This window comes from Carassius auratus, chromosome 39, assembly GCF_003368295.1.
Source record: "Carassius auratus strain Wakin chromosome 39, ASM336829v1, whole genome shotgun sequence".
Classification (NCBI taxonomy): Eukaryota; Metazoa; Chordata; class Actinopteri; order Cypriniformes; family Cyprinidae; genus Carassius; species Carassius auratus.
Window position 1 is genome coordinate 3,246,455 of NC_039281.1, and position 72,089 is coordinate 3,318,543.

Below are 72,089 nucleotides of genomic sequence, written 5' to 3' on the forward strand. Positions count from 1 at the left end.
GCCATTCATTATTTACTAAGAAAAAAAAAACACTGAATCAGTTTTATAAAGTTACTATTAACATTTACAAGAAAATCAGACAAGCACATAAAATATTTTGTCCTTTTCAGGAATAGGCACATTTATTTTATTTGTCTTCATTGACAAATATAAAAATGTCTAAATATTTATGACTCAAAAATTATTATTTTTTGACCACACAAACCCATTCAGGTAAAAATTGAGGGTATGACGTGAGAGATTTTCTTTTCCCCTTGACGCATTTCAATAGTTGAACTGAACCCTCAGGGGAAGTCGTGCACAAATTCTGAGTATGGGTCACCAGACTTGGCTGAATGTCACGTCACTTCACTTTTTTATCAGCAGTGCAGACTGAGATATGGTTGAGATCTTATCTGAAGCTCTGGAGACACACTTAAGATTAACTACACTCTCTATTCAGTGTTATTGCTGTCTAGGAGAAATGATTCACATTGTTATTTTTCTTTCCTCTGGGGATTTTGGGACAGTTTGGAAGTTGGAATTAAAATATTTTAGAATATTTTTATTATATATATTAGATATTAGATATTTTAGGGTCATTTTTTTTTTAAGAAAAAAATGTTTCAATGTTTCAATTTTAATGTTTTTTGCATATGTTTGAAATGTATCCTGGTGTCTTATGTGCCAAAGACAACAGAGATGCAATAAAGGACTCCACACATCACAAAACCCAATGACTAGTGTCTCTATAGAGCTCGGACTAAATAGATCTGTGAAAGCCACAGGGGTTGAGCTGTGTTTTGGGCAGAACTGAAGTGTAAAGATGTGAATTAAAGGCTATCCAGTTAGTACAGGATAAATTTAGGCCTAGAAAATAATGGTGCTTAATCTGTGGTAACAGGTGATTTTCCCATCAAGCCTTGCAAGTCAAGGTTAATTAAACAAGGAAATGAACCTGTTTTCCTACAAGACTCAGATTAAATTTAAAAGGCCCAGCATTTATTATGTAAACAGTCTCCTCCTTTTCCATAATCACCTGACTTTTGTTTTTAACACAGTCATGACTTAAACATGTTACACACCCACAACGAAGGGAGGCATCTGGTAAAGGGATAGTTCATCCAAAAAAGGAAAATGATCATTTACTCACCCCATGTTGTTCCAAACCGGTATATCTGTCTTCCTTCTGGGGAACACAAAAGATCTCTTGAGAAATGTCTCAAGAGATCTGTTGTTTTTTGTTCATACACTGGAAGTCAATGGGGACAGTTAAGTGTTGTTTATTTCACATTTTCTTTTGAAAAAAGTGAGTAAATGATGACATAATTTTATTTTTGGGTGAACTATGTCTTTAACATAGATAAATATTTGTTAAAAAATAAATAAATAAATAAATAAATAAAAGAAGAACACAATTCATTTTCACATGATGTCACAATGTTTGTTTTCCTTACAAGCATGCTTTATAGATTTCCCTAAGAACTTCCTTTGAAATGACTTCAATCATGAAATGTGGGTGTGTGCCTTCTGAAAAACAGTAAGTGTTTGATTAAGTATCCTGACCTGTTTACTCTTCCCTGACTCATGGACTGTGGTCATGTGACTTTCGCCACTCGTTTTGAAATGGTCCGCGTGGGTTCATGCGAGTACCGTTCATCCACGTGAGTCGCATACACAACAATAGAGTGTAATGCAGGTTAGGGTTCATACGGTATATGTAAACTCACACACACACACAGCGCACACAGCATATGAGACACAGTGACCATCAAAGGTCACTTCCACGGGAAGTCGTGGCCTAATGGTTAGAGCGTCAGACTCCCAATCGAAGGGTTGTGAGTTCTAGTCTCGGGCCGGACGGAATTGTGGGTGGGGGGAGTGCATGTACAGTTCTCTCTCCACCTTCAATACCACGACTTAGGTGCCCTTGAGCAAGGCATCGAACCCCCAACTGCTCCCCGGGCGCCGCAGCATAAATGGCTGCCCACTGCTCCGGGTGTGTGCTCACAGTGTGTGTGTGTGTGTGTGTGTGTTCACTGCTCTGTGTGTGTGCATTTCGGATGGGTTAAATGCAGAGCACAAATTCTGAGTATGGGTCACCATACTTGGCTGAATGTCACTTTCACTTCACTTCACTTCACTTCAAAGCAATCCCACAGACAGATTTCCATAGAGTCAGTTCCTGTTCCAGGGGTTTGGGACTGTGTTTGTGATCAGCTTCAAAAAGACTTGAGGGATCTCAACATCTTTGATCAAGCTCCTTCACCCACACTGGGCTGAACACTGGTGTAGGATTTTCACAGTTCTCAGTCAGAAAGTGTTAGCAACACGTTGACTTTCCTGTACAAAATATTCCAAATATCTTTATTTACAACTCAGAAAAAGCTTTTTTACACTGCAGTAAAACCCTATGAGATCCTACAGCAGTCACAGTAGTGTAAATGTTAAATGTTGTGTCACTTTAGGCACTTTTTGCTGTAAGAGAAAGAGTCCCACAAACCCCCCCCCCACCCCCCAAAATTTTTTTTTCCATTACAATTAAGTATGTCTTTCCTCGAAATGTGTATGCTGTGAAAATAATCCTCTGTAGCTATTGCAATTCTAAAAACAATTAAATATTTTTTATTTATATAAATATTTACACCATGAGTATTTGTTATACTGCCTTATTTATGCTGATGCAGATTAAAAAACATTGAATTGCAGTGTTTTTATTTATTTATAAAAAAAATGTCTTAATAATCAAGCTCCATCTTATCTAAAAGATCTTATTATTCTTTTGCCATTTACCAGTTTTAAGATCCACTGACAAGGCTCTTTTATCTGTCCCTCGATTCTTTTCTGTGCTTCCTTTTTATATATTAATTTTATTTTACATTGTTCAGCACTTTGGATAACTTTGCTATGTTTAAATGTGCTATAACCAAAATTTACTTACTTGCAATTTAAACGTGAACCTAGTGTGTATATATATACTGTATATAAATCCAGATTTGTTGTGTTATTGATAATTTGCATAATTATCATGATAATTTTTTTTTTTTAATCATTCTTTCAAAATATATGTTCTTATTTTTATGTCTGATTGACTTGTTTTTGTGACTTTTACCTTTGCATTAATGAAACAATTGGGGCATAATGACCTGCTGCTGCTTGTTTCATTCAGTAGTGTGCCTGTGTGTTTTCAGGCTCTAGATTCATGTGGAATTACACTGGTGCTGGTTCAGCAATTATAGACTGCATATATTCTGTACAACAGCAGTTCATATGTCCTGATACAAGTGATATTGCTGTGAAACTGCTGCTCAGGGGTCAGAAGAAATGCAGGAATTGTAGACGTTCAGAAAATGTGGTCCGTTTGCCTCATTAAAGTCAACTGTATTTGTTCTCTGAGGCACCCAGACCCAGATCGTTTCAGTTTCATATAGAGGTATTTTGTCTGAGAAATTTCATTTCTTTTCATCTATTCATCTTTCACTCAAATTGAGGACCGGCCTGACCTGAAATGTCAACATAAATGTGAGAATGTGGCATAGGATGGTTTCTGGGTCGGATCCTTATTAGGGTTCATATCAGTGGAAATATATCAGTCTGTCTAAATCCAGATTTAAATGGGTAATCATCTGAGCGGGCAACTAAAACATTTTAGCTTTGAACCCAACAATGGACCTTCACTATTGTCAAAAATGTGAAATGTGAAAGTGTTAGGTTAATTACTAAATAGTAATTCGATTAAAATGCAAATGTGAAATGTAGGGCAATTAATGATTAGTTGCAATATAATGCCTACCCTATCAATAATTCATAATTCAAGCAATTTCCAGTTACACTTTAAATGGTCAAAGTGAAATTCACTATAGAACAACGCCCCCTTGTGGTGCACTAGGTTTTAGTTTGTAAACGTGCAAATTATATTTTTCTTCCTAACTACATTATAAAAGATTGGTAAAAAAAAAGTTACAAGACATTTGCAAATATTAAAGATTAAAGAACTGGCATAGATTGTATGTTTAGATGGTTAGATTCATGTACAATAAAATATTTTGAGCTCTGTGTGTTACACCAAATTCGAGCCATTGTTCTTTAGATGTGAACTAAACACATTTCTCTTATCAGAAATATTGCTCTCTAACTCGAGTGTGAAAAGATGCTTGTTTTTGCACCTGGATGCTCTGTTCTACAAGGATTTATGATGCTAATACAGAAAATCTCTTCTCACTTCTTCTGCATTGATCTTCTTAAGAGACTGGACAGAGTTTGATTATGAATAAAATTAATGAGACTGTCCATTGCCGAACAATGCAGGACCTTCAAGCTTCACCGTCAACCCTTTGTGCCTCATGTTGGTGGGTAGAACATCAAATTATTCTTTCAAATGATCTTTTCAATATCTAACAAAGATACTAAAGTCTCTAATGTGTTGTTACAGTGGTGTTCACTTTCTGTCAAAAAATAAAATAAAATAAATAACAGGACTGCTAAATATATTTACAAGTTCAGCATTTTATCAGTTCATGCATTCACCTGGGAATCAAATTCATAACCTTAAAAATCCAAAAATTAAAATATATAAAAAGAAAATGTAAATATATTTTTTTAAATAGTTAAAATATTTCCATTTTTAATAAATCATATATTTTAAATAATTAAATATTTAATAAAATATTTTTTAACAATAAACAATTAAAAGTTTTAAGTAAAATCAAAGTGATGTCAAAGTTACTTGACTACTTAAGCTTATTGCAGTTTATCTGGCCACTTTAAAAATAATAATAATAAAAAAATCAAGTTAAAACTCTAAGCCCTCATTGAATACAAATGAATTATTTTAACAAATGAAATAGATAAAACAAATTTTGTTGTTGTAATGATGAAAACATGTTTTTAGAGTGTGTATCATGGCTGTCTGGATGAAGACCAAGCAAATGTTTGAAGCAGATTTGTTGATGGAGTGTGAGATCTGCTGCTAAGGCTGGACTGACCATATGGACGTCAGAGATCAGATGTGATTTAGGCCTGTGATGGCCCATGCCAGGCCAGTTGTGAACGGAGATACACCCAGCCTATGGGATTTTGGGTAAGCACGTGGAGTGTTTGTGTAGGAGAGGATGTTTAGGGATTGGTATAAACTCACACCCTATATGCCCCCTCCTCCACTGCATCATAGTGCCAACCTGACAGCTCGTGCACTCAGCTATATCCATGTGTGTGTGTGTGAGAGTAGCGCCTTCAACCACCAGCTGGCAAGGTCAACATTCACCAGTTAATCTCTCTCTCTGTCTTTCTTTCTGTTTGCTCTCCCTCCCTCTGTTTCTTTCTGTGTATGTTTGTATTACTCTGCAGTTTCACTAGAACAAGAGTTTATGTCTCCTGTGTTCCAGTCTGGGTCCTCTGTTCTTTCTCTGAGTGACAGGCAGGAACAAAATGAATCTGAATCTTTTTCATATGTTTGCACTGATTTTAGGGGACCTGAATTCTGCAGACTCATTGGTTGCTGCTTTATCAGTAATTAAAAATATTTATGTATGAATGTGATAGCAGAGCTTAATTTTCAGCGTCTTCATTGTCACATCTTTCAGAAATCATTCTAATATGCTGATTTGCAGCTCAGTAAATATTTTTTATTATAATCAATGAAGAAAATGCTCAAAGTTGTTGTGCAAACTGTAATGCATTAATTTAAAAAGAACCGCATTTATTTGAATTCAAATATAAAGCTTAACTGTCACCTTTGATCAGTTTAATGTGTCTTTGCAGCATAAAATTATTCATTTCTTTTGAATGGTATATAAACTAACTTCATTTTTTGAAGAGAATGTGACTGGTGATTACCTGTGCAAAAGTTGCTGCCACATTGCTAAGGCCTTGCCAGGTTCCTGTTATGTGGTTTCTGGATGTACGGGGCAGTTGCTTATGTTGCAAATTAAAGGTTTAGAATTTCAAAAAGGTATGAATGTTAGTTAGATATCTAGATTAATAAGTAGGTGGACAGATGGATAGATAGATGCTTTCTAATAGACTGCCACTTATAGAAATTTTGCGTTTATTATAATTAATATATTAACTTAACGTATTAGCATTTGTGGTAAAAGAACACTTCATTTACGAGAAAGTGATGTCCGCATTGAATTTCTTTGCATTCATGTTTAGTAAATTCCTCTTCCTGTCATTCCAGTTCAAATTCCTGTGGGGTGTGGCCAACTGAAATCAAATTCAAGCCCAACTCATGAATTAAATTTGAGCCAATTCTTCAGTTCTGAACCTTGCACAACCCTGTTACTGGCTCATATCAGAATAATCCACATGCAGTTCTAGATATGACCCGGGTGATAGTGATGCTTGCCTTTGCAAGAGCTGCTAATTGCCTTATTTCATAACCTGGACCAAGCATTGCAATATCAATTCAGCTCAGCCAGTAATAAGTGTTTGTATTTGTGTGTGAGTGATAATGGATGTGTTAATGACCAAATAAACCTTCAACCATCATTCTCTCTCATACACATCAGGAGTGTGTGGTAATTAAATAGATAAGTCTGCATGTCAGATTTGCTTCTTGTCCCTCTTGATGCTAACCCGTGCTGACTAGCTCATTATTGGACAGCCATAATCGTGTCCCGCCGTCTGGTCAGCACTGGGAGTCACATGAACATTATTTTTATTTCTGGTTCCCATTGGATTTTCTGTTGTTTTTGTCAGTTTTCCGCACGAAAGGTGGAATCTGACATCTTTATGCGCTCTGTGTTTTGTGACATGATGTCACCATGTCGCAATACTGTGTAAATGTCACATTGTGCAAACCAACATGCTTTTGTTTCCCCTCTAACATGCACACATGGGCATCGCTTATGTAAGAATGTCTGTGGCAGCGATTGGTTGTGCTTTCAAATTTCATTTATTAATTTGTTAATTAATATTATTCTTCAAAATATATTGTGAAATATTATTATAATTTAAAACTAGATAAAGTACTCAATCAAACCTTGAAGCTGGCTTGAAGAAGCCTTGACTGAAAGTTTGAAGCATTTGTAAAATCTTTAAGTTTACAAGTTTAGATCAGATAGATGTTTCTAGTTTGTTAAGACAGCATGTTTCAAAAATGATCAGCATGTTGCTATCATGCCTTAGCATGTTTCTAGCTTGTTTTGTTTAACATGATTAGCATGTGATGTTGTTAACATGTTGTTGGCATGTTTTTAGAATATTAGCAGACAGCATGTGCAAATAAAGGGTGGCAACCGTGGGCTCAATGAAAGATGGTAGCAGACATCCACACAGACTATGCCATGGCTGCACAGTAATTTAATCCACATTTTTGCAGTATCTTTTTGTTTCAGCATAGTCAGCAGTCATGGTGATGCACACAAGTGCACAGAGGCATTTGTGCCATCTCAAACGTTCTTACACAGAAGGAAATCACACGGAACAAAGCAGAACAGTGAGTGATCAGATGGTATTGTATTTGCCTAATGAAAGTGTAGAGATTGCAGCAGTGGTGGCGAGATAAATGCTCAGGTCCTTTGTTTGGTCGCTTCGCTCTATTATGGCTAAACACTCTGACATTTAAGTATGACATTTCTGTCATTAGACGTCCTGGCAGTAATTTGCAGCAGATCAAGGAGGTGTTTAAAGCCATCAAATGCTACATTTCTCATCCAAAACTCGTTAAAAGTGTTTAATGAAATAAACGGCCTCAAACACCTCTAAGATTATAGGAGACATGAGCAGATTTGTCATACTTAATGGTGCTTGCTATGACAGTATTAACTATTGTTTATACTTTAAGGGTTAGAGTCTTTTCAGATAAATGATACATCAAATCATGTGGATTGTTCTGTGTGCTGTTATTTTAAACCATGGTGGCAGTGAGTTTTGCACCGGTAAGCACAACTTCTGTTTTCTTCAGATAATGTAAACATCTAGTCTTTAATAGATTGTGTAGTTAGAGATCTTACATGCGACTATAAAGCACACACACACTTCTTGGCAGAACTGCAGATATTATGGTCTTGTCAGGCTTTTCAGATATCAATGGATGACTGGTTCCTGTTCACTGGACGGACACTGTACAGCTGAACCAAAAGCGTCCCTCCATGAACCAACCTAAATGTCAGCGCAGCACCAGCAACCGTTCACCTTCAGCATCTCAACATCTCCCATATTCTCCTCTCCCTTAAAGGTATACGCCACCCCAAAATGAACATTTTGTCATTAATCACTTACCCCCATGTCGTTCCGAACCCCTAGGCTTTGTTCATCTTTGGAACACAATTTAAGATATTTTTTTACGATTATTAACTTGGCAGTCTATGGGACAGTCATAAGCCTTACAAAATATGTTAAATTGCGTTCCGAAGACGAACAAAGCTTTTACAAGTTCTAATGCCGTAATGCCATCGCATTGTAACTACATTTATCATTTTATCCATTTTGTACCCCCTCATTAACCTCTCTCCCGCTAACTCAGCTTCTTTTAACTGCCTCCCTCACCTGGCTGTCCCCATGGAGTTTACCCACAATGCTTTGTGCCTACACTGCAGTTCTCTGAATGCCGCCAGACATCTTTATATTCACCCTCTATCTTGCAGGCTCCTTCTGCCCATGTGTGCTTCTGTTTGGACAGTCCTGCTGGCCTCCAGCCAGTGTGTATAGTATGGTGAGAAAACAGCCCACTGGGAGCAGTGGACCAGGGTTCAGGAGAGGCCTCTGGGAAACTGGCCACGTCTCTTTCACTCTCATCCCTGGACCTGAAGACCTACAACTGACCAATCAGATGCAGTCTATGCTGTCCCCTGGCTCTTACTGTCTCCGCTTGCTAAGTATCCCTGAAGCTAGTCTCTCTCTCCTCTTCCCACGTCTCCCGTCTCAGTCACACTCTATTTTCTCCCTCCCTCTGTCCATCCATCATTCATTTCTTTCCATCACACCCTCTATCCATCATACATCTATCACTGAATCGGTCTACCCAAGCATTCCTCCCAGCCACCATTACATATCTTAATTATCTTTAAAGGAATAGCTTATATAAAAATATATTATTTAAATATGTATTTTGGTATTACTTTACAGTAAGATTTCATTTGATAACACTGGTTAAATATGTTAGTTAATCTGAATTAACAATGAACAGTACTTTTTTTTTAAGTGTAACTTTGAACCACATACTTTTTTTTTTCTTTTTTTTTTTTACGGAATAAACAGAATGGGAATAACTGCATTTTGATAGCATATTTAAACTGGTGTGAAAATGTTTCTCAAACAACAACAAATGCCATTTTATTGAAAATGATGTGTAATCATTTTCATAATCTGAACACAAACGTGAAATATATTTCAGCCCTTTGGATGAACAGAATTAGTCAATAACAATTACAAATTTCTGTTCATGCTGTACGCAAAGATATTTTATACAGTTGTATAAACTGTATTTCAAAATCACTTTTGTGTTACACTGAAATAATAATAATAAAAATAAAGGACACAAGGGTGAGTAAACAACAGAACATATATATATTTTTTAACATGCCTGCCTTATTATTTACAGATTCATTTCTAACTGCTCATTTCACACCTATCTTCCAATATGTCTATCCATCCACCCACCCATCCATCCATGGTGCAATAATTTCCATCTGTTTAAGCTCTATGACACCTTTCTTCCATTCTCACCCTTCCCCCCCCAAAAAAACACCTCTGTTTTGTCTCCTATCATCCCTCATTTCTGTATAGGACACTCACCTTCCTGTGACATTCCTAACACGGACACTCCTTCAGGATTCCTCCTGCAGTCGAACCGGGATGTCCCACCCACCCCCAGCCTGCCTCCACTGGACCCCATGGGATGAAAGGATGACCGAGGAAGAGGGTGGAAGTCTAATGAATAAGTGATTAAGATCGACAGTGTCTGGGGGTCTGCTGTTGTACTCATCCTGATCCCACAATATTAATTTCATCTCACTCAACTACACAAGCAGACCCCATAAACCCACCGTCAGGTCCCTGAAGTACCATTAGCACAGGTTGGTTTTTATTTTTTTCCTCTCTCTTTAATACTGGTTTCTTTTCCTGTTTCTCCTTGACTGAACATCAGGATGACAATGTGGGTATTTACTGGCTCATTTTTATGTTCTGGCGTAAAATGCAAATTACACACAAACAGGAGAAACAAGCCCATTAAAACCTAATATATGAGTTTATCAAAAACTGACAGCTCCAAGTGATCCGTTTTTATTGAGGTAGTGACGTTTCAACACCATTGCTCTTCCTCTGACTTAAACATGCACAGAGCTACACGATCATGCTTAATGTATTTTCAGGCTAGTTAGTGTAAGACTATAAGAGCGCCTTTAGCTGGGACTTTTTCACAGTATAGCATGGTCTCTCATACCTTATTGCTTAAGGCTGTCAGATGATTTAATTTATAGATCCATTAATACTTTATTTTGAAGTGCAGACGATCACTCTTAGTCACAGATAGAATATCAGATGTTTTCTATCTATCTATCACAAAAGGTTTTTTTTAAACAACATTGTATGCAAATGCCTCTTTTTGTAGAAAGAGAACGTGAGAACAGGGCTAGTTGTCACACTATATATATTTTTGGCCATCTTGGTAACTGTAAGTAAACCTTTAAATAATTCAATTAGATGCATTATTCAAAACTTTTTAAATTATGCAAATTTTTATGAATATTCCAATATCATCATATATTTGTGAAAGAAGTTTGGTACACAATAGAATAAAAGGGTAACATCACAGGATAGTAACAATCTTACTTTTAATGGCCATGTTAAAACTCAAACTCCATGAGTCCGTAAAAGTCCATAAAAATAATGTATGGTGTAGGAATTGTCTGTACTGATTTTTCACAGATTTCTCCATGTTTTGAATTGCAATTTAGCAGAGCTGTTTTTCACAAAGTATTGTGTTGTGTTTTAGAGTAAAATAATAAAAAGAATAAACTTACCAGTAGCTGTTTAGTTTTTCTTCCTTTTACAGTGTAATTCTTTTCAATATTGTACTGGACTTCTTGGGTTAGATCCCAGTTCAAATTCGGCAGGTATACCTACACCTGTCTAAAAATCAAGACATTTTATTTGAGGAAACATTCAAGATTTTTTATTAACTATCAAAGAGTTCATTACTATTATTGTTGTTGTTGTTGCAGATCACCTGTTCACATTCCAGTGCCCTAAATTTAGTTGAAATGAAAGCAAGCATTGTTTTAAAATGCCTTTTTTTACTGTGTCATATTGATTTTGAATTGTCATGATGGCTTATACAAGACCAATGAGTCTGAACATTCTCTTAGAACCCCCCAGTGCGCGTTAGTTGTGCTTTATAATGTATTATTGATGTGGAAAGACTGTGAGAAACATAAACAGTCTGAACTGCTGGTCGTCCAGCGCGTCGCGGGGGCACGAGACTGCCGCCGCAGCTCGTGCGCTCACTCACACACACAACCGAGCTCTTGCGCGCAGCCGGTCGGTCTGTCGGTCGCTGTGCGCTGTCCACGCGGTGGCGAGAAGAAACGGCAGGTGTCAGACTCGGTTCTGTTAATGCCTTTTACACAGCTTCTACCTTAAGACCAGCAAATCGATCCGCTTGGATGATATAGGGAGACAAGTGGCGCGCGCTGCCACAATCGCTTCATTTGCCAGAGGGATTTGTATTGCCATTTTATAATTTTTTTAGTGGTGAGTATCTTATATAATTTATATTCATCTGGGACGTTTATAATTGGGTTAACGCATGCTATGCATCGCAAACGGATGGTATGCCCACGTCGATGCTTTTGCTCTTTGATGAACATTTAAAGCTTCCACTTTAAGTTGCATGTGTTTGCAATGCCGGCAGTTATTTTCTCTGTAGTATGCATTAAAATGCAACGTGTTCTTAGGTTAAATATATGGCCTGGGTGGTTTTAAATGCTAGAGAGAGAGAGAGAGACCCCTTCTTTTTTATATGGAGGACGAGTTGCTCTTGAAAAGCTTCTGGGGTCTATTTTGGAAGGAAGAAAGCACCAGCCGAAGCCTTTTGAGAGAGCGCAGTGTCTCCCAGCCATCCTGTTGTCATGGTTACTGCACTTGGAGACTGGGGATAACATGGCTGCGATTCAGGCTCTCTCTCTCTCTCTCTCTCTCTCTCTCTCTGTGTGTGTGTGTGTGTGTTTTACTCCACGGTGCCTTAAACACAAGGAACCACTGTATGTGTTAGACACAGGCTGTATTTAAGGCAAAACCTGAGCTGATGCTTCAAACAGATGCAGAGTATCTTACATTAATACCAGCCTTATGCATAGTCTATGGTTGCAAATGATGATGCATCTTAAATGCAAGCAGTTTTATGTCTGACGATGCAATGCAATGCAGTGCAATAGCATTGCACACTGATCTACTGTTAGCCCAACTATCATGATGAAACAGTGGGAATACAGGCGTTAGACAACCAGACATCCCAGTGCCAGACGAGAAACAAGATGCCCTATATGATTACTTGTCCTTTTCTCTACCTGTTAAAAAGGTGTGTGCGTGTAAGCCTGAAACTGGATGCCTTTATTGAGATTCATATCCCTCGGATGATTTAAGTGTAGACGTAATTGATACGGTGACGTGATACAATAGGACGTCTGACCTTGACAGCAGTGGAGGTGACAGAACGAGGTGATTTAAATCACATTTACACACGGCTCAGTTGTTCACACTCGTTAACTCGGTGGTGGTCTCCTTCACAGTACCCCTGACATGTCAGGAAATAAACCCAGTCTACACTTACAAAGTCATCTTGAAGCTTCTATCTTGATGTCCCGTAACCCGTTATGCACGAAAGGCAGCATTACGCAGCCGACTATATGTTGGTAAGGTAGACAGCATCGATATATTTAGCACACTGCAGCTCCGGAGAGAGTTAAATTTGTGCTGATCGTTTGTAATGGTCAGTCTTTGTGTGTGTGCGCCTGTTTGTCTGTGTGCGCATGATTGCGTGTGTGGCGGTGTCATGTCACGTCTAAAGAGGGTTAGTGGGTCACGTCCGGTATCCAAACTGCATAGAAATGGAGAAGTGGTTGAAGTGTTTGTTTGTGATATAATGGCTAACTTTTGTGTTCACAGCCCCAGACAGATAGATTGGCTAAAAACACTGAACAAAATTGTAAATGCAACACTTTTGTTTTTGCCCCCATTTTTCATGAGCGGAACTCAAGGATATAAGACTTTTTCTATGTACACAAAAGGACTATTTCTCTCAAATATTGTTCACAAATCTGTCTAAATCTGTGTTGGTGAGCACTTCTCCTTTACCGAGATAATCCATCCACCTCACAGGTGTGGCATATCAAGATGCTGATTAGACAGCATAATAATTGCACAGGTGTGCCTTAGGCTGGCCACAATAAAAGGCCACTCGAAAATGTGCAGTTTTATCACACAACACAATGCCACAGATTTTGCAAGTTTTGAGTGAGCGTGCAATTGACATGCTGACTGCAGGAATGTCCACCAGAGCTGTTGCCTGTGAATTGAATGTTCATTTCTCTACCACAGGGCTGCCCAACCCTGCTCCTGGCGATCGACTGTCCTGCAAAGTTTGGCTCCAACCCTAATCAAACACACCTGCCTTTAATTTTTAAGTGAGCCTCAATAACTTAATTAGTTGCTTCAGGTGTGTTTGATTAGGATTGGAGATAAACTTTGCAGGACAGTGGATCGCCAGGAGCAGGGTTGGGCAGCCCTGCTCTACCATAACCCATCTCCAAAGGCGTTTCAGAGAATTTGGCAGTACATCAAACCGGCCTCACAACCACAGACCGTGTATAACTACACTAGCCCAGGACCTCCACATCCAGCATCTTCACCTCCAAGATCATCTGAGACAAGCCTCCCGGACAGCTGCTGTAATAATCGGTTTGCATAACCAAAGAATTACTCCAAAAACATGTATGTATGACGTTGTGTGGGTGAGTGGTTTGCTGATGTCAACATTGTGGATCGAGGTTATGCTAGGGCTGCTCGATTATGGCAAAAATCATAATCACAGTTGGCATTGTAATCACGATTATTTAACACGATTATGAGGGGGCCATATGACCAAAACTTCAGACCCCCCAATACAGTAAAACTGCACATTTTCGAGTGGCCTTTTACTGTGGCCAGCCTAAGGTACACCTATGAAATAATCATGCTGTCTAATGAGAATCTTGATATGCCACACCTGTGAGATGGATGAATTATCTCGTCAAAGAGATCTTGACCACGAGATCTTGTCACACCCCATTTTATATATATATATATATATATATATATGTATATATATATATATATTTATATATTAATTAATTAATTGAGAACTGGTTGCAGGACCTAAGATAAAGGTCTTATCTTTTCATTGTATTTATGAATATATGTGTTTCACATTTAAGACAAAAACTGCTAATTATGCAGGAGATTTTGTGAAAGGCTGCGAGTTTGTGATGCTTTTTATTGCATTCCTCCCAAATGTTTCTCATATGGTAAAGTAAATTTCACCATTGGCAGTCATTTTTAAAGGTCTGAACAGGTAGAAAGAGCTGTCTATGGCAATAACTGCATATTTATTTATTTATTTATTTTTTTGTGATTGCAGCACTCTGTTCTCCTCTCTGCCTCTTTGCACATTTTGTCAGGCCCCTGCTGTGGCCAACCCATGATCCCTGAGGAAATACTGCTTTAAAGTAATCCAATCAATAAAGATGTGAGATTAAGCAGAAGCTGTTGGAAGATACTTGCAGAAAAACCAACACATAAAAATGAGCAAATTTCCCCTCAAAATATCACAGGGCAGAAAAAAGGTGGAGGCAGATCTCTCTGAAAGCATGTTGAAGGGATTTTGTAGGTGGCAGTGATTGAGTAGAGGATTGATGATTTGAAGATAAGGCATTTCTTTGAGTTTATCAGTGACTGTGTGTGTGTTTGTTAAGAGGCCAGTAGCCATATGAGTGCCAGTGTGTGTGTGTTAAGAGTGAAGGTGACGGACAAGTCCAGGGAAAGTAATTAAACAGAATCGATCGCCCTGAAGACCCTACTGTTCTGCTGACAATACTGGAAGTCTCTCAGTCAATCAGTCAAGTGAACACACACAAACACATCTAAATGAGACACGGTATCTGGCAGTTACAGAACGCAGAGGCTCTGAGGAATAGCCAACATGACAACAGGCATCACTGCTTCACAGCAGCTGGACCTGATCATGTGTTTGTGTGTGAGGGAATCATGCATGTGAGTCTTGATGTGCTTTCCATGTGAAAAGATCATCTGCAGCTGGGATGGACCTTGGGTACTGAGCACCCATGCAGAATGTCAAACATTAACCACGTGTGTTTGAATGAGGAGCTGAGGTCAAAGGTAACTTTCTGAGAGTGTCTTTTGCTAAATGTCACATCGAAATGGTCTGTGTGGTGCGAGACGGTGTGTTTTTAAAATTCCCATGTCGCAAGTGCCGAGGTAAAGGTTACGATAATGTAGGAAACTGCACACAATTCACTCACTGTTGACCTGATTCAATCAAAATTATGTGTAACTGGTACGATTAAGATGAAGTGGTGTCTATTCTGTCAAACAGCACTGAATATAGACATGACGAGATTTGATTTGTTGCCTAATGTAATGGCAGTTTGGGCCATCGAGCTTTAATGTAATGGAAACTTGTGTTTGACTGCGGTTTGATTTAATCAAATGTCCGGCATTAGAAAGCTTAAAACAGCACCGTCTGAGTCAGAGCTGCGTAAGAAAGTGGTTGAGCTTCACATTTAACTCAGAGGATGCTGGACTGTTTCTCTGCCAAAGAAAGGGATTTTCTGTATATGTACGTATGCTGTTTATATTCTAGCCTGTGTTTGTGTGTCTGTCCATTTGGTTTTATCTGGTAAACATGTCATGATGTACCAAGTAGCATCTGTCCTGTTCACTGGGTTTATTGAAGAGCCCAAGAGAAAACACACTGAATATGATTTTAAAAGACACACTTCAATGTACTTCTCAGTTAATATGCAGCGACAACTGTACTCTATATATCATTCAAAAGATCGAACTTGACATTAAAAATGTTTATAAAATTATAAAAGACTTTAAATAAATGTTGTTCTTCTAAACTTTCTATTCATCAGAGAATCCTGAAAAAGATTTATCTCGGTTTCCACAAAAAAATAATCAGCACAGCTGTTCTCATGTTAATAAGAATCATAAGACACTGAAGACTGGAGTAATGATGCTGGAAATCCAGCTTTGTCATCACAGAAATAAATTACTTTTAAAATACATTTACATTTATTCATTTATTATTAATTTAATAATAATATTTCACAATATTGCAGTTTTTACTGTATTTTTTAAATAAATGTAGCCTTGCTCAGCATAAGAGACGTGGTTTAAAAGTTTTGGGCGGGGCTATTTGTTGGATCGACCAATCCAGAACACTCTAGTGGAGGTAGTATTCTGGAAAGCTGTGTGAATTGTTTTGTCATTATTTTGCTTTTTTTTCCGGTGATGCTAGTAGCAGATTTCAGCTTCAAAGTCAATGTGAAAATGAAATAGACTAGTTTTTTTTTCTAACAACACATTCCTGATCTTATTATGCCAGATGTCTTAAGGCACATTATTCTAAATGAAGAATGTCCACAAAATGTCCATTTATTTGTAATCTTTCATCAAAATGTAATAACTTTCTCCACTTCGCTCATGAACTTTTCATTTTTGCATCTGTCACGTGACAAATGAGTGAAAGATTTGGATCAGAAAACGCAGCAGGGGTTTCATCATAATTAGTCTTTGGATGCATTACAGTGATACTATTAAAATATAATATTTAAATTTAACTCAGCTCAAATGAATAAAATGACTTGAGGAAAGACTAGTCTATTTTGTTGAATGAGATTCTAAGATCCAAGCGATTAAAAGGATCCAGTCTTTCCATCGCTAAGCGGTCTATTGATTAATGTTCGGCAGATGCTATTCTGCCCACTTTTCACAATGCAGTTAACATCTAATGGATAAAGTGAAGTCTTGTCCATTTGTATTGACTGAATATCCTGTTGCACTTGGAAATATGTGACAATACAGAAGTAAAATGGGTTGGTGAATACTGCTTTAATGTGCCACTGAACATCTGTCCTGTCCAGTGATGCTGTCTGAGTTTAGGAAAGATTAACCAGAGCAGCTGTTAGAAATCAGAGCAGCATTTAAAATTAGACTCAGACTGACCCTTAAATTCACCCTCAGCGGATGGTTCTGGTCTGTGTGTTGTATTGCCTCTAGCTTGTAAAACATCAGTGGTGCATCAGGTTTGCTGAGTCAAAGATAATGCATTCTATCCGGCCTGTACTTCTGCAGGGCTGATAAAACACAAAGATGACGGCAGATAATGGAGTCTGAATTGCTGTTTAAACTTTAAGATCCTGCCACCTGACTACTTCAGTCTTCGGAATGCTGAACATCATCTATAATGTGCAGCGAGCTGTGGTCTTATATGCAGGCCTGACACATTTGCTCCTCTTGTCTGATTCGATGGACTGCAGTATTCAGCAAATGGGAAAGTAACATCCCAAATGAAATCTCTAGATGGTTTCTGTTGTTTCTCTTAGACAGTAATGAGATTAAATGAAGAGCAAAAGTGAAAGAAGTCTCTTGCAAATCAAATGCGTCTCCTGAGCTAAAGACCCCTGTAATCACACACGAGTCTATTCTACACTCTTAAAAATAAAGTTTATTTATTGGGAACTATGTTTCTATGAAGAACCTTTATAATCCATGGAACCTTTTCATTCCACAAAACCCCAAATTGATTCTTCCTTGGAATCACTGCAAAAGCCCCCTTTTCGAACCTTTGTTTTTAAGAGCGTGTCAAAAGAAATATCTATCTCTAAGATTTCAGATTACTAAATCAAATGTCAGTCAAAAGCTGCATCTCATTTCAGAGTCAGCATCCTGTTGATGTCACATTTGTAGGCTGCATGAGTTATCAATAATGTATTATTTAAGGAAAGTATACTGTAATTAACTGTAAGTAACTCTTCATAGTAAGGTTTAAAATATAGTAATTACACTTACATTGAAATCTAACAGTTATTTTGTGTCCACCTCGATGCTGCATGTGGTCGATATATGTGACCTCCTGAGGATACTGCTAGACTTATTTTGCATCAAATTCATCAAAGAAAAAAAACATTTGTATCCACTTTCATTTTTTTTCCAACCAGTAGTGATGCAACAAATTGACAACCAGTCTGTCTGTCCATAACCTTAGATACTTGGTTGACAAAAGATCTTTGATGCTTAATGTACAGGGGTGGGATTTTGAACCGATGAGATTTCACAGTGGGTGTGGCTATCATGAGTCACACTTTGTTTAATTTGTTCATTTGTTTTATATATATATAAGTTATATATAAGTTGATACGTTGATAATTGTGTAAAACATACCTGAAAACTCCCGTAACTGAGCTATGAACTTTTTTAGGATTTTTTTTTCCTGGAAACAAATGGGCTTTTCATGCATTCTTGTTATTTACATATTAATGAGAATAGATTATGAAAAGACAGTTTTCTTCTCATTAGGTCACTGTCCTTTATTATTCAGGGCTCACCTTTATCCAAAATCTCATTGCTGTGTCTCACATTCTTTCTTAATAGGTGTGAACTCTACCCCCCTCCCTTGTTCCTGACCCTGACCTTGTGACCCCGGGCTGCCAGGACACCGTGACTGAGGAGGCCACCATGAGTCAGGAGGGGCAGCATGACCCCCTCCACCCAGACACATCACCTCCAGATACACCCCCAGCACCTGGAGAGGAGGAGGCCGACGGATCTATGGCGAGAGAGCTGGAGCCCTGCAATGGGACAAAGACAGAGGAGGAGCAGCAAGGTGAAGCAGAAGATGGAGATACAGAGAGTAACAGAAACACACAGTCCAGTGCAGAGGAGAAGGTGACATTAGAAGAGGAAGGTAGAAACCGTGAGATTGAGAGCAGCTGCTTAGATCCTGTAACAGAAAATGGTAATAGGGACATCAGTGAAGGTGAAGACACACAGCTGCTGCCTCAAAGCCCAGAAAACGACTCAACCAAGTCCCTGTGTGCTCTAAGGTTAGTAAAATAAGATATACATTTACATTTTAAAAGTTTTGAGCAAGACACTTAACCCCTAGTTGCTCCAGCGGCGTGCGACCTCTGACATATATAGCAATTGTAAGTTGCTTTGGATAAAAGCGTCAGCTAAATGAATAAATGTAAATGTAAATGTAATTCGCATCAGCCTCTGAATCAGCATTTATAGTCAAAAATAAATTGTGTGCTCTTCAGAATGGAATTGGAATCCTGAACTTAAACTGAATTTAAATTGAGGAAGCAAACAGGAAGCAGAATTGCAGTTTGAATGTAAGAAAGTGAAATTAAAACGTATTTAAAATCAAAGAAATGTACATTAATCTAGCATTTAAATATTTATTTTTATTTCTATTAATTCAACTCTAATTTACTGTTTGACTTCTTTGCCCAATTGGATTCAAAATCCGACCCTTGAAAGAAAGCCAGTTGTGAATTTTTCACTGGTCAAAAGCGCATAACAAATAAAATTGACTTCCAAAACACACATCCTAATGATCTTGCAACTTGAACAGACCCAAAAAGGTCAATAACCCCCCTTGAAAGATAAGGCTTTCAGCTTTTCACAGTGAAATGAATTTCACAATTCCTTGCTTGTCATGTCTTACAAAATATTTTGAATACGAAACACGTGTATTACAGATTTTAACTGTGCAATTTTAAGTGTCAGGCTTCACAATAGTGTGGCAGCATGTTACAATGAGGGTGGGGAGATATTTTGGGCACCATACATGGCAGGGGAGCTGTTCTGAATGATGCTTCTCTCTGCTGGGACTCCTCCGCTGCGGTAGCGATGACAGCAGCCCAAATAAAGATAGGAACACATGCATTGCATGCCAGCCAGGCTAAGAGTCTTTGTGTGTAGTCATAAGCAAGACCTATTCAGCCAGGTGTTTCTGTGTGATGTAACTTTTACCAGACCGGAATACATTACCTGGCATCTTTGTTACCGCAGGTTTGAGAACGGGACCGTAGATGACAGCGAAGGGCAGGAGGATGAGGAGGGGGTCCTGGAGGAGCCTTCAGCACAGGGGAACCTAGACGCCTTCAGCTCCACGTTTGAGCTCTCTGTAGAAGATGCAGATGCTGAGATAGAGAACGAGGACGGCGGAGAGGAAAGGCAGACCCGAAATCAGGACAGTTTCAGCTCTACATTTGAGAGCATTGTGGAGCAGGTCGCCAAGACAATGGCTGTGGAGGAGGAAGAGGACGACGGTGAGGAAGAGTACGACAGGACGAAAGAGACCCAGGATGGCTTCAGCTCCACGTTTGAACGCATCGTCGAGTCAGAGCTTCTAAGAGGCGGGACTTGCTACAGCAGTCTGGATTCACTAGACGTGTTATCGCTCACTGATGAGACGGACAGCTGCGTCAGCTTTGAGGCACCCCTCACCCCTCTCATCCAGCAGAGGGCCCTAGTAGGCCCTGAACCTCCAGAACTGGAGCTGGAGACCGTGCAGGAAGGGGCTGAGAGTGAGGCTGAGCTAGGGACGGAGATGGCAAGGGATGAAGCCAGCTCTGCAAGTCCACTACGGACCACTATTCCAGGAAGCAGGTCGGAAAATATCTTGAGCCAGCCGGCACAATGGAGCATCCATAATGGATTCCACATTGAGCTGCCAGGGAATGGAGAGAATGGAGGAACAATGCCAAACTCTATCAGGTAAGGGTGCAACTAAATCTCGTTTTCGATCTGCCCAGTAGATGGCATGCAGCACTAGTTAATAACATGGTCTTTAACTAGTGAGCAGCAAGTCTCATGCTTCATGATTTCATCCCAGCATAGACAATGGTTCCTCTGGATTGGAGTCAAGATTCAATCCGCAGTCAATGACTGTTTGCTAATTGTTACTCTGAACAGAAATGTATAGAAATGATCAACCTAGGCTCAATTCAAAAACATTATTACAAAAATGTACCAACACACACAATTCCAAATGAAATAGTGATATGAAACAATAGTAGCAGTAAAATAACATCAACTTGCATTCCTTTTTGCACAATTCATGATTACTGGCCAGATAATTGATAAACAAAGAGGTTTTTCTTTGTTTTTTTATGCAGTTTCTTGCACAATACTACAGTGTTTGTAATGATCACAAAACACTTTTACCATTGTGCATGATTTGTAAATGAATACATTATGACATTTGCATCACGTAACTATCTCTAAATGTATGGCTTTTTGGATGTAGTGAACTTGCTTGGTAGCGCACCTGGTACAGCGCTGCACTTGTGATGCAGAGCACCCAGGCACAAGTCCCGTGAAACACAAGTCACTTGTAGAAGTAAGCAGATGTGTTTTATCTTGCATTTGCTTTTACATTTTAGAGCCACTCACCGGGAATTTAAGTTACGAATTTCCATGATACATTCAACAGCAAACATTGTCAGAATTCATCTGTTCTGGATAAAACTGCAAGTGCTTTTAGTGCAACTCACTGGACATTTCCCTTTGAAAGTGTCGCAAAACGTGCAAGGAGCATCGTAAGATTAGTATTTTTGCAGAAATGTTTCCACAGGCACATTTTCCAGTGAGCCTGGGTTGCAAATGAGACCATTTAGGAGGGTAGCCTATCGTGTCCATTTTAAAGAGAGTATTACACTGTGATCTAGCCAACTGGAAACTTCTTTATATTGCACAGATCTCTGCCAGGATCTAAGATTAAAGATTTCCACCTCTGGGAGCCAATGAAGGATAGGTCTAATATTGCTGCCGTCTCTCTCGCCCTCTCTCTCTACGTGCAACTGGACTGCATGCAGCAAGCAGATGTTGTCGTTTTTTTCTCTCCAGTTTTAAATGACTAGCAGCTTCCTGTCCCCCAGTCTGCCTGAATGAGGCATTGTTTTTAGGGAGTGACATCATTGCCTTTGGCTTCCCTCTTTCACGACAGAGCCTTGCTCTAGTTTTCAAGCACACTGTGCTTTATCCAACTACCACTTGTCTATACGTCCATTAGTGTCCTTCTGTATCTATGCAGTTAGTTTTCATTCACTGACAGTCAATGCTACATTTTGTTGCGTCCAGTTGATGTCCATATTGCACACTATTCATTAAAACTCCTCTCTTTCAGCAGTAGTGGCTAACTTTATTAGCCTGTGGTCTACTAGAGGCTGGTAATGCTACACTAGCCACATGTGTTCTTCATTTGTAGTTCTTTAGAGTTGCATGGTGGTTGAATATGGTTGATAAAATCATCACAGCGAATAGAACAAGTGCTGCACTGTGTCTACAGTTGCCAACAGAAGGAAAAGAGCATATGCTGGTAATTAGCAAATCCAGTCTCACAAGCATCATGATTGCAAAGGGAGTTAATTAAAACATAGTCTGTTTGCATGAGTTTTGTGCTAGACAAAAAATCCTACCCTAATCTATTTCATCATATTTTATACATTATCATTTGTGGACCAGATGCGTAATTTTTTTCAAACAGGAAGGTGTTGTGGGAAATATAGAAAGCGTCTTTATTTAAATAACCAACAGCCTTTAGCTTACGTTGCAGCTATGCACCTTGATTTGCTACTTGCAATTTCTAATCTCTAGGGGTGGTGTTAGCGCAGTGGATAAGACAAACGTCTGTGGTGTGGGAGACCCGGGTTCGAATCCGCTGTGAGGCACCAATGTGTCCCTGAGCAAGACACTCAACCCCTAGTTGCTCCAGAGGCGTGCGACCTCTGACATATATAGAAATTGTAAGTCGCTTCAGCTAAACGAATAAATTAAATTAGTCAAAGGGAGATGATGTTTGCATTCAGGAGGGTGTTTATGTGAAAAAAAATTATCAATATCTCTTATGCATTTTTAAGTGAATGCTAGCTCGAGGCCTCACTTACAGGACCAAAACCACCGTCAACATTGAAGGGCACATGTCACTTCAATATTCACATTTTCAGTCAACTGATATGAGTTTTCATTTCTTGAATTAATATATTTTTAATTAATCCTAATCCCGAATATGCACTTTAGTTACACTGATGATTACAGACCATCGTTGACTATTAGATTAGTGTTTAATGGAAATCCCTGTTTACCTAAAACTTGGATATAGCTGTGCATTGGAGAGGAATTGCAAGCGAGTCCCAAACCATTCATCAACAAATCCCTCAGTTGTTCAAAGCATTATTTGTTGAGCATGAGTGAGAGTGCAAGTCAATGCATGCTTTTATGTACAATAGCAATGATTTTCTATTAGGAATTCACACAGCTGAAACTTATAACACTCTCTCCTGCCATCTTAAGAGCAATCTATTCATTTTCAGAAGGCCCATGTTTCATTATCTCTCCACTGAGACTGAACTGAGTTTAGACTTGATTAGGTGATTGATCTGTCAGCTCTGACTGCCTTAGAAAAGGTCAATATGTGACATGAAATCTGATGCATTTTTATTAATTGTACCACATGCAGTCACTACACACACATAGACACACACGCGCGCGCAAACTTCCTGCCTGGTTCCGCTCCATCCTGGTTGTGTGTGTAAGATCAGCGGATGAGTGCTGTCTAGCTGATGATTATCCCTACAGGATGCAGGAGAGCTATACACACATACAGACAGTCTCTCTCTTTCTGACACATACATACTGGCTGAAATAAACATTGCACACAAACACATGCATACTTTCGTACAACAAAGAGAAAGGATTACTGTAAAAAAAAAAAAACTTGGCCTTTTCTTTTTTTCAAAGGCATTTTGCTTGTGTGAAATCAATACTATTTACTCAATTACTCTTGGAGGTATTGACGTTCACATCCCTTGAAATGAAATATAGATCCTCTAGTTGTGGAAAATCAAACCAAGTTGTACTGCAAATACACTGCAAAAAAAAAAAAAAAGATAAACACATTTTCTTAATCACCATCTTTATCTTGTGCTCCAGTAATATATCTATACCTCTTTTAAATAAGAAAACATTTGAAGTGAAAGGGCATATACGTGCATATTTATCAATTTATTTTTAATGAATTTCATTATTTCCATATGTATCTTTTGATATATATATCTCAAATAATTGCATTTTGATAGTGTATTTTCAAAAATGTTTTCATAACATTTAAACACTCAAAATGCAAAAATGCAATTGATCCTCCTTTGGAAGGTGTTGAGGTTTCATGTTGACCTAAAGCATCCTCATAAAATGTATTATTACATATTTAATTTTTTTGCTGTATAGGTAACAATCTTTTCATAAATCAGAGACCATTTAGGTGTTTAGCAGAATATATTACTTTTTAAAATGCATTACTTCAGGAGCATAAGACATTAAACAAAAGATAAGAAGAGAGAGAAATGTTATTAATAAGTGTGTGTGTATGTGTCAGAATACATCATGATGGGTCTTCACCATTCGCACTGTGCCGTGCTGTTAAATCCTCGCAAGACTGTATCACAGAGAAGTCTTTCTTTACTGGGTTTAAACCCAGTCTATAATTAGCTCCATCCTATCTCTGACTCTTCAGTACTGCTGTCAGTTGCTCAGCAGCTTAAAGTGACTGCAAGAATGGAGAAGAAATGTTTAAAGAAATTGTTCAACCAAATACAAACATTTGTCATCATTTACTCACCCTCATGTCTTTCCATATGTCTAGTGTAGATAACTTACATTCTTCTGTGCAACGCAAAAGGTGTTTTTTGAAGAATATCCTGACTTCTATTCATTATAACGAAAGTAAATGTGGACTGGAGCTGTCAAGCTTCAAAAAAAGCACCATAAAGATAAATGTACTGAAGTCCAGAATGACTTTTATTGTGCATTTCTGTAATTTAATAGCTTTTAGCTTTTAAGTCCTGGGAAAAAAAATGCTAAAATGAAATCTCAGGTCAAGGGTATTCCAGTGAAGTTTCAAGAGCTGTGGAAAAGCCATGCGCATGTCATCCAGCCAGAATATTTTGTGACAGAAATAAATAACAAATTCTATATAATCTAAACAGTCTCCAAACAGTGTTTTTATTGTTAACTAAAGCTTAAACTATTCAAAGTTGTTTTCAGTAATTGAAATAATACTAAAAGAAAAGAAAATATAAAAGTTAGATTAAGAAAACGTTTGAAAATGAATGAAACATTGATGAAATTTTGCCTTGGCAAGAAACTGAAGTCATTTTAAAGTGTACTAAGTAAATCTGTGCTCTCAGTTCAGTTTCTCAAGTTTCTCAATGGTTAAGTACAGAGAGAGACAGTAGGATGATGATTACTTTCTATGGTGGGGCGGCGTCAGCTGCGATGATCATTGTAACCAATTATGATGGTCATTCAGCTGAATGATCTGATGTTTGTTGATGAGAAGACAAACATGTTGTGGCTGCAGGTTACTGAAGCATGCATATACCACAGATAACAGACTACACTCACACACATTAACAAGGCACTTTATTGTATCATACATCATAGCAGCTTGGCCCCACATCCTGATCTTGAAGAGATAACTGTAAATGTTAAATATACAGCGTTACAGCTGGATGAATTCAGAAGGATAGAGCATTTTGTCATGAATTCATGGTCTGTGTGTGAGTGTGTTGGACGTTATCTGTATCCATTCTGCCTTTATGGAGGTGAGTCACATGGAAATGTTATTGCGCTGCATCACATGTTCCAGTTTGTTGTGAGCTCAAATATTTTAGACTTGAAATAATCCATATAACATCATATATTAGTATTTATTTTAGTGTTATTGGTAACAAATTGCAAATTTTGAAATTTGACTTCTAGTCTCTTGCGATTCTCAAGTATAGGTTATTTGTACTGTTATTTGACTAGTATTTGTTGTTAGTAACAGTTTTAAACTTCAAGTTTCAGTCAAGCATAGCATTTTATTCTACCATGATAAACCACTAATAAAAGTAGAAGTAGGCCCAATATTGTTCCTTGTGGTAATGAAATGGCTATTAACTTTACCTCTAAGGCTACTATCTACATAATAGTTACCAATAAATTAAAATGCAAACTAGTAGATTGGATTGGAATAGTTGAGATTCAATAGACAGTAAAATTAAATTGATTTCTATCATAACAATATTTATACATGAATACACTCATTCATTAATTTTCCTCAGAATATAAGCGTATTGAATAGTGTCATATTTTTATGCAGTATTATAAAGGTCTCTTGGGTAACACTTTAGAATAAGGTTCCATTAGTTAATGTTAGTTAACTACTTTCGTTAACATGAACTAAGCAAGAACAATCCTTCTACAGCATTTATAAGTCTTAGTTCATATTAATTTCAACATTTACTAATGCATTATTTAAATCAAAAGTTGTGCTTGTTAACATTAGTTAATGCACTGTGAATTACCATGAACTAACAATGAATAACTGTATTTTCATTAACTAACATTAACGAAGGTGAATAAATACAGTAATAAATGTATTATTCATTGTTTGTTCATGTTAATTAATACATTAACTAACATTAACTAATGGAACCTTATTCTAAAGTGTTACCGTCTCTTGTTTGATTCCAACATCTCTGACTCCCATTTATGATCGAGTTTAAATTAGATATTTTTGTATTATTTATATATATAATATATTTATAATAAAGTAATAGTATTAGTTATTACTTGCTGATATACCAGTCCATGACGGTAAAATAACTGTTTTTATTCGTCTTTGTTTCTGTTAGTTATGCTTATGATTAAATGTAATCGAGTTTGACATCGATGAGCGTAAGTGATGAAGAGAGGCACAACTCTGATAGTAATCACGGCGGCGCGAGACAGTCCAGACTACGGCCTGGCGCTCCCGGGCTCCGGTCCAGATCGCCACTTCATCATTGGAAATATGGAAATGTGGCCCCAGCAGGACTCAATTTGAGTAATCCAATACATCCAGAGCGCCTCTCTCCGCCCCCTTCCCTTGTGTCTGACTTTGAGGAACTTCACGTTGGGAAGCCGTTTGCGCCAACGAGCCGGAGCTACACGCGCGCGCGGTTTCTCTTTGAGTTTGTCGCGTCAAAACATTTATTTGTCGAAGACCGTAAACGGGATGCGGTGACACATAGCGGCAGAACGCCCATTTTAGTCGCAAAAGCGTCGAAAACTTGTTCCATTTGGGGGAAAACCTGATTATTCATTGCGTAAAGCGCCTGAAGGCGAATGGAGCTGAAGGGATTTTTCTCGCTCCGCGCGGGACTGATGTCTGATCTCCAGTGAAAGATGTGGAAAGATGAATATGAAGTGCATTTCGACCTTCTTCTGGGACTTCTGTAAGTTTTGTTGTCTCTAGCTTTTGTTTCTTCTACACAGTGTATATCGCTTTAAAAGACCTTCAACTGACGCAAATAGACTTAAAAAAAATAGAAATTGAGTTTGAATTTGTGTCATTAAGTGTTGACCTAAGTTTTTTTCTTGTGCTATGTGAAATTTATTACGGGACGTTACTGAAGCTAAAAGTATTGGGTTTTCTTTTTTTCTGGGGGACATCTCGCCCCTTTGGTCTTCTCTGAACACATCTGTTGGCTGTTTATCCCGTCTATGGGACACTCTTTGAATATTTTAGTGGTGACCGGGAATAGTTTCACGGTTTTACTCCAATTTGTTAGCGTATATTTATTTTTGAAACAATATTATTATTATTTATTTTATTATTATTATTATTATTATTATTATTATTATTATTAAGTCCTTGAAGTCTTAAAATAAGCTCTTGAACAGTTCCACCAGTATCTATCAGGAAAAAAAGATACAGTTCATTTAAGACAGTGACCTTTTGTGACAACATGCCCCACTTGGGGGACCAGCTGTTAGCCAATCAGAGGCATTTCAAGTACAATCGTAAAACAGTAACAAAACAGGAAAAAATTTGAAAGGATACAACCCAACAAATACATAAACTATATAAAACTAGTGTTTTTCCAGCAAATATTATAATTGATTATTTGCATAAAATCACAACCTGTAAAGACATGTGACAACTTGTTGGAATAAAAATGCTACAGTCTGCCCTTACCTGACATGTGTGATGGGGGGGGGGGTGTCTGAATTGATGCCAGTGTGGTTTTATTGTATTCAATTGTTACTCAAAGTTTGTACAAAAGTAGCCAAATGAATTCTTGTCCTATGGACTTCCATAGTATTGACAAAAAATACTATGGATGTCAATGGGACCCAAAATTATCTGTTTACCAACACTCTTCAAAATAGCTCATTTTGGGTTCCACAGAAGAAAGAAATGCAAACAGGTTTGGAATGATGTGAGGGTGAGTAAATGATGACAGAATTAGAATTTTTGGGTGAACTATACCTTTTAATCTCTTCCCTCATCAAATGGGTTTGGATAAAATACATAGCCTAAAGGTCTATTTAGTGTGAGCTTGTGTTTGGTTGGATAAATTCCCATCTTAACCAGAATGTTTTCATTGCACGTTCTGATGCATAATGCATTTCTGTCTGACCCTGCTGGTTTGATGTATTTCAGTAAGACAATACACACACACACACTCACAAAGTGGGATTTTTGATTTGGCTAATTGACAAGATGCAGGAACTCATTCACACCTCGCTCTGTTCACCCAACACACCCTCTTCAGTGGCATCAGAGCTGGCAGGGAGAGATGTTGGCATGTGAGTCACAGACAAGCAGTCTCATGTTTAATCTCCTGCCTTGCTCAGCAGCAGCGCAGGTCTACACAGAGACACGGCTGTTGGCTTCTTTGTAGGAATACTGTATATCAGTGCTGGCACATTAAGTCCTGTCATAGTCACTTATAATGTTTATCTACCCTCTAGAGCTGCTGTTAGCAGGACGTCCGGCTGTGATTTATTTTTAACTAATGAAATCACTTATGTGGAAGGTCTTTGTTGTTTAGGAATTAAACACCATTACAAAGAATACTTTGGTGGTCCCATGGTACAGTAATGGTATCATATGGTAATATTGTGGTACTTTTGACAGTGATATTAAATTATTATTATATTCATATAACATAATATGTCCAAAAATGTTTTAAATATGAAATAAAAACTATAATAAACACAAACAGTCAGTAAATAAATTTAATTATATTTATAAAAAAATAAAAAATAAATATATATATATATATATATATATATATATATATAGAGAGAGAGAGAGAGAGAGAGAGAGAGAGAGAGAGAGAGAGAGAGAGAGAGAGAGAGAGAGAGATTAACAAATAAAAAATACAATTGTATATGACAGATTGCATGTATATCATTCTAAATCAGTTTAGCCTAAATTGAAGTTTAATGGCTAGTTTTGGACCTGTTGGTTTACAATTATTAATACTTAAACTACTGTTCAAAATTTGGCGTTGATAAGACATTTTAATATTTTTGAAAAAGGTCTTTAATGTTCACCAAGGATGCATTTATTGCAGTAAATGCAGTAATATTGTGAAATATTATTAATATTTTAATATATTTTTAAAAATGTAATTTATTCATGTGATGGCAAATCGGTGTTGAACACAGATGTGCTGCCTAATATTGTTGTGGAAAATGATAACCCCCCCCCCCCAGGATTCTTTAATGAATAGAAAGTTCAATAGAGCAGCATTTATTTGAAACAGAAATATTTTGTAACATTATAATTAGCTTTACTGTAATTTTATGCAATTTAATGCACTTTTGCTAAAAAGTACTAATTTTTTTTTAATCTTAATCCGCCATATGTTTGAATAGAAGTGCATTTTGCCCACAAATAATACAGTGTGTGTGTGTTTTCTGTGGTAGATCTTAATAAAAAAAAATTGTATACAAAATTAAATGATTATTTACTTTAATCTCATACAATCAATTATTTTCTATGATAGCTGTGATAGCTCAGTGGCTCCTGTAATCTTATACATCCTTGGCAATGTCCTACTTAGGTTCTTTTAGAAATCAATAATATTATTACTGTGCAATCTATTATTATTATCGATCACTGCAGTCCGGTGGCAGATGGAGATGTGTTGCTTTCCGATCAGGTTTTTTCAGTCATTATGTATACAGGACTAACATACAAAAGGCCAGCTGTTTTGACCCCTGACCACTGAAAGAGTATGTCCATGGCACTGAGAGTCTGGCGATCTAATACACACCTATCTCAGTGCAGATACGTGCTCACATACTGTAGGTGTGAGTCATACTTGTGATGATTCAGTGAGTGTTTTGATTCACAGGAAGGGGAAGGAGACGATTGTAAAATCTAAACTCAGAAGACATTTCCTCGTAGCTTTATGTTATGTCTTCATATATTACTGAAAGATAAGTTTAATAACACAGATCAATATGTGATCAATAAATAATCAGATATCATACCATATGTACTGTATATGCCAAATCTATTCTTATTCTCCAGAATTGTTAATCCACATCATTAAAATGTATTCTTTATAATTGTTCAATATTAACTGAATCTCAGTATCAAGCAACAGATGCGTCTACAAAAGTTTTTCAAACAAAAATCCGTACGGATCAGATATTTGCTTTTGATTAGTATCTATTTCAGATGTGACCATCCTAGATGCAGATGAGTTTGTTTCTTCATCGGAACAGATTTGGAAAAATTGAGCATTAGACCACTTGATCATCAATGGATCCTCTGCAGTGAATGGGTGCCGTCAGAATGATAGACAAACATCTGATAAAAACATCACAGTAAATCACAAGTAATCCACACGACTCCAGCCCATCAGTTAAAGTCTTATGAAGAGATATCGATGATAGCAGTTGTCTCTGTCGATATTCAAAATGATATTAGGCTCATTCTCCTATTAATGTATTAAATTATAATAATTATTATTATTTTTTTATTTGGCAGTCTATTATAATTCAGCTATCAAACTGCCCAGCTATTACACTTCAGCACCGCATTTCTCACACACGCACACACACGCACACACACACACACACACACACACACGTACACCGCGTACACGCAAATGAGGATTAGAGCCTGTAGTCGGTGAAGGAGTCTCCATGCACAGACAGATGTAGGCCTACATCGTCTGCAGATATAAGGTATTTCTTGCACTTTAACAAGTAATCTAAATGGCCAATATATGAGCGATACTTTAAACGAACCCTCACTAACTGAGTTTAATGCCACAGTTATGTGAGAATGCATCTCATTCTTGTTTCTGCGGCGGATCGTCGGTCTCATCATGAGGAGCGCTGTATGACTGATGCATCGGTTCAATTCAACTTTACTCCAAATACTGTATGTGAACTTACCTGTTTTGAATATTTTATATTTAACGTGTTCGTTTATGTCCAATATTAGTGTTTAACCATTGGACATTAAATGAAAGCTAGTATCAATTTTCACCATTGACTGATTTTGCAGAACATTTAGACTGATAACTTCCGTGCGCAGATGCGGCAAATTTGTCACAGGACGCGCGATAAGACAGTTGCGCCCGACAATATATGAACTAGCTGTTTAAAATACAGTATTTTTATATTTAACGTTAGTTTATCAGTATGTTTGAAAGTATATTTTTTCGAATTTTGGGGATTCCATAGGCTCTCTCTCGCGCACATGCATGGTTTAGAAACACCAAATAGTTCTGCTATGACAAAGAACTATGCTCCACCCAGGCACGATAATATCGTGTATCGTCGATCTCACGGGCTGACGATATGACGATTTGAAAAATGACCATGTCACCCAACACTTTGAAGAAGCAAACTCATCTACATCTTGGATGGCCCGAGGGTGGGTGCATTATCAGCAAATTCTGAAATAATTTTGTGATCTCCTGATGAAATCGGGAATCATTCATCACCTCGATCTACTGCCCATCACACACTGCTCCTGTTACTTTGTTCTTCACTGTGCAATACTGCCTGCTTGACTGCTCACTTTGTGCCATGTGGGATTTGTCAGGGCTTTTCTAGGGCATTGTGGGTAATGCTGATGAAGGGGCCATCTGCTTGGGAGGGACACAAATTACACCCTCTTTCTCTTTCCCGGAACACCAGGTTCTACTGGCGCCATGGCAACCAACACATTACCGTTCCTTATTGAGTTTGGAGCTAATGCAGTTGTGCTAATCAAATTATGCAAAACAAATTTGAATGGACTCATCCACAATGAAAATGACAGCCATAATTTATTCAGAAGGCTGCGGACACGCATCAAGACTAAACTGTTGACCTGTAAACTGTTGCCATCTGTATTTGCAGTGTGTTTCTCTTCATGTCTGCTTACAGAGTGATGACAGCATTGTTTTAATTTGTCCTCTGCAATTCATTTGGCCAAGGTTGCATTTATTTGTAATATTGTGAAATATTATAACATTTTAAACGAATTATTTTGATGTTATTATATTTTAAAAATATAAATTATTATTCCCGTTATGCAAAGCTGAATTTTCAGCATCATTCCTTCAGTCTTCTGTGTCACATAATCCTTCGGAAATCATTATGAAATGCTGGTTTGCTAAAACTTACACATCTTATATAAATATCCCATAAGAAAAGTACCCAAAAGCCTAAATTATATTAGATATTCAGGCAACCCAATGAAAATATGTAGTTTTGAACATTCCTAAAATATTTATAATTACAATAAAACAACCCAAGGCACATTCATTTATGCACAGTTTTACCATAACCAGACAGAAGATCATAAATAAATCATATGAAAAGCTTTGGAGTCTCTCACTTCAGTAATGGCCTGCTTGAGTCACGCCGGTTCTGTCCTCTCTGGAGCTCAGCAGCCGAAACGAAAACTCCTCATCCCAAATTACAGCATCATTTAAAGAACATCCTAATGAGCCCCTTGCCTCCATCGCAGTAATTGTACACATCGAGATTTTAATTAGTTGAATTAGATGTGCCGTTTCTTGGCGGGAAAAAAAGATTGTGTTTCTCTCAAGATGCTCTTTGCCACCCATGAGCTAAATGCTAATTCAGTGGCATGAATTGCAGGAGCATTTTAATGGACTTAGATTGGATGCTTTTATCAATAGCCTAAATTTGAACATAAGTGTAAACATGTATGATAGTTTTTTAGGATTAGCTAATATCATAAAACTAGTGTAACATATGGAATGTTGGAAAAAGCAGATCCAACCTGATTGAGTTGAGTTGGTTCGCCATTGGTTTACCATCTCTAGACAGTTAAACCAAGATGGTCTGGCATGTTGACCTTGGTTTCAACAGCTAGTATTTAAATCATCTATAATGACCATAAACAGCTAGATATAAACCATCTAAAACAGTGTTTCTCATCTAGGGGGCTCAGCAAGGAGGGCTTTTGTTTTAATTAAATATATATTTTAGGATTATTGTTGTTGTTGTAAATAAAACAATCTAATTTAAGATGCTAAAAAAAACATATAATCAAGCTTCAAACCTATTTTTCCCCCGTTAATAACTATAAGTTTTATCTAAGGAAATACAGTTCTTGAAATGTCTGGAATCAAAAAAAAAAAAAGAACTGTGGTTAATTAATTTACATTTATCAACCCTTCCAGTTTCTGTTATTAAAATATTATACTTAATACATATGTTATAATTATAGTTCTAATAATATTATATAGTAGGAGTGGGAGAAAACTATTGATTCTCTGATACATCATGATTCTGAATATATTTTGAAAACTTCAGGATCTTTAAATGCTTTTATGATGTGAAATGAATGTAAATGCAGTCAGTTATGAATTAAGGACCGGACAAAATATCTGATGTTAAAATAGATTTGTTCATTAGTGCAAATGTACTGTCTATTAATAATAATCAAACAGCACCCTTCTGAGAAAAATCTTTCACTGTCCTCATCTGTAAAACTTTGAGAAACTTTGAAAATCTCCTTTTGTTTATTGCTTGTGATGTGTTTCTTTTGTTTTAATGTGTTGCTTTTATTACTTTATATTTGCTTATAATTTTAAAGCCATATTTAGTTGGATTTGAAATCCCAGAAATCAGAAATTGGATTCCCACCGCCTTTTTTTAGTTGGCCTCGAATATTATGTTGGACAGTGGGGGTCTTTGAGTCAAAAAAAGTTGAGAAACACTGATCCAAAACCATCTTTCATCTACCATCTTGGTTCTGGCTATATTTTCCATCTGGACATTGATGTTTTTTTGTTTCTGCAGTGATGCCAGCCTCACAGATGTGCTGTGTGACTCGGATTCTGAGTTGGGCAGCGTGGACACGCTGGAGAGAGGAAGCACGGATACTCTCGCCAACGGCTGCCGCGTCGACGCAGATGCTGCCAAACGATTGGCTAAGCGACTCTTTTATCTGGAGGGCTTCAAGCGCTGTGACGTGGCACGACACCTGGGCAAGAAGTGAGCGTTTGTGTGTGAATGAGCGTATTACATGGGAAAGGAAGTGGAATAAAACTCTTTTCATTTATGCCCACAATCCCTCTCTTCCTTGTCTCTTTCTCCTGCAGTAATGAATTCAGCCAGTTGGTGGCATCGGAGTACCTGAGCTTCTTTGATTTCACGGGGTTGTCATTAGACAGAGCGCTGAGGTGAGAACAGTTCAACCATAAAATAAAACCAAGATTGTTAGTGACTTGAACAGTGCAAAAACTGATCCCAACTGAAAGCAAAATAGCAAATGTACCAACAAAATCACAGCCAGACTGAACATATTCGATGTGTAATATACAGCTACGTTGATCAGGAATTTGGTCTAATAAGATTTCAGTATGGACGGGTCAAAAATTTAATAAAAAACATTATTTTTTCATGCTGAGCTTGATTAGGACAGTTTCACAATTCCAAGTGTTGTTGAACAGAAAGGTTTTACAAGCACTTGCAATATGTAGCAGCTTCATTGTTTCTTTGTATTATTTCTGTGGTTTAGCTGCAACAAGAGGAAGAAGCTTATTTTAGATTAAATACTCATGTATGTCACATATTTATGTCTCAGTTCCACAAATACCCCTGAAACTGGAAGAAGTTAAGCATGCCATTACTGAAATACCTGCATTGCAAGAAGAGGAGGAACTAAGCGCAGTTGCACAATGTGGTTAAAAATATTTCAGTCCTGGACTAACAGTAGTTCTCTGGATAGAACGATAATTATCCCAGACAGTGAGTGGAAGCTCTGATTCAGTCTAGACTCAACTTACTGGCACGAAACACACTCTGTGCGAGTACATAGACATGCATTTGGGAACGTAACATGCCCCAACCATTTTCCTTAACTTGTTGTCAACAAAAGAGAAGCTTTAAGGGCTCTCTGCTGTTTTCCACCAAAAAATGCATTAATAATGATTATTGTTATTAATGTTATAGTTTTATTGTCAAATTGATATATTATTGTGCAGTCCTACACACAATCACAGAAAAACCTTGAGCTTTAAAACCAATTGAATTTTAGATTAGTCACAATTTATATCAGAAAAATACCAATTCGATTTTTTTCCCCTTAATACTGTCCTAAAATGAGCTTAAATTGAGCTATGCAAGCTCAAATTCATCTATTGTTGCTTTCTTGAAAGAGAAAATCACCATGATTGTCTTCATGTTCTCTGCTTGCAGGAACTTCCTGAAGGCGTTTCCTCTGATGGGAGAGACACAGGAGAGAGAACGTGTGCTGGTGCACTTCTCCAAACGCTTCTGCCACTGTAACCCAGAAGCCCTCACCTCAGAGGGCAAGTGCATTTCTCTAGATTTAGCTTCTGCTATGTAGTTCAAATTTTATGATGGCAGCTCATGATGTATTTCAATGAACATTTAAGTTATTTTTTTCTACTTTAACACTAGTAAGCTGTCTACTGCATGCATAGACATCTGAATTGTAAGACTGCATCTTCACTGAAATGGAACCTCAAAAATGACTTATTTAGAACATTTGTTTAATGTTAGCATGTTGCTAGGCTAGCAAATGGTGCTAATGGTGCTTTAAATATCCTGTGGTGTGTAGCTACTATGCAGCTCGTTTGGTTTCGAAACAGTGTTTTAGTTAAATATATGTTCTATAGAATATATGATTTCTTATTAACTCTTTTTTCCTAACTCTTTTTTTTTTTAATAGATGGTGCTCACACACTTACCTGCGCACTAATGCTTCTTAACACAGACCTGCATGGACACGTATGTATTTGGCTCTTCTCTATGTTGTTGAATCCAAACATGTCTGACACTAACAAGTTTAGTTACTGCAGTAACTGGATCTACTAGCAATTACTCTTCAATCTAATTGCAGAAACAAATATTAGAGTGATCTGGAAACAAACCACCTTCAGTCCTGTCTTATATTTCTAGATTCTGTATTCACACCAAAAAGGTGATCAGGACCATGATGTTATGTATTGATTTTTTTTCAGTAATATATGGCTGGCTGGACACTATGTAACATATTAAATGTCTAGTGGTCATTATACAGAAATATTTGACTGAAGAAGGCCATGATTGCCCATTTATAAACACATTTTCAAGAAAGTATTGTAAGAAGAGTTATATATTTTTTAAAGTGCATTTAATATAAAATACAGTATATATATTTGAAGATGATGTTAATAAACAGTTATCAGCAACTAAACTGAAAAGCTCTTTTGCTCCCCATATGCACTAAATAATAATATCATTTTCCTTAACAAACCTCTTGTTTTTGTGTTTTTCTAAGTAATATTACAGTTCTCTGTGACTTTGACCTAAACATGCCTCTCTCTCTCTCCATTTCCACTTACTCATTTTGCGGCAGGTGGTAAGTGCTTCGTTCTCCTCCTCTCTTCTTCGTGTTTTTCTTCTCTTTTAATGTGTTTTCAGCATGTTGTCATCGATCATTTGTGGAATATTACTCATCTAAAGTGTCTCTGTGGTAGGAGGATTCAAACAGACTGAGATATTGATGTGTATTGGAATGTTTGTAGGGCACAAAGGTCTGGTTTGATACTGCCATCTGCTGACAGCTTTGTCAACTGCATAGAGTTAAGAAATAACTGTTGTGGTTCTGAATATAGCTTGTTTTTTATTTCTTTTATTTGATATCTGTATTGTTGCATTTGCTTTTGTTTTGTAATTCAATATGGTGATGTATATTTACAAAAGATTGCCATGATGTGACCATATATTCGGCCAAAATACTATACTTAAATACTAAACTAAAGTTTTTGTTATTGCTGTAAACTATAATAAATTGTCCTTTCATAAGTCAAGGATCATTATTAATATCGCTCATGGATGTGAAAAGCATGATTTGTGCTACAGACATGAGTGATGGCTCAAATAGTTGAGGAAATGTTTCTTATTACTTTTCGAAGTAATCAGACTTTTTTTTCTGGCAAATGATAAAAGGGATGAAAAATTTGCATAGACTTTCACTGAAATAGGTCACAAGTCATATTAAGAAACTAGCATAGAGTACATTAATACTCAGTTTATTTAGCAGCTTTGGTTCTGGAAGTATTTATTTAGATTTTTATTTTCTAATAGGGATCCACACAGACACACACACACACACACACACACACACACACACACACACACACTCAGTGCATACCAACATCCTGGCAAGTACATTCAACCATTTATTATTGCGGTGGTGACTTGCATGTCAAAGCATGACATAGATTGAAAATATAATTTATTTATTTATTTTTTCTTCACTAAGTGCCAAACATTTCTGACAAATCTTATTTTGGCAATTGTTATTGTCTGGCATTTTTCAGACATGCTTTTGCTCTTTTCTAATGTAGGTAAATGCAAGGATCTGTGTGTTTGGAGTGTGTTTTTTAACTTTAATTGTTCTAAATATGGTAAAACGATGTTGTCAGGGCAATGATAATAGAGACACACAGGAAACAAATATGATATATAAGCAGCATTTTTTTCAGTTTTTCCCAATCTTTAAATAAATGTTGAGAAGTGGATTCTGTGGATCAAACAGCCCTCAAGCCTTTTCCTCAATTTTGATTCACAGTCACAGTTTTTAATCATGTCACTGAATATATTAACAATTATAAAGAAAAATGCCTCAATGCATTCCTTCCTGTTAAAAGACTAATATTCAATAAATTTGCACATTTTTTCTTAGATGGCAACATTTTCAAGGATAGCTTAGTAAAGCTTTTGAGAATAGAGAATTGTTTCTGCCAATAATATTATGATAGTAATTGGCATATATGTCATTATTATTGTTTATTGCAGAATATTGGGAAGAAGATGTCTTGCCAGCAGTTCATTAGCAATCTGGATGGCCTCAACGACGGCAAAGATTTTCCCAAAGAATCTCTCAAGGTAATTATTTGGAAACATTTTTTCCATATTATATTATTATTATTATAACCAGTAGTATGAACAAGAAGCATTCCTTCAGAAAAACACATGCATGTCTACTGATGTCCAAATCTGACTGAATTTATGAAAACATACCCTAAACACAGTAACCGCATAATCCTCATGTTGTAATTTAATTTATGAATGCATTCGTGTTTAAATTAGATTCAAAAGCATATCGTTTCATGTGCTTGCTCCCATATTGGTGTGGTTGTGGTGTTTCAGACATACAGTATTAACAGTGTCATATGTCTCTGTCCTGGTTTAGGTGCTCTATAACTCAATAAAGAATGAGAAGCTGGAGTGGGCGATGTGAGTATCCAATATTATCCCCAGGAGTCAACTGTGCTTGCATTATTATGACTTCTGGGCTAATCTGCGTATAACGTGCACAATACCTGTACACATGCATTAATGCTGGTTAATCCGCTCTGTTTCTGCAGCGAGGAAGATGAGTTGAGGAAGAGTCTGTCGGAGCTGGTGGACGAGCAGTGTGAGGCGGGAGGGAAGAGGGTTGTCAGGGTAACGGACAGCAGTAACCCTTTCATCGCCATTCCACTTTTGCTTAATGCCGTGACGTACAAACACGGCGTTCTGACACGCAAAAGCCACGCAGACATGGACGGCAAACGCAGTACGTGTGTCATTTGTTTGTTCTGCAAAGTTATACTTCTGGTATGAATTTCTCAGTGCTGTTTCCTTTAGTTTCCACATCATTTCCTGTCCATTCTCTTTTGTCCCAGTCAAAATATAACAGACAAATAAATAAATAAACACAAAGGTAAATCATGTTTCTGTTCCAACTTACAATACCTAATGTGCTGCCCATTAAAAGTTACAGTGTAAGCTATATATATATGCGTTGAAACGTTGTGTGCTCCGGTTCTGTTTCCTTGTTCCGAGCTAGACCTTGGTTTTATATATATATATATATATATATATATATATATATTATTTATTATATATATATATATATATATATATATATATATATATATATATATATATATATATATATATATATATATATATATATATACACACACACACACACATACAATTGTTATATTTTTATTCTAATTATTTTTTGCAAATGTATTTTTACATGTTGTCTTTTTTTATATTTTATTAGTATTTTACATTATATTTAAGGATTTTATATTATGAGTGCTGTGTATATTTTTTTGCTGATAAGTATCACACCAATATCGGCATGATAATGTTAAAATGTATTACAAACAATTCAGATCTCCTATGCAGAGCATTGTTTGTGTTGTGTGGCTGCACTTCTGATATAGAATGCTCCAAATATGTCACTTACAAGGCTCCATGATTGTTAGCATGTTGTCTTTCAAGGTAGCTGCCTCCATAGGCAGCAAACAGCAAAGCAGCTTTGGAGTTGAAGTGAAGGAATGCAATAAATCAGCATTATTTAGAACCCGCCAAGATTTCTTCTGTTTAATAATTCAGCTGCTTTAATTAAAACAATTAGGTTGTATCTTCCAGTCTGGTGGAGTTCATTTGCGGCCAGTGAAGTTGGTTCTAGAGATTTTCTTTCCTCGACTTGGGCTGCAGCAAACAACAGCTGAGCTCATTAGTGAAGTGTGCCTCTATTTTGTCTCTCTTACACACTTTTTCTCTTTTATTCTGTCTCTCTGCAGCCCCGAGAGGACGCAGAGGCTGGAAGAAGTTTTATGCCGTGCTGAAGGGGATGATTCTTTACCTGCAGAAAGTAATTTAAATCCACTTCCCACACACACACACACCACACACAGTCATGCTATGTTTTGCGGTTTGTGTACTATAATATGTGCAAGGAATAGTCAGACCACCAACTACATTTGCCAGAATGCCCAACAAGATCCGACTACACTGACTGTTGTTTTTCACCATGCAGTGCACATGATTTTTACAGTTTTCTTATACAGTTTTCAACTTTATAATAACTTTTTAGACTCATTATTTAATAACGTTAAGAATTTTTTTACGCAGAATTGTTTTAAAAATACCAAATAATAGATACATTTCCAAGATAATAACTGGACGCCACTCACTGAATTAAAGTCATGGTTAAAATACATAAGGCAATATACATTATGGCATACAATATGTCTACTCTAGTACCCAAGAACATACAGTAGTCATTGACTCTTTTCCAAAGCATAAGCTGAATTGCTAACCGCTATCTTCATAGGCAGCTTTCTTCTAAAGTGACATGCTAATTGTTGAGTTACTTTAGTACAATTTATATACTGATTACTAGTTTTTACTAGTATGCTACTATGCTAGTTTTTCTGCCACACACCACACATTCTCACGCAGTGAAATATACATAGCAGAGCAAAGAGGACACTGACAATGACATCAGACAAGACAGAGCCGGTTACTTTTGGTATGATACAAAGTCTCTGCTTTCTTTCTCTTTTTTAAGAAATTCCAACAATAAATGTGTTTTGTGGCTCTTTAATGTGTTGTGTGACTGATCGAAATTGCGCCTCATTTCAAGCAGCACGTGAACATCCTCTTTAATAGTTATAGCACAAAATAAATATGAATGAACATCAGAAGGTATCTTTTTTTCCACCACAGAAATGTTAATACACACCATTTTTCAAGTTCCAACTCAGTCAATCTTAATCTATTAAACGCTCCTGTTTGGTTTGTTTGTCAGACAAAATGGCAGATTTGGCATTATGATTGGTCAGATGGCCTGTCAGTCAAACTCCAGGCGAAGGGTCTATTGATTTTAAAGGAGTTTGATATCTGCATGCTGCCAAGTTAACACTGTGATACTCTAATAAGCATGCACAATAGACAGCACACACAAATAATGGGTAAACAAGCTTGTTTTACTACTGCTTTTCAATACTGAATGAAATAAATGTATATTATTAATTGTGTGATATATACACTTTCTGTACTGTTTAACAATTTGGTCAAACACAGATTTCTTGTAAGACAGCATAATTATCTAATCAAGTTATTCTGGTTACTTTGGGAACTGCATTTGTGATGCCTTAAAATGCCACCTACTTTGGCAGCTCAGTAGGGTTTTGGAACGCAGCCATTGTCTCTCTATCATTTATTTTCATTGTTGCTTTGACTCATTCTTCTCTCTGTCTCCATCGTATGGTCAGGATGAGTACAAGCCTGATAAAGATCTGTCAGAGGTGGACCTGAAGAATGCAGTACGGGTTCACCACGCTCTTGCTACTAGAGCCTGTGACTACAGCAAAAGACAGAACGTCCTCAAACTCAAGACCTCGGACTGGAGAGTGTTCCTCCTGCAGGCCCCGTAAGCATCATCCCTCTTAAACTGATCTGAGAATCTTCTTTTTTTGTTGATTTTACTAAAGTTGGTTAGTTAACAGTCCAGTATGTCACAGAGTACTAAGGGTCAGATTGCATTCATTCTTTGCTTTACTTGTAGTTTGACTTTCCCTTTAAATGTGTGCGTGTAGGAGTGAAGAGGAGATGATGTCATGGATTTTCAGGATTAATCTGGTCGCTGCTCTTTTCTCGGCTCCTGCTTTTCCCGCTGCCATCGGCTCCATGAAGAAATTCTGCCGACCGCTACTGCCTTCATCCACCACTAGACTCAACCAGGTGCACAAATACAGCTGTAAACTGACTACAGACTAATGAACTTCATCACGAAGTGGAAGAATTTAGAAAATTGATGATGATATTGAACTAATGATGAGCCAAACTATTTATTGAACAGTGCTGTTAAAATATTGCACCACACTCTACAGGAATACTGTATCCCATGATGCAGTGGGATTCCTTTTCCAGTTTGGCAAATGTACTGTACACTGCTATATATGTGTATATATATATATATATATATATATATATATATATATATATATATATATATATATATATATATATATATATATATATATATATATATATATACATATATACAGTATTGTTCAAAATAATAGCAGTACAATGTGACTAACCAGAATAATCAAGGTTTTTCGTATATTTTTTTATTGCTACGTGGCAAACAAGTTACCAGTAGGTTCAGTAGATTCTCAGAAAACAAATGAGACCCAGCATTCATGATATGCACGCTCTTAAGGCTGTGCAATTGGGCAATTAGTTGAATTAGTTGAAAGGGGTGTGTTCAAAAAAATAGCAGTGTGGCATTCAATCACTGAGGTCATCAATTTTGTGAAGAAACAGGTGTGAATCAGGTGGCCCCTATTTAAGGATGAAGCCAACACTTGTTGAACATGCATTTGAAAGCTGAGGAAAATGGGTTGTTCAAGACATTGTTCAGAAGAACAGCGTACTTTGATTAAAAAGTTGATTAGAGAGGGGAAAACCTATAAAGAGGTGCAAAAAATGATAGGCTGTTCAGCTAAAATGATCTCCAATGCCTTAAAATGGAGAGCAAAACCAGAGAGACGTGGAAGAAAACGGAAGACAACCATCAAAATGGATAGAAGAATAACCAGAATGGCAAAGGCTCAGCCAATGATCACCTCCAGGATGATCAAAGACAGTCTGGAGTTACCTGTAAGTACTGTGACAGTTAGAAGACGTCTGTGTGAAGCTAATCTATTTTCAAGAATCCCCCGCAAAGTCCCTCTGTTAAAAAAAAGGCATGTGCAGAAGAGGTTACAATTTGCCAAAGAACACATCAACTGGCCTAAAGAGAAATGGAGGAACATTTTGTGGACTGATGAGAGTAAAATTGTTCTTTTTGGGTCCAAGGGCCACAGGCAGTTTGTGAGACGACCCCCAAACTCTGAATTCAAGCCACAGTACACAGTGAAGACAGTGAAGCATGGAGGTGCAAGCATCATGATATGGGCATGTTTCTCCTACTATGGTGTTGGGCCTATTTATCGCATACCAGGGATCATGGATCAGTTTGCATATGTTAAAATACTTGAAGAGGTCATGTTGCCCTATGCTGAAGAGGACATGCCCTTGAAATGGTTGTTTCAACAAGACAATGACCCAAAACACACTAGTAAACGGGCAAAGTCTTGGTTCCAAACCAACAAAATTAATGTTAAGGAGTGGCCAGCCCAATCTCCAGACCTTAATCCAATTGAGAACTTGTGGGGTGATATCAAAAATGCTGTTTCTGAAGCAAAACCAAGAAATGTGAATGAATTGTGGAATGTTGTTAAAGAATCATGGAGTGGAATAACAGCTGAGAGGTGCCACAAGTTGGTTGACTCCATGCCACACAGATGTCAAGCAGTTTTAAAAAACTGTGGTCATACAACTAAATATTAGTTTAGTGATTCACAGGATTGCTAAATCCCAGAAAAAAAAAATGTTTGTACAAAATAGTTTTGAGTTTGTACAGTCAAAGGTAGACACTGCTATTTTTTTGAACACACCCCTTTCAACTAATTGCCCAATTGCACAGCCTTAAGAGCGTGCATATCATGAATGCTGGGTCTTGTTTGTTTTCTGACAATCTACTGAACCTACTGGTAACTTGTTTGCCACGTAGCAATAAAAAATATACTAAAAACCTTGATTATTCTGGTTAGTCACATTGTACTGCTATTATTTTGAACAATACTGTACATACATACATATAAAAAAATTCTGCTATGTGTATATATATATATATATATATATATATATATATATATATATATATATAGGTGTAACGTACCGGACCGTTTCGGTACAGTTTAATGTTTGCATTTCTTTCCCTTACTGTACCGAAAACGAACCGAACTGTAACTTTAAAACCGAGGTACGTACCGAACCGTAATTTTTGCGTACCGTTACACCCCTAATAAATATATATATATAAATATATATATTTATTTATTTATAAGTGGTCGACAGATATATCGCCATATATATTTTGGGGTGATGATTCATCCTCTTGTTATTAAAAACCTCTATTTTATAAATAGTAAAAAATAATAGTAGACAATGTACAGTATATACATTATGATAGTTCTAATTTATACAGGAAGAGCAACTGAAGTCCCATGAGAACAAACTGAAGCAGATTTCTCTGGAGTTGGAGGAACACAAGAGGAGCCCGCCAGACCTGACCCCCAAGAGCAAAGAATCAGAAGAGTATCGAATCAAAGAGCACTATTTAACCTATGAGGTCAGACCAATATAAAGTCATCTGTCTCAGAGCTCATCTGAAAGCTTTTGTTTGTCCTTTTAGATGTTACAGTAATGCTTTAGCTGTTGTACAGGCCTAAAGGAGAAGAACATATAGGTTTCAGTCGAACTTGTTCGAAAATACACTTTTATACCTTTGTTTTAGTTATCAAATGATGGCTTTAACTGATTAAATACACATTGGTCACAAAATAGCATCTGTTAAAAAATCTATATCAGTGGTTCCCAATTGGTGGGTCTTGACCAGAAATGAGGTCACAAGTCTTGGTCAACAGGGAAAATAATGCAAATTACAAACTGTAAAATGTAGCTAAGCATATAATCTTGCATGATTACAATAGCAAATAAATAAGCTACAAACTCTTAGAAAGGAGGACTTTTCATGTGTATTTTCTTATTGTCAAGGTTTATATTACCCATACTACAATAAACAAGTTAAAATGAGGATATTCTGTACTGTATGTTTTATGCATGAATTATCGGAATTTAGAAAATTAACAAACAGATTAAATAATACTAATAATTTTTATTAATAAATCTATGAATATTACATTGTTTGATTTCAATGACATTTTTGTTTATTTTTGCAACAATAAAAAAAATATTGGGTCTGAAAGACCCCTAATCTGGGTCCTGAAACAAAATAATTTGAGAACCACTGATTTAAAGCACATATACAGTATCTAACATTTTTGTCTACAACAGGGAACTACTCTGTGTATGTAATATTTTGCTAACCAACACCATTACATTTAAAGTCATTTTAATCGTAATTTATTTCTACATCTGCAGAAATGTCGCTATGAGACATACATCAGTCTCCTGCAGGCCAAGGTTCGTACAGGAAGTGATGACTTGGATAAGATTGAAGCCAGCCTGTTCAGTGGGGAGGGGAAAGAAGGTTACCTGCGCAAAACTCAGTCCAGCCCATCAATCAGCCAAGGTCAGGGGGTCAACGGACGGGCCGGTCATAAACACACCCCAGATCACAATAGCTGAAGAGCCTTCTTCGACCTCTGAACTCATGTGACACACTCACTTTTGAGCCTGATTGCAGTGGGTTTGAATATGTGAGACAGTGTCGAGAGAAATACAAACCGTAGCATTATAATGTCCTTATTATTTCAAAGTACAGTAAATTTATTATGACCATAATGTATATTATTAGTATTATTACTACAACAAAAAACATAGTTAATTGTGCTATAAACATTATTATGTGCCAAAAATGAAAAAATGAGGAGACCAAGACTGTATAAGTGGGAAGAAATGACAACACTGCATATAAAGTTAAGAGAAGGTGAACTGTGGCATTACAAATGCATTGTGGAAGATGCACTGTGACATGCAGCCATGTTGTGATGTCATTTAGTATTTTAAGCCTGGCTCACACTACAGGAGTTTTAAAATCATAACTGATTTTGAAATTTGGTTGCAGCACACACATAAGGAGAATCTTTGCAGATGATCTTCCCTCAAATATTAAACATGCACACACTACAAGATTTGAACATCGTGGCACATCACACACTGCAAGATATCATTAAGATCATGCTAGAGGGAGCACTTCACGTGATCTCACGCAGCAGATCGTCACAGAATATATATTTTTTGTTTTGTTTTAGCATGCTAGCTTTCTCCACTCACCTGGTTTTCACTCATTTCACTCCAGCACCTCAATTTCTCCTTACAGTTGTGATGTGTTTTCGACACATTACAGACAGTTGTGTTCATCAAGTAAAAGTCTTCTATCTCCACTATCCAACGAAGCCCTACATCAGCTGTTTTGCAGTTTTGCGCATTGGCTGTGAAAGTACTGACATAATCATATAGCCATCATCATTCCAAATAAATCCTAAATATCAAACATGTTTGATAATAATCGGGGCTGCCGATAATAATCGGTAAACGCACTGATCTGATAAAAAAATATTACCAGATAATCCGCGCCAAACATTGGGACAGATCGAGGTGCTCGACAAGATGTTCGCTCTGATTCTCGGGAGGGGGAAATCGGGGCTAAATCAGGCAAAAAATCCTGCAGTGTGAGCCAGGCTTTACTGTGACACACAAAGAGATTCATTTAGGTTCCATTAAAGGGACAAAATCTGACCCTCATATCATTCCAAATCTGTACGATTTTCTTTGGAGGAACATAGAAGATATTTTAAAGAATGTTGGGGCCTAAACAACATCATTCCCCATTTTCTTTCATTGTATGAAAAAAAAAGAAAACTGCACAGACATTTTTCTAAACATAATCTTTTGTGTAATGCAAAAGATGGAAAGTCATACAGGTTTTGGGTGACTTGAAGACAGAATTTGTCAGTGTTAAAGTCCGTTTATATGTGGAGATGACAATGAGTATTGGTCAATAGATCGACCAATAAAGCGCTGCAGTGATAGTATTTTTGTAGGCCAACCTGAAAGTTTGCACAACCTTGCTTCCCTCAACAACAACTTTATTGCAGAAAAGAAGCTCCGTGTCCGATAAAAGTTTATTATTCTTACATACTTTATTCAACATAATAATCTTCAGAAATGGACAAAATTGTATGACTTTTGACACCTAAAGCCTGGACACACCGAGCCAACAGCGAGCGACCGTCGGGATAGTTTATTTGCTGTGTCGGCTCTAATTGGATGTTCAGTTTAGCAAACAAATCAGTGCCCGAGAATTAAATTGAAAGTGATGAAAACAATCATGTGAATGAAGGTGGTACAGACAAAAGGCTGTTTAAATATTACATGATATTTATAGGTGAATGTTTTCAACATGAGCCGCTTAAAAAGATTAAAGTTACTGATATTCAAAATGGTAAGCAAGCGCTGCTTTGTTTACCTTTCGTATATCTGCGTTTATCTCGTATATCTTTATTTCAGTTTCTCCTTTTGAATGACGAATATAAATACTATTATTAGTTGCTGATATGAACAGCTCGTTCCTCTCAGGCATGCGCAGAATGACCGTGTTAGTTTGCCATCGGCTTTAGTCTGTGCGGTATGTTACAGCGCAGCTTTTTGGTCCAATGCTTTCGTTGCCGCTAGTTCTTTGAAGTTGGCTTGTATGTCCGGGCCTTAAATATAATCAACAAAAGTAAAACGCTAAACATAGGCTATGAGTGAATTACACCATGGCCACATGACTTCAACTTCTCCGCTATTTACCTTCAAACAACTCTTTCAATCAATGTTTTTTTGTATCCCTAAAATGCAATTTTTTTCAGGTTTTGGCCTTTAAAAACATGTCATCTCTGCAGCACTCTATAGCATGCAGTTAAGGTGGGACTGTCGGTTTGACTGACCAATGGCAGACAGGGAGAGTTCTGAAAATCTGTTTGAAAAGTCTAAACTGCAATTCCGCACAGAAGTGACACATTTCACCTTTAAATAAATCATGACATCACTTTGCAGTGTTTGACATTCTTTATGACATCACAACGTGTGTGTATCCCAAGGCTGTGTGTAGTAATGGCTTCCTGATTGACAGGTCTGCTTTAGATGTAGGATTTGATGTACTTGTGAGATGCTCACAGTATCGGTCTCATGAAGTGGCCAGTTTAAGGGCTTTGCTACACGTTGGGGTGCATGTAAAGATTCATGTGGGCTGTTTATAGTGTTATATAACTACCCCCTTGTAATTATTTATTATGTTATATTTATTAATTGTAAATTTATATTCTCCTTTTGGAGAAAATATAGCGGGAAGTCGCTTGTAAAGATGACTACATTTGACTCTTGATTAGTTTTACCTGCACCCTTGTTGTTTTTTGTTTGTTGTTTTAACTCTCTTAACTAAGGAGCTGACGGTTGATTAATGGATCCAGGGATATATCCGATGTTGGAAAATACAGTGTCTTAACACGGACAGGGTATGGGACATTGTATGCACACAAGCGAGGAAGGAAGACTGCAAGTTGAGTCTGAATATGCAAAACAGTGACGAAGAGGAAAAAAAATTGGGACTGAAAGCGACGCCCTCATTTTCTCTATTCAGTGGACCACAAAGCCTCTATGTGTTTCTATGTGCCTGCAGAAAATTCAACCTGGACTGAATATTGAGCAGCAGGACTGCAAACAACACACCATGAACCTCCCTGCTTCTTCATCTGAATCGCTGTAGCGTATCGAAATGTCTCAATCCTGGAAACGTGTCACTTTTGAAGAAGATAATTGTTCTTGAGCCACCAAATAGGACTCTGAAACTTAATGGTACAAACTTTGAGCAAGTGCAAGTAGATTTTTATAGTCCTGTCGTAAAGCATGAGGACGTGAGAGATTGAGCTTTTGGCTCTTTTATGCTTTATGGATGTGGAATGACATTAGAGCTGCAATTTTATACATTCTTAGTAATGGCTTTCTTAAAAGGGACCTCTATAGCCTTCTTTTCGCTTTGGCTGTTGTGCTAACATGATTTTCCCATTTAGGGTAGAACTCCGATGCTGTTGTAATAAAAGATTGTGATTATTTCACCATCTCAACCTGCGTGGAAGGAGTCTGTGTTTCATCTCATTTAAAGTTAGTAGGCACTCATTTGCAAAGTGTTGCATTAATAATTTCTTGCAGAACATCACTGATACATCTTTCTTCTCATATTTAATGTTTTTATTTTAATGCAAACTAATAGGTTTTCTTGGGGGATTCTATTATACACCTTATTATCAAGCAGGTATTACCAATTAACATATCTAAGGCATCAAATCTTCAAGTCAACATGAAAGGGCAACCCATTTCACTTCCGTTTGGTTACATTGGTTGAAAACAAAGTCACTTTAGAGGAAGCAGGTCTTTTTTGAAATCACATGCACTGAATAATCATCCATGATAAGACAAGGAATACGTGTTGTGTTCTCAAACCGTGTTTAAAATGTCAATGAGTCCTATAACCTATAAACAATTCTGTATTTTTGCACCTTTATTTTTTGAATGAGTTTGTGGTCCATAAACAACGCCTTCTCCAGACAAAGAAGGGAACTGCTCCATCTTTCAAGAACAATCTTTTTGCGAATCTGACATTAAACTGATTGAGATTGAGGAAGCTGTCCTCAGCAAAACGTGATGCACATAGTTTTACACGTGGATTATAATTTTTGGGAACCGAGTTAAACATAAATTGTAAACATTGATCTCCAAGTACAGCGTCCCTGGGAAGGCCAAACAAAGGTGATTGGACTCCAAGATGAAAATAACAGCGTTTCGACGACATGGCAAACACAACACAACTCTACCTCTTCTCCGTCTGAGTGCAACAAGACCACACCCCCTTTTTGTGTATTCATGTGGGCGGAGGTTAGTCAAAAAACTGTTTAAGTGACGTCATTACTGCAGGAACTAGAGGGATGTAGTCCAAAAGGGTCATTCAATGTAGGCAAATTCTGTTAAATAAAATATCTCGCTTGGCATTGAACTTTGAGCTTTAGAATTTTACAGATATTATTTATACTCTAACAACAACATTACACACTAACTAAAGTTTAAAACATGGGATCACGAAGAACGGAATTGTAAATTTTGGGTCAACTATTTCTTTAAAATGCCACTGGAACTGAGCTGATAATTAAACGCCACAAAAAACAATCATTGCCAGGGAGGAATGGATGATTTATTGCAATTAGTCATTTTCAGACACAAAGGCTTTCCAACTCAAGAACAACATACGTACCTGTACAAAAATACACTTGTTACCAAGAAACGTAAATCTGAATAAAGTTGTGAAAACACGCAAAACAGCCAAGGGAACAAACAAGATGAGGAGGAACTTTGTGGCAATGAAGAAAAGTGGAACACGATGGCATTTCTAAGCAATTTAAGCACCATATTCATGTTATAGGAAAGGCTGAACAGAATACCTTCGAATGTATGACTTAGGTTTAACATGGGTACACACATGAGAATAATCACAGTATTTTTTCATTAGACATTTTTAACCAACTAAAGAAAATAACAGTTGGTGCACTACTTAGTCATCATGCAATTTACTTTAGTAAACCTTCTGTAACACAGACAAAATAGACTTCAATATGTAGAAGAACTTCATATATTTCTGCCAAACAGCAATTGTCACAAAGCCTGGAAAGTAATTATAGAATCTTTGAACGTGAGGTCAACTATCAAAAATAATATGCTGATTTTTTTTTTATTTCTTTATATATTTAAAGTGCAAGGATTTTATCCATTTGATTCAATGCTTTCTGTAAGTATAAAATACAAAGGAAAAAAAAAAAACAGCAATATGCTTTTTTCCTATATATACTTTCCCCATGAATATAGGAACATATATTTAGGAATCATTTACATATTTATATATTTTTTTATATATATATATATATATGCTATCTTTTATCTTTAATAAAGAGGAGCATCATATGTAACATACCATATATACACACACATCACAGGTCATATATATATATTTTTAAGTACAACACATTTGATAGGGAATAAAAAGGAAATGGTTGGTGGGATATGTGAATACCCTCCTTGTGCATTGACCCTCGTTGCAGGACCCCTCCCAGACAGTCTGCTTAATACACAAAACGCTCACAGTTACATGCTAAGCAGGTCAAAGCCTTGAGCTTGTGAGACCGAAGGAACGTGAAGTATGAGAACTAATCCAAGTTGGTGACTGGCCGTGGTTTAATAGGGAAGGGGACATATAATGGCACACACACACTTCATAAGATTCACACATAGATCAAGTTAAAAGGTTGCGCTTCGCTCTTCGTATTGGAAATCGCAGATACGTGAGGGCTTTAAGGTGTCTGTGCAGCTCCATTAATTCTGTTCTGCTCATTAAGGACAGGTGATGCTTCGAATCAGCACCTGGAATTGGAGAAAAGCCTGAAATTGCTATTCCAGTCCAGCATGGAGTACCATCTAATTTTTTGTCCCCACAGCCTGTTGTGCATCAAACCAATACTGGTCTTTGCTGGTGGAGAGCTCGAACACTATTAAATGAGAAAAGTCTTAGCTGAACGATGCCACCCGGACAGGATTGAGCCATTTAGCACCTTCACGAAGTTCACGATTGACTTAAAACGCGTATATTCGATCGACGGTGTTTTTGCATCACTAGAAAACACCCTTAAATGTTACTTCCAGTTTAGATTTCGCACAGTGGCACACATCAAACAGTTTTTTTGTAATTGGATCTGGGCAGTGATAGGAAAAAGATTTGCTTACCGGTCTCAAGAGGAAAAGAAATATAACCCGTCTACAAACAGAGCTAAAATAGTCCCTACAAGAGAAGCATGCCGTTTTAGATTCAGTCTTAAGAGATGTGAGGGCAAATCGAGACAAAGTGCGTATGTATGCTTTAATATTGTGCAGTGGTAAACAAGAGACCAAACGCTCTGCAGGAATAAAGTCAGCCTTGATCCCCAATAGATTTTCCTCATGTGCTTAGCACGAAACAGGCCCTTTAGCACAAAACAGGCCTTTAGCATGGAGGTCTGTGGCTAGAAACCTCCAAACTGTCTGTAGGCTGGTGGCTTCAGTAGATATGAAGGTCTCGTTTTTACAAAACCCCACATCTCTTAGTATTTGTGATGTTTGGGTCTGAGAGCTAACAGGCTTTTACCTGCAATACTAGTGAGCTGGCTTATGTCGAGAAACGGATTGAGGAAAAACTTTTTTTTTTTTTTCCCCTAACAACATTCACAAGATATTTTATCAAATAAATAGTTATGGATATCTCTCACTGAAGCATTGTGCATTTAACATTGCCTAAAAAAACAACAACAGCAAAAACATATATATTAGCAACAGAGTATCAAACCACCGAGAAGCTTTTGAAGTGACTACATCACTATATTTTTAGGTCACACAGGATTGTTTTGGATTGGCGGAGATCAGATTTGCTACCGTATACATGCAGGTGTTTTCAGGCGGCCCCTGTTTGTGGTGACTGGCTATGTTACTAGAATAAACCCTTAACTTTGACTTGGGCAGTCAAAAGGTTAGTTTAATATGAAGAAAAATGTTTCAATTACAGCGAGCCTCATGCGTACATTTTTGTTGTTGCAGGGGACAAGTATCCACACACATTTAGAATGCAGATGTCGCGCAACATTCAATCATCCCGCAGAATCTGATCCCCCTCGAACCCCAAGAGGTAGCTATCTGTAATGCCTGTTCAAAAACATTGCATTATTGTTTTCTACATACTCAATGTAGTATTTCTGGTAATGCTTGTGTCGTGTTGAAGTTGAGTTCTAATCAGATGGATTATACAACTGAATTAACAAAAAAAAGAAATGACAAATGTTTAATTTGTTCATTTGTATCTTCAGTTACATGTGTGAAACTTTAAAAGATAGTGTCATATTTTCATAGTTATTGCAACATCATTCAGGGATTTTGTAGGATTTCCAATCAGATACTGAATAAGACATGTGCTGGTATTCGGTAATGCGATATATCGCGGTAATGAATACGCATGATATTGTTATGGTGGGCCCTTCTAAACACGTGCGAGATGCGCTGAATGAAAGCACATCCACTCTATGACAGCAGATGGCGATAAACTGCAGAAAATGCAGCCTGGAAACCCCATAAAGCAGCTGCGCTACTTTCTAAAACATATTTAAATAGCCATTCAGATTTGTGGATTTGCTATGGTGTTCATCACAGTGCCAAATACTTAAGTATTTAGACTTAGTAGGCTATTTATTTTCAAACTTGTTTTACATTTTAATCTGGACTACAACATGCCCTAGATATTTTTTTTAAGTGATTTGGTTATTTGTTAATTCACACTTTACATTAGGGGTTCATTATTTAACATTAGTTAATTCATTAATTAAACTGCCAAGTAAAAATTCTTCTGAACATTCATTAATCTTAGTTATTCTGACATTTAATAACATGTTGTTAACATCTAAAGTTAACAACTGTATTATTTAACGACCTAACATGAACTTGTATTTTTTAACAAAGATTAATTCCTTCTCTAGAAAATGTAGCTATTGATCATTGTGAATGTTGATGGTTAACTAATGAGGTATTATTGTAAAGTGATACCTATTGGTCTTTATAGTTCTTTTGCATTTTAATCTGTGTAAAACTTTTAACTTTATATATTTTTCTGCATTGATTCATTGTATTTAATCTTCAGTTATTTTTTTTATAAGAATAATGTTATTAAACGGGTTATACTGTATTATGACAACTTTTTTTTAAATAAATTTTCAATACCGTGATAATACCGTATACTGTGACAAAAGCATTAGCAATTAATCGCAACAGGAAAATTTGATACCAGCATATCCCTACATTGAATACAGTACCAGTTAAAAGCTCTCTCAGGAAATAGTTTTGATTGGGGGTCCAAAGGGGGACATGAAACTGCAGCAGGGCTGAATTTGGGGCAATGCAGCCTATTGCACAAGATACTGAAATGATAGCATTGTAACTTTAGCGAGAAAAGTAAAATCTCAAGGTGCAATGTGACGAGGTTGACAAACAAATTCAGCAACTGATAAGACCGGCAGAAAAAAAAATCCCACGAACGGGGATATTAGCACCATACAAAAAAATCATACAGGCTACTGCCTCGGCCGTAAGTCTACTAATATAGGCCTACATTAACATAACGCTGGGCTGTAGCGAGAAACATACATACAAACTTATCACGCTGTTTTTATTTATTAATTAGTTTTTATAATTTTTTTGTACACGCAGCTTTTTCTTTTTTTAAACTTGTTACTTTTTATATATTTTTACAAGAAGCACAAGGAGCAGACCTCCACCGTCTTTAGGTGACTACTGCTGTGTTCACGTTACGCCAGAACTACAGAAGTTTTTGACAAGCAAAAAAACAAAAAAACATCTATGTCTATCATAACTGTAAAAATTTCACGAAAGCTGGCATCAATGACAAAAGCCCAAATCGATTTTGCCTTTGAGCACCCCTATGGAGAACCAAAGTAATTCTGATAAGACGTGAACGCAGCACATCCATGTTTACGTCAGCGCTGTTTGATTATGACATCATTGTTCTTTTCACAGCAACGCCTCTTTCTTTGATTGGCTTGTCGAAGAAGTCATTGAAGAAGCTCCACGAGCGGTACAGCGACTACGCTGTTGTGACCCCAAACGACAAAGAAAGACAAACAGCGATCGGAAAGAAAATGATCGAAACACGTAAAGCATGTAAACGTGTGGAGAATATAAGGCACCAAAGTTGTTTTTTTGACGTTGTAGAGGATGCTCCGCGCAGGTATTAACACAACTCGCACTAGTGGACAGCTCCTTTTTGAGTAACCACCACCCTCCCACCCTGCCCCCCCCCCCCACCCTCCCAGAAATGAAGAATTCCCACAGAAAACGTGGGCAATTTCATAAGGATCTAAGTACATCTGATTCACAAAATCATAGTTTGTATATCTAAGTTAGCACTTCAATGAACGTCTGCCCAAATGTCAGTGGGCAATGGTGCAACAGGGTTCGTATTTAACAGGAACAAATGTCAACCGGTTGTTTTAGCAATGCCTTCGCTGTTGCATGAGGCGTGCAAACAAACAATCTCATTTGCTTGGTCTATAGAATTTAAAAGGCAAATGAGTAAACAACATATCTAGATCTCCTCATATGCATTTCAAGGTGCACTCGGTCATTTTGGGTTTATGTTAGACATGAAGTTTATTTTGCAAATTAAAGTGAATAATATCATTGAGTTTATGCTGATAATTTGACTGGTCATGTAATCTCAACATGGTGGACCCCATGATGCAACCATGCAAAAAAAAAAAAAGTTTAAATAATTGAAAAATGACCAAGTGTACCTTTTAAGTCGAACCAGAATGGGTGAAATCCATTTATATAAATTGATTAATCTAACAATAGTGCATGTTAAAATATTGACAGCACTCCCGCATCACTGTTCCTTCACTCCTGATGTTCGTTTGTATGTTGAACCTTTGGTTCAAATGGTTCCTAAATACTAGCTTTTGTGCTGGAAGTCAAAAGTGAGTACTAATTATATATTTCTTCCTCTTTTTCAATTTGCAGCTTTGGAAATAGTATTATACTGCAAAAAAATGTCCATCATTGTTTTCCAGTCAAATACACGGCATCCTTAAAATAATTTACTTGACAAGCAAAACTGTACAAGTCTGAATGAGGTCAGAAGCTCCAATAAGCAACAAGCCACCATGGCGTCACTCACTTTGCATGCTCTCGTTTAGAAACCCCAGTGTGCATGCTGAAGACGAACAGCATTTTCATGCCATTTTTTTTTTTTTTTTTTTTGAAAGTACATTTTAAAATATGCTAAAAACATAAGGTTATCAGTTTTTAAACATGGAGCAGCTGCTGTCAAGTTGGCAACATGATTGACTGGTGTCAGTGCTGAAGTGTTTAGAAAGCATATCAAATCGTATCGTTTTTATATCAAGTGTCATTTTACCATTGACTATGTATGTTCTTTTATTTCGAGTATTGACATTATTTGCTGTGTCATGAGTTGTCTGAATAAAATTGTGTGTGTATGGTTTTCAGGATGTTTAGATATTTGTACTGGAAAACAAGTGGGTTTTTGCAGTGCATAAGAGCTTGAATGTGTCACACACGTGGGTAAAGGGGGATATACACACACTCCTGCACCATCCTGGACACGGATCATACATCATGTTGTGGATAGCAGCGTCTTACTGTTAAATGGTGGGTAAGTGGGTAGTTTCCGGCGATGAGTGAAGAGATGCAACTGTTTGAGTCTGTGAGGGTTGTGTGTGTGTGTGTGTGTAGATCGATCCCAAATTACAGTAACGTCTGATTATCATGTCATTCTTCCTGTACGCACAGGTATGCATTAGTCCTCGTCCCCGTCGTCCCCGTGCAGGCCCTCCGGTAGCATCTCGCGCGCCCTCCGCTCTCGGCTCCGCTCCTGGATCTTCTTCATCTCGTCCGCGTACTTGCAGAAGGTCGTGCCGAATTTGGACCAGACTTTGCAGGGCACCGTGATGGAGTTGCGGTAGGTGGGCTTCACTTCGCTGACCCGCATGAAGACGCCGTACTTGTTGGAGCCCACGTCGAAGAAGAAGCGCTTGTTGTCCACGGTCAGCGACGTGCCCTCGGGCAGCTCCGCCGGGTCCTCGTCCACGCCGAAGTCGTCGATGAGTTTGGCCAACGCGTCGCGGAACTCGATGAGTCCCTGAGCAGGTAGAGCGATGGTCTGGCCTTGCGAGGGTCCAGGGCCAGGCCCGCGATTGACGGTCTGCCGGATCCGGAGAAACCGCCCCCTCTGGTTCTCCTTCAGATCCATGTAGTACTTCCGATTCTCCCGCACCAGGAACTCGCTCTTAAGCGCCCTCCGGGGCTCGTCCTGCACCGTGTCAGGGTTGCTGGGGCCCAGCTGGGCGTAGTGCTCGATGAAGTCTCCTAGATAGTCGCGAAACTCCACAGCGACGGACATGGAGAGAGTGAGGCGGCTCTTGTTTCCCCCGGCCCCGACCTCTGCTATCTTCAGAAAGCGGCCTTTGGCGTTCTGCTTCACGTCCAGATAGAAGCGTTTGTTCTGAATGTCCACCCGCTTCGAGGCGAGCTCCTCCGTGTCGTGCTGGAGCCGCGATGCAGCGCCCTGTTGCATCGGACCGGGGCCTGCGGCGAATCCACCGTGCTCACTTCCACTGTCTCTGTCCGCCATGATGCAGCCTCTCCGTCTCCCTCAGCCCTGCTGCAAAAGCGACTGGTGCTGAGCGACTGCGGAGCTCTCGCGAGATCTGCTGCCAGAGACGCTTAATAAAAGAGGAGACGACAACCTCCGCGTCCAGCGGCCAACGTGGATCAGGTAAGCAGCAAAGAACGCAACCAAGGTAAAAAACAGTAAACTAAATATTTTAGAGGGTTACTACACGTGACATTCCGAGCTAAAACGTGTTATATTATTCTTGTAACACCGCTGTATTGTTTTAAAAGCAATTGAATGTTTAGTTAGCCTATATAAAGGATTCAAATGTATATCAACATCTTTTTTGAAAACAAAAATATTTTTAATTATATTAATTACTGTATAATTTTCAAGGAATGTAATAAAATAATTAAAAACTTAATATGAAATGGTCTATTTTCAAAGTGTCACTACAAAACACAAGTTTTACGACATTCTGCAACCATTTGTTGATTCTGATGTATAAACCTAGCTGTCATAAAACTACCTTCTCTATGTGGAAGATTCATGTCGAAGTTTAGCTGCCCCTTTTTTTGTCAGGATGTTTTCACAGATGTTTCCATTCAGATGTTCGTTCAACGTACTGAAGCATCAACCTCTCCACTAACATCCATTCACACAGAATGTTCTTATACGCGTTGCGCATTTATTTAATTTTTTTTTAGCTCATCTTGAAGTCTCCGTCTGGTGGGGGGTCTCTATTTCTGCAGTCCGCGAGATTCTTTAGATCAGTAGTGTGTTGGTAAAAGTCATATCAGCGTTATGATTGCGCACAAAGCAGTAACTTCTTCATTAAGTCATTTGGATCTTTTTTGCCTTTCTTTTGAAGTTTTTTTTCTTTTTTCTTTTTGACTTTATGGCTTTTTGTCTGTTTATCACCAGGTGTAGATTATTACTCTCATATGACTCGTGTGCATGTGTTTAATAATTGTATGTGTGTGAAAGGGGAAAGTATAAACGGAAACTAGAAAGAATAGGAACATCTTGGTTTATTGCTGTTAGATATTTTAACACATTCCCTTGCATTCATCTCATTACATTATTTGTGTATAAGTATAAGTAATTGGCAACAATACGCTATAAAATTAATTGTAAAATGACATGATCACAGACAAAATGCTAGGACTTAGTAATGGTAATGATATGGACTAATAGACGCACATATCTATTTGCTGTTCAGCACCACGGACAGCGACAGCGCCGCGCCCACCGAGACTGTTTATTATGAGTGAGTGAATTAATTCTGAGGTTGCTGAACATATATGTGTGTGTGTGTGTGTGTGTCTGTGTTTCATTTATTAGACAAATGTGTAAGTCAAAGACAAGATTAATGAAGACATAAAAATAAACATTCTAGAAAACAAGTGAACGCATTCTCAGAAATCTAATATTTGAATTAATGTCTGTTCTGTACAGTTTAAAATCGTTTACACCACTTTGATTTTATAAATAGCAATGATTTCAAAGTTATTTTATGATGAGGGTCTTCTATGTTTTGTGATTTTCTTGTTCCTGCAAGATGGTTATGATGCATGTTCAAATATTAATAATATTCTTGATTAATAATTAATATTAATATTAAACAAATATGATTAAATTATTTTAAAATAAATATAATTAAATAAATAATATTTTAGTTCAAGATTATTTCAGCACGTGAAAACAATATCGTCCCGAGTCTGAAGCGAGACACACTCGGGTTGTGACTGCAGATGTCGCCCTAAAGCAGCCTCAGGACAGGACGGCAATGGCACATTCATTCTCTCGCGACGCGTTTACGCATGATGTAACCCTAAAGTTCAAGTTAAAATCCAGTCCAAAACTGTGCACAAAACAGTCCTCAAGACTGTGGCGAATCATTCTGTTTATTTAGCTTGACTTGTCATGATGGCGCAATGAGCGGTCCCCTCCACTCATTATAGATCCCTGGGTACATGGCAAATACCCGCAGGACCTGTTGCCGGGGTAAATATGGCTGAAAGGATGGTCGGTGGTTTGCTGTGTATCTGTCTTCTTGGCGCTTGGCGGATCGCTTTTTGGGGCAAAATGGTGAATGTGACCTGAATACGGATTGTTCTCGAGTAGAAAATCACGGCAAACGCACTTTTCACAAGGCATTGATTGCATTCTAGCTGCTTTTCGCAGCGTTAGTCATCGCGTAAGCGGTCTGCCGCGGTGGCCCGCCTGCCGTATCTCTATTAGTTGATGTCGCAAGCGTATTTACACAATTTACGCACATTTGCGCCGACAGACTGCCTGCTTTCGAGGGATCTCTTTGTACGGCTGGTTGGCCGGTCGGACGCTTCCGTGTCATTAGTGCATTTGCGCCCAAGAGACGGTTGAGATCTGCTCACGTAAAGCCACGGAGCGGAAGGAGCGCGCTTGTTGCATCGCCCAGCCGAACAGCAGCGCGTCGTTTGCGCGGCGGAGCGCGTTTTTGAACCTTTTTTGCATCTCTGCCGCTTTTGTGTGCACGAGCGAGGCTTCTTTCTGCCCGTCCGCGCGATGTTCATGATGGTGATGATGACATTGGCTGGATAGAGCTAGCTATAGAGAGAGAGAGAGCGATAGATAGATAGAGAGAGAGGGAGTGTGTGCGAGAGGAGCGTCTTGCAGCAAAGGAGCGTCATTTATGCATGCATGCTTATTGAGTTTGGGGATTGTGTTTGAAGGAGAATGCAGCAGCCCAGCAGTGACCGGGGCTGATTCTGGTTCCTCAGCGGCTGGTGTTTCCCCGTCACCAAGTGCATGGGGAAAACAGTACACGCAGATGGCATGGACACTTGCGCAAGCCCATTCGCACTCAGTCCCCCAGCACCTTCTGCCCCGAGAGCACTGCAGCAGCGCCGCCGGCCGCCCCTGAGCCACAGCAGACGGCATGAGGAGGCTTGATCCGGTGCATTTCTCCATGCTCGTCATCGGGGTCTCCTTCGCCTGTTACGCCCCGAGTTTGGATTCGCTGCAGGACCAGGCTTACCGATCGGCCGTGGTGATCGAAGGCGAGGTGAGCTCGCTTCCCGAGAACGTCTCCGTGGAGCCTTACAGTGTGAATGTCAAAGTGCTGGACGTGTGGCCGGTGAACAGCGGCGGGCTGGAGCGCGAGCAGCTCGTCACCGTCGGGGAATTCGGCTCCGAGGCTCCGTGCGTGGCGGTGGAGAAGCACCACAGATATATCTTTTTCATGGACCCTACGGAGGAGCCTTTAGTATTCAAAGCGTCGTTTGCTCCTCTGGACAGCACAGAGAAGACCCTCAAGAAAGATGTTGAGAGCATATTGTGTGAAGACTGCGGTAAGTTTATTCACTGTGACTGTGACTGTGGCTCTTCATTGTAAACGGATAACGGCTTGTTCTCGCAGAGCATGACACCGTTGCGTTCTGCTCTAGAGGAGAACGGGAGATGGGTCGCTTGTGTTTGGGCGTCTCTGCAGTATTGTTCTAATCACCGTTTTAAACATTTAGTTGTACACCAGTACACACACACACACACACATACAAGCATTAAAGCAGAGAGAGAGAAAGAGAGCCATTGACCACATTTGTGGCAAGCCCCTTCAACCTTTATTCTGGTAAACCATCAATAACTAATAATGCCTTCTTCACTTTCAGCAATTCAGTAGATTTTTGAAATAAGTATGTGTTTTTGGAGATTTTTGGATTAAGTTTTGTAAGAGAATACTATTTCGGTCTTTCTACTTTAAAAATGTATTGTTTATTTCAATGTGTTACTTGCCGTTTCTTTGTAATTATTTGTGATAATGGTGTAAATCCTATATTCAGTGTAGTGTAGGCTATCTATTCAATTACAGCTTTGGCTTTGCTTTGCACTGTCCCAGTGGTGACAAATATTGTACCATTGTTACTGGTAAAACATTTTTTTCTGTTATTTTGTTTGAGGATCTGTGGTTTAGATATCAAGTGTGTGCTTCCAACTAGAATGTGTTTGCGATTGTTGTTTTACAACATTCCAATTTTGCTAGTAACTGTTTTTCTTTTATATCCCAATAGTTTCTAGTAACATTTCCCCCTCATTAGTTGGAGTTGCATGTTTGACTTTTATTATGTCAATTAGTCACGTGATAATTACTTATTATTAAGATTAAAATGGTTTCATTAAAAATTCTTATACAAACTGAGTAGGGTGTAATAAATCAGTATTACATTGTAAATCCTAATTACATTTTACACCAGCACATTTTTTCCCCCAGTGTCATGTCTATACATAGTATTAGGTAACTGTACTAAAATTAATTATTGGAACTGTTAACTAGACCAAATTAAGTGTTACTTGTAACACTGGACTAGGTTCCAGCAACAAAAGAAATATAGCTTTAGTCTGAAATTATTACTTGATATCTGAACCTCAGATCACCAGAGGAAACACAAACAAACATTTGTTACCTACAATATAGCAAAATGTCACTATTGAGATTAGTAGAATAGGAATAAATACTCTTATCAAATAAACAAATACATGTGACTATTAAGTGAATTGTTTTTAATCACTTTTGGAATAAGTAGGCTGCTAGAATAATTAAAGATAACACTAGAAACATTCAAATCCATACTAGTTAGAAACAAATGTTAAAACAGTTTGCCACAACCATCAGCTTGACATGCATTAAATTACCAATTATTCTGTACTCTCAGGCAACAGAGTTCAATCAATATGAAGAAATGTATATGAATCTTTAGGCTAAGAGTCATCCATGTTCATCTGCAACATGTGATTTCACATAATGCTCCATGATGTGCCATGATTCATGCAGGTTATTAACCATCTCATGAAGTTTAAAGTGTATGTACGGTGAGAAGCATCAGATAGTTCTTGAACATTGTTCATGGACGGCAGCATTTCAGTTAGCTTTGTGTTGGCATCAGGAAACCACGTGATGGGAAACTGGAAATCTGCTGGCTGTGGTTGGTTCAGGATCCGGTGGCAGTGGCAAGGCCCCTTACAGAAAGGGATTCCCATTCAAATGCAGACAAGCTCTGGCTTCACAGTTCTAACCTATTATAATCTGACATATCGGTGAATGTTTTATAGCCTGCAATGACATGTACGTGATTTCATTTAACAAGACTTTTCATTTAATGATGTTTTCATTGTATTATATTTACATTTTATGAATTGGAAATGGGCATGGGCTCATTTTCTTAAGAACAGCGAGACTGTTTAAAACATTAGCTGTATTTTAATGCAGAGATATGTTTTATTTCTTCAAATTGCTTGCATCTTGCCTTGCAAATCAGTTAATGGCTTTCAAGTGACCTTCAGAGGAGGTGTGGTTAAAATTAGGATTTGTTTTGGTGATAGATGTTAGCCTCAGCATTATTACTTTTATGTTGTGATTTCCACTGCAGTTGACATATGCACAAATGATGAGTTTTTGCTGGAATAACTCCATCGTCCAGAGACAGAGCCTTCAGTGTTCTCTCTTTAATTCCTGTGTGTCTTTTCTCTTAGTCTAATGGCATATTATAAAATGAGTTATAATGTTACCCTAAAACTATATTACATGGACTTTCTGTTTTTTCCCTATTCTGTTCTGTTTTAGGAAACACTGTATATGAGACAGACAAAAATGTGTAGTGCAGTTTATAATGCATTTGGTGTATAAAGTATATGCCCACATCCCCACTCTGCAAATGCCTCTTGACTTCTTGATATAATATAATATAATATAATATAATATAATATAATATAATATAATATAATATAATAAACATAGCCTTTTTAGCTTCCGCTGCAGTCCTTTCTATATATAAAATAGCATTTAATTTAATATAATACATGTGCAAGTGTAAAAATATAAACGGGTTGCATATTCAAATATATTATATATATATATATATATAATCATATATATATATATATATATATATATATATATATATATATATATATATATATATATATATATATATATATATATAATACATTATCAGCAACAAATTGATCTTATGAATAAAGGCGTAATTCAGCATGTAAGTACATTTATTTAAAATAATATCTAAATGTAAAATAGTATTTTATAGTTTGGTTAAAAAAAAAGGAAAAAAAGGTACTTTTTTAATCAATCTACAAAATATTGTTTAATATTTAGATATTTTTATATACTATTTGTTTAGAATGATAAATGTCATATATAAATATCCGTTCTGTGCTGAGAACATGATATCCAAGCTGAAGTTGCCTCACTGTATGTGTCGCTGTGCTGATAGTGATATATGAGTTAATTTGTGAATGAATGGAAATGGCTTTTGTTTACTCAGGAAAAGTTCGGGCAAAGTGAAGAAGGGAAAGATGTGTCATACAGAAATATTTTATGTGAAGGAGGTCAGGTAATTTTAAGAGGATTTAATGGTATTTAATGCATAGCTTTAGGGAAATTAACAATGCAAAAGCCTGTCACATAGTGAGTGTTGCTGTATGTTAGAAAGAAAATGAGAGCAGTCTTGATGCACAGAGATCAGTGTGCTCAGAAATCCAGCTCTGAGACTGAAAGACGACAAACAGACGGACAGGGTTTGAGTGAACATCTAGTCCAGTGCGACCGAACTAAATGTGACTGATCAGAGTGACCATACCTTGAACTCTGCAGCAGAAAGTGAGAGAGAGTCTGCAAGTTTGAATGTGCTTGCAGGAGAGGAAGAGCATTGAGAAAGTGTGTGTATGTGTGTGTCAATGCCGATGAGAGAAAGAGAGAGCAAGAGATCTGGAGCTTGTATGAATTATGCAGGCTGCAGTCGAGAGTGCAGAGTTTTAGCTGAACATGTTCCTGTTCTCTCATTTGCCTCTGATTTATATTTCACAGTAACTTCTCCATGTGCTCTTTCAAACACACAGAGAACAGAAAGCCGAGGGCAGTCGAGTCGGCATGTTCACGCCAGATAAAAAGCAGCCTGTCAAATTCACTCAGATACGAAATGGGAAAAATTAATGAACGTATTGATTGCACATTGTTTAAGTATTCCATTGCAAACAGCAGTGCATTTGCCTTCGCAATATTATTTTCTTTCCCTCACTGCAGTGTGTTAAACATTCCTGCACAGCCCCTGAAGCCATGAAGACATGCAGAGCATCAGAGGCGGCGTCACAGAAACAGCCCCACCTCCTGGTCAGATTATGGTAATGCAGGCAAAATCTCCCACTGGGGGAGAGCAGCCCATGTAGAAAAAGCTGGTGCTTTTAAATCTGATGTGTATAGATGCTATATGAAGTTGTATTATAGGAGCAAAGGAGTTTCATAAGAAGCTTAAAACGACAGTGAATGCCCTTTAAGCTGCAGAAGGACAGTTGAAGTTTAGCCAGTCACTGTTTTATCGAACAGCACTTAGTTTATCCTCAGTCCCTTGACACATGCTCACAAACCTCCTCAGTAGTTTAGTGGCTTTTAATTGGTACATGGACGCTTACGATGCAATCTTTGACAGCAGTTCTCTTTTGCCTATCATACTGGATGGATGAATGAAATCATATCTGTGATATGAAAGACTTCCTGTTTAGGTCATGTGGTAAAGCGAGGTCCAAAAGTTTGCAGAAATAGTTTTATTTAGCACATTTCTCATTTACAGTAACATTTGACATGCCATTGCAACACTATATCTTGAGTGTACATTAAAATAAAACAATAATTTTTATTAAATTAAAATGAATTACATAGTATTTTGTACATTGCTCTTTTGCTTTAATGATGGAATGCAAAAGTCTGAAAAAATGCAATATTTTGCACTGAATTAAACATTTCTTTGCAGTTAATATTATCCACATTTTTTGTGCGTTTCTCTTTTGCTTGAATGACAGAAGTGTGCATAAATGCTTATTTTACTGTTAATAATTTGTAATGCAGAATGTTTTAATTTTGTCTAAATTAAATTGTATTTCATTTCAAAATATATTTCTAATATGTGAATTTGAATGACAAAAAAAAAAAAAAAACATTTGGTGAAAATAATAATTAAAAAAATCTATTTAAAAAAAGAAAATACATTTTTCCATAGTTACAATGCAGAAATCTGTTCAATTATATCACGAACATCTGTGTTTAGAAAAGAATATGAGAAATTTATTGGTAAATTTGTACAGTATGTCACCCTTTTTCTTTAATGAAAGAATGCAAAAGTTTGCTTTTTTTATTAAAATGAGTATTACATAAAATTATGAAATAATTAAATACTAAGATTAAGAGTGAAATGAAAAATAAATAATAAAAAAATAACCTGGATTTCTTGGTGATTTGAATATTGCAAAACATTTAGCATCGCAAAAGAAACAATTAGAGAAAAAAAACAGTTTTAAACATACTTAGCATTTTTGCTTTAATGACACAACTCTAGAAGCTCTCAGACTTTTAGACTCCACTGTATGCAAACAAGACAGAAGAATCTGTCTGTCTGTCCATCCGCCCAGCGCTCTCCTATTCAGAGAGACAGATATCAGATGAATCTGTCATGAATTCAGCCAGAACGGCATGAAATGAAAATAAAAGTAATATATATTTTGTACTATAGCAAGCACACTCCTGATTTCACAAATCTGTGGAAAAGTAGGAGGGGAGAGATTACTGAAAGCGAAGGGAGTGCAAGAGAGATGCTATTGCGGAAAAAAGAGTGGAACAGGGGAGGAGGTAAGTAAATGAGAGTGGTAGAAAGAGAAAACCAGATGCACTGAAGGGGGAGGGGAGCTACACACCAGAAAAAGAGAGAGAAAGAGAGGGAGGAGGGAGAGTAAAAGAGAATAGCTTTCCCCTTTTTGCTCTGCTGCGAGCATCTCATCAACTATTCATCACTTACTGTGCCCATCTCTCTCTCTCTCTCTCTCTCTCTCAGTCTTTCACTTTGCTCTCTCTCTTGCTCAACCCTCATTCACGCTATCCTCAGCTCTGAGAGATGTGTCAGGAATGTCTAATTGAAATGAACTGATAGAAACACATTGACTCACATTGATAAGCAGGTCGACTCAGCTGAGCTCATTTCTGAGACGATCACACCAGGGCCTGTTCCACACATGCTGCGTCTGTGTATCTTTCCGGCGGCCATATTAACTAGGGATGGGTCATGATGCTCTTGTCAATTAGTGAGGTCGGTTTTTTCTTATATATTTTTAGCTTTGGTATTTTTAGCATTTGTGCTTTAATAAGCATGCTGCACTTTCGTTTTTGGTTTACACTTCAAAACCCGCATCTATTATCTATATTGAGGGACCCAACACTGGGATTTAATTTTTCAGTTAAAATTATTCTTATACTTAAAAATCTTGATGTCTGTGTTCTGTTTGACCTTATTAACACATATATTATATGCAGGAAACACAAACAGAATTGTGAAATTTACTGTATAAAGGTAAAATCATTTTTTGGATGAATGAATCGAAAATAGTGCTGTACACTTAATCCAATCGCAGTGTGGACCAATGTCTCTCAATATTAAATAGCAAAAAGACATTTAAATATGATATCTGCATGTTTTCAAGTGTTAAAAGCATTCAGGCATTTTAAGCATTCATATGCATTTCACCCTTTCATTTGTAAAAAAAACAAAAAACAAAAAAAAACTTTTCAATAAAAAAAAAAAAGCCTATCGATACAATTACGTTTGATTTAACTTGAAGAAATTATGACAGCTATATTATCATTTTACAGCAGAGTGTACTTCACAAAGTAATAATAATTGAAAAAAATGTAAACTTTATTTTCAGAATCAGAATGAGAATGAGCTTTATTGCCAGGTATGTTTACACATACGAGGAATTTGTTTTCGTGACAGAAGCTCCGCAGTACAACAGAATGACAGCGACAGAACATAAAACACATAATAAAATAATAAAAAATACATACTTTTTAAGGAGTATCCCACAATTTTCCTTCCATGTTTTGATTTTAATAATAAACCTCTTGTTTAGCACTTTGTTTGCCAAGAAATGAAAGGAATGGTAACATTTTTATTTGATTTCATTTTAAAAGATTAAAATTTATAAAAGTTTCTTAAACAAAAATTCATTTATAAAAGTTTTTTAAATAAATGAATCTTGATTTGATTACCACTAAATCATAAATCAAGAATAATTAAAACAGACAACACAACAAAAAAAAAAAAAAAAAAAAACTAGAAACATTTCTCAGGCTCCTATTTTAAAAAAAAAAAAAAAAAAAAAAAAAAAAATATATATATATATATATATATATATATATATATATATATATATATATATATATATATATATATATATATATATAATTATATTAATTATAAATTCAATTAAACCTAAAAAAAAAAACTGAATCCAGAGAAATGATTACACAGGGAAATATAGAAAAATATTTACATATTGCTGCATTAACATGCAAATGTTAGAGTTGTGGCATCTTAGAAGCAGAAATAAAAGTATAATTTCAGTTTTGAGTCAATTTTAGCCACGTCACACAGGAAATAAGATAATGCACTGGAAAACTCAAAATATAGAAATATAGAAACAAAATGAACTGATTAGTCACATTGCATTTCGGTCTCCTTTTGTGGGCGTTTGTTGGCTGAAATAAAATGTTATGTTTACTAGATCTTTTGCCATTTGTTAGAGGTCTGATTACTGTAGTGGAAACAGACCTTCGTATTCAAGGGGGTGATAGAGTTTCCTTCAAATGCCTGTGCCATTAAAACATACATATTTTATTCACTATAAAAATGTCAACTTGTACTTTATTTTGCACAACAGTAGTTGAACTGAATGCCCTTTTGAACTTCATTTGAGCATATGCACAATTTATGTTTGTTCAAGTAGAGCTATTTTCAGGCTTTGGGGATTCAGAAGATGTAAAACAGTTTGCATGAGTGCCTTTGCTGATCTTAAACTTATAAACTTATGGAAGTGTTAATATGCTGTGATGAGGTGCTCATGTGGTGGAGGTGATGCTAATGTAAGCTCTTCTCTTCTCGGTTGTCTCTGATAGACCTGCTGTGTCAACTGTGCTTTTTTTTTTTTTTAATACCAGCTGGTTTTTCTCTATGGGTTCCATTGGGACTCTGTGTGTTATGGAGTATAGATCCCATGTGTAAAGCACACACTGCACCTCATCTTACAGTAAATGTAAATAAATTAATATTTTGCACTAAAATGATCAAAAGTGACAGCAAAGTCATTTAGAAATGTCCTCTTTCTTAACTATTTTTGAATTATCCTAGTAAAAGCATATCACGGTTTTCAAAAAAAATTATCGAGCAGCAAAACTTGGTAATAATAAGTAATGTTTTTCAGCTGCAAATCAGCATATTAGAATGATGTGACACTGGAGACTGGAGTAATGATGCTGAAAATTCAGTTTTGCATCACAGGAATAAATGACATAAATTTATAAAATAAAATATATTAAAACAGAAAACATAGTAATATTTCACAACATTACTGTTTGTAAAAGACTTTTGAACAGTACATCATGAATCGTTTCAGCATTAAGATATGATTCGACAAATTGCCTTACTTGTGTTTTTATTTAAATATTATTTTTGTTTCTGCTATTCTTGTGTTTGTATGATGTTGATGTTCACAGATACAGCCTCAGGTTCCAGTCCCGTTCCCCCATCATTTGTAGCAAGTCAAATTAAATACCACAAAGATTTTTGAAAAGCTGCAAAAAAGCTGTTGTCTGAATTTTGTCAATGTTGTGGTTGTCCAAAAAATTAATGTACGTAAGACTTTGACAGATATGCACACACATACATATTAAAGAGTGTTTTGAGGCAAGATCCAGGCCGCTCTGGCACTTTCTAGTAAAACTGGAAATAGAAAGCCATAGTGTAAATATAGGGATGGATTTTGTAACCCTAACGAATGAGGTGCATGTTCATTCAAACTAGTCACAAGGGCTCTTGAGGAGAATTGTGTGCTGCTGGTGATATTGAGGAGCGTACTCTTATTTCCTCCACCCTGGAGAGGTGGCAGGTGACACAGAGAGTCTGTTGTTGGTGTCAAAGGTCACAGTTACACTCATTGCTCCTTTTAACTATGGGACGGATGGAGCTGCAGTACCAGCATCCACTGGAGAATGTTTTAGCTGCTCCTTTAATTGTATAATTATTCTGTCTATATCTCTCTTTCCCTCCCTCTCTCTCTTAAGAGTAGTTACCATGGTGACAGCTGTGCGCTGCAGTTATCATACTGATCTCACGCACAGATAGAGGTGTTTCTGTCTTAAAAATGAGATCACAGCCTAATAATATAATAATAAACAGGTTGTGCAGATGCAAAGTATGACGAATGTATATTTTCTGCTTGACAGTAATGATAAATTGCATTTATATATGTGTGTGTGTGGACAGGGGAGATCTGTGTTATGGCATTTGATTTGAGTGCCTGGCTACAAATAGCGCAAGCCTGATCATTTTCATAGCAGATGTGAGTGATCCATTTGTTTCTGGAGGGCAAAAAAAAAACAAGTCAAGGAAGGGGAGAGAAGCGTGTGAAAGACAGAGCAAGGGAGTGTGTGTACTGTATGTATGAGAATGGAAGAGTAAGTGTGTGTGTGAGGGAGAAAGAGCAACCCAGCTGACCTTCAGAGTGTGACCCTTGATGAAAGGCTGGAGGAGATGGCACGATCAGATTGGGTGATGGTGGGTGTTCGGGTTCCAGCTGGGCTTGGAGTTCAAGCATCATCCTACTATCACATCACACATCGTATACACAACATGCAGCATCTCTCTGTCGACTTACTCTCACATTCAGTTTAGTCTGTTTTATTGGCAAGTAATTGTATGGCCAAAACATTTGCAGTTACATGCAATTTGTGTAAAATAGCAATAGTATAAATGGAGTAAACAAATAATGCTAACTATTGCCTGTTATGCAGTGTGTAATATAGCTGTATGTGAATGCAAATGATCAGCAAAGTTGTAAAACTGAAAGTGCACGATAAAGTTATCATCTCCCAAAAGGAGGACCAGCCTAAACGAGTTGTCAGTAATTCATATAACACATTTGCATATTGCAGCCTATGTTCTCCATTGGCTGTCGGTGAACAACTTGACATGCCCTCAAACACTGAAGCTTATTCATGTCGAGAAGATGCTGTGAAAGTAAATGTGGTTTTCTTTCTGTCTAAAAGACGAGGCTGCAAAGAATCAGTGCTTAAATTTCATCTTTCTTTTTTTTTTTTTTTTTCATTGTACCACAGCAGTACAACCCCAATCTTTTTTTGTGTTCCCGATTCACAAATCACTTGCTCTTGAAAGATGGCTCAGTACCCAGTTTATTTGGACCAGCTGGCTCCACTGAATCACAACCTGTAGGTATGATAAATAATAGATGTTTATTTCTATCGAGTGTTCAAAATATGGAACTATGGTAATGGGCGTATCGTTTCTGACACATGCTGTATGCGGTAGACCAATCACAACAGACTGGGCCATCTGACCAATCACAGCAGAGAGGGTTTAGAGAGACTGAATCTTAGAACTGCTTCGAAAAAATCTTTGAGAATTGTTGGACAATTAGGTGAAAATGGAAATTCTGTCATCATTTACTCACCCTCAAGTTGTTCCATACCTGTATGATTTTTTTTTCTTTCACAAAAGTGGAAGCTTCAATGCTGTGGTTTCTAGAATGTTGGTAACAAAAAGGTTGCTGGTAGCCAACATTCTTCAAAATATCTTTTGTGCTCAAGAGAAGAAAACAACTCATGAGAAGATGATGAAAGAATTGAAATTTTGTGGTGAAAGACAATCAGTAACCACATTTTTTCAAATTAGTTTCTAGATGTCTTTCTTCAAGATCCACAGTAAATGGGAATCTGTACTACAAACCAGTCATGGTCAAAACAATCATAATCAAAACAATCTGTCATCACAAAATATACTGTAAACTGTATCATCAATATCCAACTTTATCTACATACATACAGTAAACTTTTTAAAATAGCTCATAAATGCAGCTTTAAGAGTAAGATATTACAAACATGGTTTTCTGTAAAGCAGCTTTGAAATGTATATTGTTAATAATAGTGTTATACAAATACATTTGCTTTGATTTGACTGTGCAATTATTTCACCTTATGTAGTTTCAGCTAGGGGTGGGCAATTGTAATATTTTTTTCTATATCATTCAATATCCATATTCATCAAAATATTCATTTTATACAAGGGAAGTAAATAAATCCCAGATGTGTGTTGGACTTTGAGATTAAATGTAAATGTAATATCTTTGCTTTGTGGTTTTTCTTTCTGGATTAAACATAAATTAAAACATGGATGAAAACATATATTAGTTGAATGATATCCCCTTAAAAATTATAGTAATAATAATACTTTAGTTACATCAAACTTTTACTTTGGGGATTTGTTGTTAAGGTCCTGTGATTATCTGTCAATATTTTTCTCAAATGAAACGTGTAAAGCTGCTGAAGTGATTCTCCGAGCAGCCCTGAAGATGATTTTCATGTGTTCATGTCCTCACGTAGTGAGACGGCAGATGTTAAAGACACCACGAGTTTGACGGGTGCTTCAGTATGTGTGTCAGAGATGAAACCATGCCACTCATTCACACTGACACTGCAGACTTTTTAACAACACGCACCTGAAATAAAAAAAATATTTAAAAGTTTATTATCAATATTGTTTTTATTTTATTTTTTCTGATAAACAGCAATATCGCACAGCTCTAGTATCACCGGTTTCAGACAAACCATCCCCTAAAATTGCATTTCAAACAAAATAAGCAGTGACTGGTCACTTTCCAGTTAGCTGACTTGGACATTTCCTTTCCTATCTGTCAGTCAGTCAGATTTTAGGGGCATGGGTTGTCTTTGGTATGTGCTTGTGGGTTAAATAATGTTCTTATCAACCTATAATTTCTCTCTGATTGCTTTAGTTGTTAATGATGTTTAAGTTGGTTGGGGATAGTGTTACCGAAAGACTTTATTCGGTAGAGGAATATTATTCCATTCACACCTTGCTTGGCGAAATCATGGGCAGTGCATAACCAGCTCACTCATATGTATGAGGCACCATGCCCC

The 72,089-nt window shown here is 37.2% G+C and overlaps 3 protein-coding genes across 7 annotated transcripts in view; 2 read left to right on the forward strand and 1 right to left on the reverse strand.

The window, feature by feature from the left end:
* Positions 1–5,774: 5,774 nt before the first annotated feature.
* LOC113057694 (PH and SEC7 domain-containing protein 2-like) lies at positions 5,775–48,902 on the forward strand. 5 transcript variants are annotated; one of them, XM_026225173.1, is made up of 17 exons: positions 5,775–8,158; positions 8,568–8,798; positions 9,709–9,998; positions 18,640–19,091; positions 20,065–20,772; positions 34,156–34,350; positions 34,458–34,538; positions 35,557–35,669; positions 36,053–36,111; positions 38,167–38,256; positions 38,564–38,607; positions 38,739–38,929; positions 39,957–40,027; positions 41,433–41,590; positions 41,757–41,901; positions 44,258–44,401; positions 45,214–48,902. In XM_026225173.1, exons 4-17 carry the CDS (start codon positions 18,724–18,726, stop codon positions 45,418–45,420), a joined length of 2,574 nt encoding a protein of 857 aa, XP_026080958.1. In that variant the 5' UTR covers positions 5,775–8,158; positions 8,568–8,798; positions 9,709–9,998; positions 18,640–18,723; the 3' UTR covers positions 45,421–48,902. The 5 variants fall into 5 exon arrangements, with proteins under 5 accessions (XP_026080958.1, XP_026080957.1, XP_026080956.1 ...); XM_026225172.1 differs by lacking the exon at positions 5,775–8,158 and having other exon boundaries at positions 8,318–8,798; XM_026225171.1 differs by lacking the exons at positions 5,775–8,158; positions 8,568–8,798 and having other exon boundaries at positions 9,176–9,998.
* Positions 48,903–55,632: 6,730 nt separating this feature from the next.
* On the reverse strand, positions 55,633–57,184 carry LOC113057695 (transcriptional activator protein Pur-alpha-like). Its single transcript, XM_026225176.1, has one exon. The coding sequence runs from the start codon at positions 57,062–57,064 to the stop codon at positions 56,231–56,233; it is 834 nt and encodes a 277-aa protein (XP_026080961.1). The 5' UTR covers positions 57,065–57,184; the 3' UTR covers positions 55,633–56,230.
* A 1,649-nt stretch (positions 57,185–58,833) lies between these two features.
* The window catches only part of LOC113058011 (pro-neuregulin-2, membrane-bound isoform-like), a 54,474-nt gene continuing 41,218 nt past the window's right edge, over positions 58,834–72,089 (forward strand). Inside the window, exon 1 of the mRNA XM_026225683.1 lies at positions 58,834–60,378. Within this exon, the coding sequence (XP_026081468.1) occupies positions 59,967–60,378 (412 nt within the window). The 5' untranslated portion in view covers positions 58,834–59,966. The remainder of the gene's footprint in view (positions 60,379–72,089) is intronic.

What these genes read in the sequence shown, in the direction of transcription:
- LOC113057694 (XM_026225173.1), top strand. Translation starts at nt 18,724, where the DNA reads ATGAGTCAGGAGGGGCAGCATGACCCCCTCCACCCAGACACATCACCT. An exon ending in AGAAGCCCTCACCTCAGAGG is followed by an intron (nt 35,670 to 36,052) that starts GCAAGTGCATTT and finishes TTTTTTTAATAG; the next exon opens with ATGGTGCTCACACACTTACC. An exon ending in GAGAAGCTGGAGTGGGCGAT is followed by an intron (nt 38,608 to 38,738) that starts GTGAGTATCCAA and finishes CTGTTTCTGCAG; the next exon opens with CGAGGAAGATGAGTTGAGGA.
- LOC113057695 (XM_026225176.1), bottom strand. Translation starts at nt 57,064, where the DNA reads ATGGCGGACAGAGACAGTGGAAGTGAGCACGGTGGATTCGCCGCAGGC.